The sequence below is a fragment of the Lemur catta genome, chromosome 3 (assembly GCF_020740605.2).
Source record: "Lemur catta isolate mLemCat1 chromosome 3, mLemCat1.pri, whole genome shotgun sequence".
Lineage (NCBI taxonomy): Eukaryota > Metazoa > Chordata > Mammalia > Primates > Lemuridae > Lemur > Lemur catta.
In genome coordinates, this window is record NC_059130.1 from 113,040,033 (window position 1) to 113,112,121 (window position 72,089).

At 44.4% G+C, this 72,089-nt stretch overlaps 2 protein-coding genes and 1 pseudogene across 2 annotated transcripts; 2 read left to right on the plus strand and 1 right to left on the minus strand.

Moving 5' to 3' along the window:
• Nucleotides 1-18,062: 18,062 nt before the first annotated feature.
• Nucleotides 18,063-21,105, plus strand: PLA2G2E (phospholipase A2 group IIE). The gene is made up of 4 exons (XM_045546470.1): nucleotides 18,063-18,102; nucleotides 18,771-18,909; nucleotides 19,096-19,202; nucleotides 20,963-21,105. The coding sequence occupies exons 1-4, from the start codon at nucleotides 18,063-18,065 to the stop codon at nucleotides 21,103-21,105; spliced, it is 429 nt and encodes a 142-aa protein (XP_045402426.1).
• A 5,135-nt stretch (nucleotides 21,106-26,240) lies between these two features.
• On the minus strand, nucleotides 26,241-54,671 carry OTUD3 (OTU deubiquitinase 3). The gene is made up of 8 exons (XM_045548536.1): nucleotides 54,350-54,671; nucleotides 46,573-46,721; nucleotides 42,170-42,282; nucleotides 38,811-38,933; nucleotides 34,236-34,367; nucleotides 33,655-33,751; nucleotides 32,298-32,482; nucleotides 26,241-31,328 (listed from the first exon to the last, which is right to left on the minus strand). Exons 1-8 carry the CDS (start codon nucleotides 54,568-54,570, stop codon nucleotides 31,152-31,154), a joined length of 1,197 nt encoding a protein of 398 aa, XP_045404492.1. The 5' UTR covers nucleotides 54,571-54,671; the 3' UTR covers nucleotides 26,241-31,151.
• On the plus strand, nucleotides 42,334-42,940 carry LOC123634156 (annotated as a pseudogene).
• Nucleotides 54,672-72,089: the final 17,418 nt, after the last annotated feature.

The window sequence follows — 72,089 nt, forward strand, 5'->3', positions numbered from 1 at the left end:
AAATACATAAATAATTTTTTAAAAAGAACCAGCATCAAAGCATAGTAGATTAAAGGACATATGGGTATATCAATCACCTTACAAACTAAAATCCAAGGGATTATGATCCAAAATTTATTCTCCCCAGTTTCTTATGGTTTCAGTCTCAGCTAGAGGATTCTGGATGCCTGATCTTCAAGATCTCATTTTCTCTTGTTTGTTTCTGTCCCCCAATATCTCAACCTTTCTCCTAAGGCAGTGGCTCTCCAACTTGAGTGAGCATCAAAATTACCTAGAGTGCTTGTATAAAATAATTCCAGGGCCTTGTCTCTAGAGCGTCTGATTCAACAGGCTGGGATGGGGCCTGAGAATTTGCATTTCTAACAAGTTCCCAGGTGACGCCGATACTACTGGTAGGGGACTACATTTTGAGAACCACTATATTAAGGAAATGTCTTTTCCTATCTTCCTTTATTTTGTTTCTCTTTGTCCACTGCTCCTGTTTAGAATATTAAAAAACAAAAACAGCCCGTGCACAGCGGCTCATGTCTATAATCCCAGCACTTTGGGAGGCCAAGGCAGGAGGATCACTTGAGGCCAGGAGCTTGAGACCAGCCTGGGCAACACAGCAAGACCCTGTCTCTATAAAAATAAATAAAAACATAGCCAGGCATGTTGGCACATACCAGTAGTCCCAGCTACTTGGCTGGCTGAGGCAGGAGGATCACTTGGGCCCAGGAGTTTGAGTTTGCAGTGAGCTATGATTGTGCCACTGCACTCCAGCCTGGGATACAGAGCAAGACTTTGTCTCAAAACAAACAAACAAAAAACAGAGTCACACTTCTCAAATTCTGGTTCCATTTTAAATTTCCTATGCACTCTTGATCCCTAGAGACAGAGTACTGTACTACAAAATGCGGCACACTTTAATTGCCTTCTTAACCCTCAAGTCAACAACAATTTAATTGCATCATTTCTCTATTTCAATATGGGTAGATGGCATGTTATATTTCCAACAAGAGTGCCCATTCCCTTTTTATTTTGTCTCTGTCATAAAATCTACCATCCTTGCATGGGTGAATCCAATAGTTAGCCATGGCCTAAGTTCTGTAATTAAGAAATCCAGAGTCAATTTGAGACTTCAGGTGGAATTGACCACATGCAGACATGCCATCTAAATTCAAGGCTGATCCCGCCATAACAGAGTTTTTCAGCCTCACCACTATTGACATTTTGGGCTGGATAATTCTTTGTTGTGGGGGCTGGCCTGAGCATTGTGGGATGTTTAGCAACATTCCTGGCCTGCACTCCCTGGATGCCAGCAGTATCCTCTCAGTTGTGACAAATATATTGCCAGTGTCCCCTGGGAGTCAAAATCACCCCAGTTGAGGACACCACCCTATAATTTAGTCTCTTGAATCTGGAGCCACTCAAAACAATGTAAATAGAATAGAAAATTTGGACAGTTCCTCTCTGTCAACTATATAGCCCTTTAATGCCAAAAGTTAAACCCCAGTGTTCTGAAAATCAAAATTCAACGTGCCTGAAAATCACCCAGGGAATCTTGCTAAAGTGCAGATCCTGATTCGGAAGGTCTGCAGTGGGACCTACCTTGTACTCAAAGTATGGTTCACATCTTGGTCCCCAACCCAGACCAAAGGAATCAGAATCTGCATTTTAACAAAACCTCGTTAAAGTTGGAGGAGCACAGCCCTGCCTAAGTACACCGGAATTTAGCTCAAGCTAAAGTCCTGACCTGGAGACCTGGCTGAAGAAATGTAGGAATGCAGCAAACCATCATCATGCCCCCAGTGTCTATAGGACTTGCATGCAGGAAGCCTCTCTTTCCCCCCATAATAAATCCTTGTCTCAGCTGTGCATGCTGCCTGAAACTCCCATGGCCCTCTGGCCTCTGCTAAAGACCTCAGCTATTCCCTGAACATGTGCAAAGGCCAGCTCCTTGTCGTTCAAGGTCAAGTTACAATAGCCTGCACACTAAGACCTGCATAGCCCATGCCTTTGCTGCGCCCTGGTCCTCGCATTTTGCTAAGTCCCTGCCATGAACCTGCCTGTGTCTGCTGAGATTGTCACTTGCAACCCCACCTGTATGGAAAGAGTAGCTCGCCTCCAATGCCACTTGTATTTTGCTTCGCTAGTTTTACTCCTCATTTATTTTTTTAAGTTCCTAGCTAACACATCAGATTTGGGATTTGGAGGCAGGGTCATTAGATAACACCTCTTTTCCCTGCCCCTATTTTTGACCAATTAAAAGACAAAAGAGTCCGTCAGGTAGAGATCAAATTATTTCTGACTTTTAAAAATATTGATTAAGGCTAAATTGGAGGATGTAGCTTATGACAATGGAAACAATGAACTTCCTAATTCCACAGCCCAGAATTAAATGACTAACCTGCCTAGTCATGGGCAGTGCTCAACAAAGGGGCAGAGCCTTTACAGCTAAGCTGGCCACCCAGCCAGGAGCAGACCAGAGCACGTGCCCTCGGCAGGCAGGTAACACTCAAAGAGGAAGGAGAGAGAAGGGCCCAACTGGACATGCCCAGTGTCTTTTCCCAAACTTGTCGATCAGGTAAGAATCTCCCAGGCAGGAATGAGGGCATGGGTGGAGGGAGACCAGGAGTGTTACACAATGGATGTTCTACTGACTGGGAGGAAATACCAGGATCAGAAAATAAATGTTCCCTCATAAAAATGCCCATCCTTTTCTCTTTTGTTGTTTGTTTTTTTTATGAGATGAGGTCTCACTATGTCACCCAGGCTGGACTTGAACTCCTGGGCTCAAGCAATCCTCTGGAAGTAGCTGGGATTATAGGTTGCACCACCATGCCTGGCTAGAATGCCCATCCTTTTCTGTAACATGAAGCAATCTACTTAGCAGAGTTTATTTACCCTCTAATGTTTGAAAAACATTGTCTCCTGTGAAGCCAGAAGGTCCAGGTGCCTTTTCATTAAAAATATTCAGCAATTTTTCTTTTGTCTTCTGTTAACATATTTAGGATAATATTCTGTCTGTCTTTGATGTGAGTTTCCTCTACTTCCTTGGCGGTCATCCATGTGTACTTCACTATCAGGTTAAATAGTAAATTTCTGAAAAATGAGCACAGCTAGTTCCTAGCCATGGGGCATTGCTTTCCACTGTATCTTTCTCCATTAGAGAGTATCTTTGTCTCACTTAGTGCTTTTTTCTGAGGATTTTTAACCAATAGTGTAAGCCCTCCATTTCTCATATTCGTAAAGTCTCAAAAGACCTTTATCCATCATATAATGTCTTTGTGTTTATAGGTTTTCATTTTATCTGTGCTCTTTTAAGCATCACATTGTTAGATTTTCCTTTTAGTGCAATCGTAACATATACCTCCCCTTATTTAAGGGAAGATGATTTATTTTTAAAGTCATAACATATGCACCTGGGCCATATTGCACTGCTCTGTAAATTTATCTTGTGTCTCATATGCCCATAACAACTTCTCATTGAGTTTAATTCTTAGTGTATTTTATTTTTGTTTTTCATTTAGGTGGCTTTTGGAATGAACTTTAGACTCTTTCTCTTGTTAACCCAGATCTAGAAGAACATCGTATCTCACTTGTCTAATTTTTTTTAAATTTCAAAACATTTTAGGCCGGGCGAGGCAGCTCACACCTGTAATCCTAGCACTCTGGGAGGCCGAGGCGGGTGGATCGCTCGAGGTCAGGAGTTCGAGACCAGCCTGAGCAAGAGTGAGATCCGTCTCTGCTAAAAAATAGAAAGAAATTATCTGGCCAACTAAAAATATATATAGAAATAATTAGCTGGGCATGGTGGCGCATGCCTGTAGTCTCAGCTACTCGGGAGGCTGAGGCAGGAGGATCACTTAAGCCCAGGAGTTTGAGGTTGCTGTGAGCTAGGCTGATGCCACGGCACTCACTCTAGTCCGGGCAACAGAGCGAGACTCTGTCTCAAAAAAAAAAACAAAAACATTTTAACACAAATACTAAAGAATTTTGTCTCCACCTCTCCTACACCTCTCATCAGTGTCTACTGTGTGTTAAAGTTATTTCTTTGCCTACTAATTTCCTCTCCAGGACGATAAACTCATAGGATAGGCCCCATATCTGATTCATTTTTGTACTTGGACAAAAACTTATATGTTAATATAGCAGATGTTCAATAAATATTTATTTAATGAATGATTACAACTGGTTTTACTATGTTGGTTGGTCCGTTTTATTAACACATATGAATTAAGCAATCCTTCAATTTCTTTCTAGGTTTGCCATTGAACCTAGTCCTGTGGATTAGCCAACTCTAATCAGACCCTTCCCACCTATTGGAACTCCTGCCCATCTTATGCCATGTCTGATTTGCCAATTGACTTTTTCCTTATATAGTTTGCTGCTAGCCTTTTGTTAAGGTTTGGAGTCACTTATCTCATTTGTTTTCATCTGTCCCTAGGTCACTTTGTTCCATTATCTCAACAGCTAAGGACTTGATTAACAAATTATTTCAGAGCTTGATCTGAAAGTGTTGTGTGTGTCAAAGCATAACAAGGCGACCCTGGGTAGGAAAAGACTTTGTTTTCACCTTGGTGAGGAAAACTGAGAAGGAGATGGGCCTGAGCTTGGCTGCTAATATCTCACAGGTGGTGTGACTTACCACTGAGTAGCATAGACTTGGGAAACCTGATGATGATGCTGATGATGATGATAAGGATGATGGTGAGGAGGAAGAGGAGTCATAAATATGAACTTATTTATGACACTCAAGTACAAGAAATGTCGCATCGCTTTAACTTTCCAGATCAAATCAGTTTGACTCACCTAACCCACATTGGTGGGCAATTTAAATCATGTTTTAGGGGATAATCACATCCTCCTCCCTTGAAGTTGTACAGGAGTCCTGAGGACTTGTCCAACCCTTTGGGAAAGAGTCTGCGTACACCATGGTTGCCTTTTTTGGTGGCCACTTAGTGTGTGTGAAATAGTGGGGCAAAACCCTCTCCAGGCCATGGTTGAGCTCAGGAATCTTTGCTCATGTTCCCAAAGCTCAGCACCCAGAGTTCAGCCTCACCTGCACACACGTCCTGGGCACACTCCCATCCAGGGGTCTCCTGAGTAGAAGTAAGACCAGATTCCTTCCACCTGGGGAAACTGCCTGGGGTTGTCTGAGTCCTCTTCAGTTTCTGGTCTAGAGTTATATACCCAGTGAAAATATGATGCAGCCAAGATATTTTTGGATGTGAAAGGACTTAGAAGTTTGCCTCTTTTTCATAGAAAACTACTTGAGGATGCAGTCCAACAACATAAGAAGGTAAACTAAGATGAAGACATAAAGTACAAAAACCACTGGATGCAACCCACATAGATAATAAAAAGAAAGTCCCAGAATGAATGGCAGCTGTGCCTGATGGAAATCTGATGTCAGTTTCAGCCTCTCCTCTGAATTTAGGGGGGAATATCTTGACAGAGCACAGCCTGCTGGACCCTAAAGAACTCCACTGAAGAAGAGGTCCTGTATGTTCATGCAATTGACCTCAAATAAAAAAGAACTCCAGTGAGTTGCCTGCCCATTTCATTTCTGGGGACTCTGCCATGGGTCAGCCCATGCTCTGGGATCTGATTAACTCCACCACAGTGACCACAGCCATTTTACCCCCTGGCCATTGCTGTCTCCTGGCTATGCCAATCCGGATGTCCCTCAACATTATTGAAAGAATCTCAGCTGTAGCCCTGCCCACTCTCATCCTTGGCTAAGAAAGAAAAGCCCAGAATAGGCTTTTTTAAAGTTATTATGCCCCCCTCACCAACCTGGTTCTTAAAGTGAGGGTGACAGGAGAGGAATCTGGGTGCTCTCAGAGGGCTAGTGAAGCGTGGGTGGGAGGGCAGAGTGCACAGGACAAACACAGCCAGGAGTTCATGTCTCCTAAACCTTATTTCATTCCTCCCTTCAGGTTAAGACAGTAGAGTCTAGCTTCCCATGTCATGTAATGTGACCCAGCATTTGCATTCACCAACCTAAGCAACATTAGACTCACAGGGGCTGCCTGAATTAGCATACGGATTGCAGAACCCTGGACCAGGGAACCCATAGTCATAAATTCAACCTGCCCCCAAATTGTATCCTTGGTTGAGGAGGCTCAATATCTACTCCGGCAATTTCCCCCCACATTTTTGATAACATAAATCAGCAAATTCCTTCAATTCTTTCTGGAATAACCCTTCTGTTTTTTATTCTAGACATCCTCAGCTTGAGCTTGCTGTTTATTCACACCTGCATTTGTTCATCAAGTACTTAAGTCCTTACTCTGTGCCAGGCACTGCTCTAGGCACTGGGGATAGGGCAGTGAACCAAAGTCCCTTCCCTCGGGGAACTCACATTCTATTAGAGGATAACAGACGAAATAAACAAAGAAATGTTATATAGAATATGTTGGGTGGTGCCAGGGATGATAAGTGTCTCCCTCTTTAATTAGCCTAATGCAGGCCAGGCGCACTCACACCTGTAATCCCAGCACTCTGGGAGGCTGAGGCAGGAGGATCGCTTGAGCCCAGGAGCTTGAGGTTGCAGTGAGCCATGATGACATCACTGCACTCTAGCCAGGGCAACAAAGCAAGACCGTGTGTCAAAAAAAAACAAAAAACAAAAAAAACACCTAATGCTGTCAAAACAATGAGCCCATTATGAGTCACCATGATTGTCGTATGTCAGCAACCACCCAGTCCACTGAGCTTTGCCCTTGGTAAGCAGATGACTGCTTGGCAACTGTGGGTACCATGGGCAGCTGGTGTGCCAAATCACAGTCCCATCTTGCCCAGTAACCTACCCCAGATTCCCTATTTCTCTCAAGGCCTATTGCCTGCAACTCTCATCCTGGTACCAAAGTCCTTATCAATTAAAGTTCTCTGGTTGCAAGCTACAGCAACTTATTCTGGCTAGCCCAAGCCAGAAAGAAAGGAAGCTGGATGACTCATGAAATAGAAGGAAGAGCCATCCACCAGGCCTTGGGAAGGACAGAACCCAGGCAGTCTCAGGGGCATGTCCTCATGGATAGTTTCTTGAGGACACGGAGGACAGAACGCCTCTGCTCCAGCTGCCTTAGGCTAGTGCATCACCCTGCTGAAGACACAGAGTCCCAGGGGAGAGTCTGATTGGCTGGTTTGGATCATGTGCCTACCTTTGAGGTGGGGCCTCATTGTGATTGGCAGTTCCAACAGGACCATATAGACTAAGAGAGGGATTTTCCCCAAAGGAAAAGTGGGATGTGATGAGGTCAAAGGAAAGGAGAAGGGATGCTGGGCAGAGAAAAGCAATGACTTCTGAGCTAATGGACCTCCGTAGCCACATTCCTACTGCATTTCTCTCCTTGACGATCAGCTGAACCTTGTTCAGCCTTTAAGGGCCAGCTCAGGTGACAGCTCCTGTCTGCAGCTCTCCTAGAGGACCCTCCAGGGGGAATTAATTGTCCCCTCCTCTGTGCTTTCTACCACACCTCTGCTGCAGATGCTCACACGCCTGCTTCTCTGTGCCCACTGGGGTCAGCACGTAGTCTTTTCAGCTTGTCAGCCAGCACAGCACTGGAACTGTAAATAATGAATAAATTTCTACCTGTTTTGAGCATCTCCAGGCATCACTGGGGCACTTGCTGCTGCACCGGCAGTCTCTCTCTGACTTCTGGCAGCTTCCTTATTGGTGTTGTAAGATTTTCTGGGAGCACCTGAGCTGGTTTGCTCTGTTTGTGAGAGGTGCTCATTGTTTTGCATCTTATCGTGCTGGTTTTTCTTCTTATGGCTGTCGTTTCTGTTTGTTTAAGGGATTTCAACTGTTTGTTTTGTGTCCTGGCTGGCAGGAAGACATGCCGAGCCACGCGATGCTGACCTCGGGGATATCACTTATGAATCTTTCAACAATTTATAACAGCAAAATTCATATGATTAATACTCTGGGGCTTGGAGCAAATATCTTCAGAATTGCCCAAACCCAGTTGAGGTTCTTCTGGATTTTTCTCTAGGAGTAGTTTCAGCTCCACAATTTTATTGAATTGGTTTGGATTTGGTTTTTCTCCCCAACTTCACAACAGTGGGTCCTTCTCTCCACCCCATCTCCAATTTAATAGGCATTTCTGGATTTACTATAGCTGGTTATAGAAATGCACTTGTTTCTGGAAACACAGTAGTGAAAGGGATACGCCCTGATCGTTTCTGCAGCATCCATTGCCCTCTTAACGCCTTCCCACAGAACTTCAGTTTTTGTGTAGAGAGCCGCCCCTTCCATGTTGTAAAGTGTCAACATGAAAGAACCCAAACTCTGCAAAATAGTTTAAAGAGGTTTATTCTGAGCCGAATATGTGTGACCAAGGCCTGGAGAGCCACACCCAAGAAGCCTTGAGCAAGTGGTCTCGCCGTGGTTGGGTTACAGTTTGGTTTTGTACATTTCAGGGAGACAAGAATTACACGTAAAGTCATAAATCCATACGTGGAAGACATACATTGGTTTGACCCAAAAAGGTAGGACATCTCGAAGTGGCTAATATAGGTTATAGGTGGGTTTAAAGATTCTTTGATTTTTAATTGGCTAAAGAAATGAAGCTTTGTCTAAAGGCTTGAAATGTTTTAAGTTACTGGATTATTACCGGAAAGAACCCAGCAGCCCAGTCAGGGACTACATTTCCCAGTGTCCTTTGCATGTGAGTGATCATGTGATTGGTTCTCACCAGTGGAATGTGAGCAGAAGAAGCATTCAAGAAATGGGCGTGTCTTCCTGTCTCCTCTCTTTCCTGTCTGCTGGCTGATGTCAAGGCTGACTTTGAAATCCAGGTGTTAAAGACAGAAAATCCTTCTTCAACCTGGATCCCTGAAGGGCTGCATGGGGCAGAGCCCCACCCCCACCATCACCACCACCCACTTCTACCCTTGCCAACCTGCATGCCACCGTTACATGAAAGAGAAATAAACTTGTGTTAAGCCACTGAGATTTGGGGAGTTGTTCATTATAGCCACTAGCGTTATCTTAGCTGATATGGCTTCTTTGATGAAGTGACATTAGTGATCAGATGGGATGGAGTTCACTGGATAAAGAGTGTGAGGTGCAGCATTCCAGGTGTCTGTCCCAGGCCAGGAAGAAGCATGGCACATAAACGAAGGCTGCCATATACAACTCCCATGCATCGTGGGCTGTGCTGGGCAAGTCACTGCCACTCCCCAGCCTCTATGCTGCAATGTGGCTCCCTTCTTCTCTACTTGTCTCTTGCCTACACAGTTATCCCTTGTAAGAAGAGCCTGATGGATTATGTAATGATTTCAGTTATACCTTACGTATGTACAGTGAACCAGGCACTGAGTGTGCAGTAATCTCACAGAGGCTAAGTTACTCAAGGTCACAGAACTGCTAAGTGGCAGAACTGGGACTTGAACTCAGGTCTCTTTGTCCAACGTTCATGCATGTTATCATGGTATGTTCTTGAACTCCTGGCCTCAAGTGAGCCTCCCACCTTGGCCTCCCAAAGTGCCTGGGATTACAGGCACGAGCCGCTGCACCCAGTTTATCACGATGTGTTAATATATGGTATAGTACCTCCTGCTATTGGCTTTTGTAAACTGGGGGGTTCATGAAGGTCTTGGGATATATCCACTGTGAGTACACCCCGACAGGTGTATTTGCCGTAACTGGAAGCAAAGCAAATCAACCTGTTTACTGGGCCTGCTATTTGCAAAGCCTGTGTCCACGTGCAGGGAAACAAAGAAACAGAAAGGCAGGAGACCCAGAGTCTACCTCAAACTCTGGCCACTCCCTCCCTGAGTGACTTCATTCAGCAAATCCCTGCTCCTCTCTAGGGCTCAGTTTCCCCTTATATACCGTGAAGGGTTGGATGATATGAGCTCTAAGGCCTCTTCAGGTCTGATGCACCAAAGGCTTCTGAGCAGAAGCCAGTTCCACGTTGACCACTCATGTTCCCTGCCCTGCTCCTTTGATGCCGCCCAACAACCCTCTGTCCTTCACTGCCTGCTGCTTGGTCTCCTCATTCATCGATTCCTACAGAACTGCAGGAAGATAGATGGTGATTTTTGCTCTGTGATGGTTCCCATTCAGTGTGACGGCCTCTCTAACGGCCATCCTCCCTGTCACCCATTATAGAGCAGCAGGAAATGGAACTGACCCCAGGTGCACAGGTGCAGCCCCAGGAAGTGGGTTCTGATTGGTGTAAGCCATCAGGGGTTACCACCCTCTGTGCCATCATGATTGGCCCTGGTAATCCAGGTCTAAGCCAATCAGAACTTGCCATTTTCCCAAGCACAAGGATTGAATCAGCACAGGATCTAAGATGAGCCAGCCAGGGCTCTCTCTTGAATGAGAACAAGGACACAGGTAGCACCAGGAAGCCACTGCCTGGTGTTCGCATCATGCTGTGAGCAAAACCAAACTCAGAACAAAAAGGGCAAGTCCACCACATGGAGGAGAGCAGAGCCAAGTGGAGGGTCACAGAGAAACTGAACCCGAGTCTTGATCAAACCTTGCCTGAAGGCAGACCTACCTATGGACTCTTCAGTCACTTGAGCCAGAATTCCCTGTAATGTTTAAGCCATTACACATTTTTTCTGTTCCTTACAACCAGTAGGATGTAAGTAAACTGTCTGTCTTCCTTGCCCAGTGCCTAGAACAGCACCCGGCACATAGTAAGTGCTAAACAATATTTACTAAATGAATGAATAAGCTGAAAGTGATCTGACCGGCGCTGTTAATGCCACAGGCTTTAGGAACTCAGCGTGTCTAAAAGCAGGGCCACCGCTATGAAACGTTGTTCCTGCCCTCAAGATGCTTCCAGGGTAATCATCAGTGTGTGTGTGTCAGTCAGGGGTTGGCAATCTGCGGCCCCCAGGCCAAATTTAGCCTGCTACCTGTTTTTATAAATAAAGTTTTATTGGAACACAGTCATGCCCTTTTGTTTGCATCTTGTCTATGGCTGCTCTTGAGCTCCAAGGGCAGAGTTGAGTGGTGCAACAGACCATAAGGCCCATGAAGGCCTAAAATATGTATCAGCTGACCAGTTACGGAAGTTCACCAACCCCTGGTATAAGTCATTTTGAAGCTGTCCCTGAGGATGGTGCTTTTCCCATTACTCTGTGATAAATTGTTTAGTGGCCACAAATTCCTCCCATCCCAGCGTGGAGGCTCCTTTGTAATGTGACTTTGTCACACTCCCCACCTTGGGCAATGGAATCCCTTGTATGTGGACTGGCTTTGTGACTTGCTTTAACCAATCGGATGTGGGAAAAGAGCTGCCCCAGGTGGCCGTCCAGGGCTTAGGCTTCGAGACATGAGGCCGCTTCCACTTTTGCCCTCTTGGAAGCCAGTCAAACCAAGTGGAGGATCGGTTGTCACATCTGTCATCCTAGTGGAGGAATGGCATTGAGGTACCCCAGCTGGCAGCCAGCACCAACCGCCAGACAAGGGAGAGAGGTCACCTTGGACCTTCCAGCTGATGACAGACAGTGAGCCCAGATGACGCCAGCAAAGGAACCACACAATCAACCCCAGAATTATGAGAAGTAGTAAATTGCTGTTGCTTTGAGACACTGTGTTCTGCGGTGGCTTGTCACCAGCGGTAGACACCTGGAACCCAGCCTCTTTTGCAGCTGGGACCCCCTTGCTGAGAATCCCACCAGGCCCAGGGCTGTGGCACGAGTGTGATTTAGAACCACATGGCTCCTGCAGATTCGCTCACACAATCTGTTCACATCCCAGGCAAGGAAACGGAGGCCCAGGGGGTGCACGGGCTGGTGGCAGAGCCAGAGCCTCGTCTCTCACCACCCCCTGTGGGGGTCTTTCCTCCACCCTATGTCTCAGGCTGCTTAGATGCTGAAGGAGTAGCACCCCTGCGCATCGTGGCATTGGCAGGTCAGATGATGGAGCCTAGGAAGAGAGGAAGCCTGCAGAGTTTAAGGAAATCCAGGCCAGGGACCAACGAAGCCCCAAGGTTCTGTGTGCCTGGGCATGGGGCGGAGCAGAAGGCTCTGGAAGACTGAGGCGAAATGGTCAGAGGAGGCAGCTTCAGCACACCGAGGACTTACACACCCTCTTCCAGGACCCTGGGCCTTGGGTCAGGGACGCATCTGAGAGAACAAAAGGGGCATCAGGCCAGTCCCTAAACCCACCGCTGAGAGGACCCTGGAACGACAGCAGCACACTCAGCCGGCTCTGACCCACTCCTGGGGGTCATGTGGCCTTAGCTGGTGACTTCCTTGACAGCCGCTGAGCTGATGTCTCACCATCTGTAAAACAGAGAAACAGTGTCCACCTCACAGGGGTGTGGCGAAGGTTCAACATAGAGCCCCTGGTGGGACGGAGGGGCTGCTGAACAGGTAGCAGCCAGCTCTGCACCAGCACTGCCCTGAGACAGGCGCTCTAGGCGACCCCAGGTATCACACACACACACACACACACACATACACAGACAGTCTTTATTGTGTGCCCTGACCAGCACCAGCCCTGGGACAGTGCGATCCCCAACCCTAAACATCAGATCCCGTAACTAACACCGTTCAGGCCCCAGTGAAACTCTTGCCCTGGGTCCCCAAAACAAAGGGCAACTGCATCTAAATACCACGAAGGCCAGTGGACTGTGCTCTTGCCACGTCAGCACTGGACTTCGAAGGGAGGCCGTGAGCGGCAATAGCACGTAGGGTTCACTCACTCATCAGGCGAACCCACGAGGTTCTTGCATAACAAAGTAGTATTTGCATGAGTTCCACACAGCCATTTTCTTGGGTCTCTTTTCAGTTCCCAGGTCTGGGGGTGAAGGTAGATCAGTGGGGTATTCACCAGTTTCCCCAGGTGGCGAAGGATCATTTGGCTATACCAAACAACACATATGACCCGTAAATGTACATATATGTAGGTCTGCACATACGTGCCGTGACAGCAACTCTACATTGGCAACTGCCTGACATTGAACACGAGAATTGTAAACAGCTTTATTTTTACCAAGATACTGGGCAAGATGTGATGCAACTTTTTAAAACTTTTTAAAAAAATGAACTTTTTCCAAATAATTTTATTTCAAATTTTTCATATTCACTTGCTACCACTTAGGTTTTGCCTTTTCATTTTAATAGAGACTGTAGAAAATGTAGAATATTTTTAAAGAAAAATATCTTTTTGAAAGCATAGTAAAATAATTTTAATTTTTTATCTTTAGTCTTACTTTGTTTTTTTATGAAATATGATTAGATTTCAGACACCTCAAATGCAATTACATTTTTTAAAAATTCTTTTGGGTCATTCCTATAAGAAGAACACAAGTTACATGAAAACTTGATTATAACATAATTGGGGATTTTGCCGAAGAAAGCAACAAACAAATTTTATGTGATAAATGTGTAAGAATGTATGACATACATATGTCTTTATTTTAGAACTCACTCAAATATCACCAGCCCCGCGACAGCACACCCAGACACACAAAATATTAATGATACTTAAACTCCATCGGCTCAGACGTATTTCTGAATTTCAGTCATATAAAACCCGTGGCTTTCCATATATTCCTTATTTTGTTGTTAGGAAAGTATCCAAGGGCTGTCTGGAAAGTATCCAGCCATTGTCAAAGTAAGGAGAACGGTTCCGTGGCTGGATAGTTTAGACAGAGGCTAGAACGTGCTTTGTTTTCTGGTTTGTTGGCTTGATTGATAACTTTTAAATCTTCAGGCACGTGGCATGAGGGCCCCACATGGACTGTTGCCTGAGACCCCGCAAATATTAGGAGTGAACTTGACCACCCCAATTAGAAGGGGCTCCTGAGGCCTCTAGGAAAGTGGGGGCATGGGGAGGGCCAGGCAGAAAGGGGCTTTGGGGGGAGATCCCAAATCTGTGTGAACTAGTATTCCTGCTACTAACAGCAACAACAATAGTGCAAACTCTCAAGCTGTGCGGGCTGCTCCCTGAGCACTGTGCGGGTGGTGTTTTGTCGGACACTGCATTGGCCCCACAGTGAAGCCCCAAATGAATTGTGGGAAGTTAGGTCATTTGCCCAAGAGCGCCCAGTGGGCCCGTGGCGAGGCCAGACTGTGGGACCCCGGAGCCCACGGCCTCGTCTCCATCACGACATCCCCCCCACGCACCTGCACTCACAGTGGCACCCGCCCCAGCAAAACTCAGAGGTCTCATGGCACACACGCACACCTGCCTGCACCTGCCACCAGCTTGCCCCCCACCCACCAGCCTCCCTCCACCCCCTCACCTCCTCTCTGGGGTCAGACAGCTGCACCCAAGAAGGCTCAGGGATGCCCTCACCATCCCTCCTGGGCTCCACTCCCCCCCCCGGGGTGTCCCAGCACAGCCTGCTCGTGTCATCTGATATGTGGGGGCACTTGGGCCTGTGCCATCCTGGCCCTGCAGAGCCCTGCCAGCTGGCCTCCCTCTCCCTCGCTGGTTCTCCTCCTGTTCCTTCTCCTCTCAGCAGCCAGGCCTGTCTTTTCCAAACGCAGACAGCAGGTCCTCTCCTTGGCGTTCCATTGCTCCCTCAATAAACACCAACCAGGCCCCGCTGTGCCATTCTACAAGAATGCTGGCAACCTTCCAAAAGATGACAACAGACCCACACCACAAATTCTTGTTCTTTACTCTCCATCATGGATGAGAGAGCCCAGCTGTGTGACGACAGCTGTCCCCACGGGAGGAACAAGCCTCCCTGGCTGCTGGGTGCCCACAGAGGCTCCCCGATGCCGGGAGTAACACTAGGATGAAGATACCGTGGTGTCTGTCAGAAAAGTGCCTCATTCTCGTGGAGGACTCCCGGGCCCTCACCACCACTCTGCAGACTCTAGGCCACCGCAGACTCTAGGCCACCTCCCACCAGGCTCAGGCAAAAGGCTTCCTATGGGCTTAATAGGCGGTCAAGGTGCCAGGGTCAGCCTCCCAACAAATCATGCCCTTTAAGGCCCACCCACCAGCAGCCCCAGGTACTTCAGCTTCCTTTCAGCCTTTCCTGGGTACCACCTCCCTCAGACCACAGGGCCTTTGCACAAGCCATCCCTCTATTTAAACTCTCTCCACTTCCCTTTCCTCCTAGTTAACTTCTTGAGATCTCTGCTCGATCATTTATTCCACAGAGAGGCCCTCACTAATCCCTTGCCCAGATCAAACACCCCCATAAAACACTCTTATAGCCCCATGGAAATTTCTATCAAGCTATTTATCCCTATTTGTAAGTATCCATGCAGTCTGTATGACAAACATCTGTCGCCTCACTGGAGTATAATCTCCCTGAGGGCAGGATCCACACCGGGTTTTGCTCTCTGATGTATCCCCAGCACACAACAGTTCCCCGATATAGTTTATTGACTCAGGAACAATTAATACTTCCGGTAATAAGGTTATCCTACTCTGCTCAGAGAGGCCTGCAGGATCCTTAAAGCTTTGGGGGAAAGCAGCACAAGCCTGTGACAGCACAGCATGACAGTGCAGGGACTCAGCAAGTGGTAGTAGTTTGTTCTGCCATTTTTATTGTTAGAGGGATGATGGTGACCATGGTGGTGATGGTGATGATAAAGATGATGATGACAATGATGGTGACTTCTTGCTAAAAGAGACGTTTATACCAAGAAAAAAGAAGACATTGCTGAGAGGCTGAGCTCTGTTCCTTCCACCCACCTCCACCCCAACCACCCTCCATCATGAACATTAAAATCTGTCAACTGGGGACAATAATCCCCTGGAAATGCTGGGAGCCCTGGCCCAACTGCACGCTATACCCCAGTGGGAGGAAGTGGCTTGAGCTCCTGGGGCAGCAGCTACCCCCTCTGCAGCCAGGGGAGGGAGGAGGGAAGAAGGGACCCAGTATTTACGGGTTCCTTTTATGGGCAAGGCCTTCTGCAAAGGGCTTCACACATCTCATTTCCTCTTCATCTGACCTACAACCCTGTAAGGTCAGTCTAATTATCTCCATTTTATGGATGACAAAGCTGGGCTCAGAGAGGTGACGGGACCAGCCAAGGTCACACAGCCCCTAAATGGAGGAGCTAACACCCCAGCCCTGGGCTCGCTGGTCCATTCTACAGCATTTGTGCTGATGGGGTCAAAACCATAAAACCAACCATCTTTCCCAAATGTCTGAAACTATCCCCCAAGTCCAAGTCCCACCAACACTCTGGCTTCGAACCTCAGCCGGGAGCGCCTCCGCCTGGAAGCCTACCTGGTTTTTCCTGCCTGGCTCTGGCCCTATAGTCCTCCACTTTCTGCCACAGGTACAGACCCACAGGGGCTTGCAGGGGCCCCATCCTGGCCAGGCCAGGATTCAAAATGGGTCACAAAAAGGATCATCTCAGAAACCTGCGCCTTCCCGGGAAACACCCCTTGTGCTGCGGCAGGAATGGCTGTGGGCCAAACCTCCCGGGGAATCAAAGCTAATTTTCGGTTGTTTGGGAGATAGCTCCTCAGTGACTCACTGCTTGGATTCTCATAATCCATGCCAGGAGCCAGGGGCTGCCAGGAGATGCCCTTGTTAAAATCAAAAGGAAACGGTGAGCAAAGGTCTCCCTTCTCAGGAGACGGTGACTCACAGCTGCTGGGTGACCCTGGGCAGGTGGACTCCCCTCTCTGGCCCCAAGTCTTCTCTAAAGTGGGCCGAGCAGAGCCCAGCATAAGAGTCCCAGGAGGAATTATTGGCAGGAAATGAATGGGAGGGGCAGGTGTTTACTGGGCTTTACTCTCGTGTTAAAAACCTTTCATCCCAAATCCCAGCCACAGGATCCCTCCCCTCCCTACTGCGAAACCTGCCCGGACTCTCGCCTCTGCCCGGGCGGGGTGAAGGCATCTGTGTCGGGATTCCTTCCTGTCTGGGTAGCAGACCCAGCCTTGGCCGGTCTGGTCTCCTCTGCAGGAAGGGAGGCTGATACCAGGCTCCAAACCGGCTCCTGAAGCCTGAAGCCTGGCGGTTAAGCTCAGGGCCGCAGCACGGCTTGTCCCGGGCCCTGGCCACTTTTGGCTCCCTGGGTCCTTTCCTTCATACTAAAAAATATATTAATAATTAAATTTTACGACTGTATTGGTTTGAAGGCAAATATAATCCAGGCTGGATTATACTCATTCTTCTTCTGATTTTATAAGAAATTAAAACATTCTGGGGGGGGGCCTCTAAAAGTATCACGGGTCTCAGCATTGCACCTCCTGTGCCCGAGAGATAAGGTGGCCCTGGTTGGGCCGTCTGGGCCCAAATTCTGGCTCACCTTTTACTTAAGCGTGGTGCCTCGGTTTCTCCCTCTGTGAAATGGGCGTAATCGTAGCACTCATGTCATGGGGCTGTTGGAGGGATTGCTGTGATCTCGCTTGCGAGGGGCTCGGCACGGCGCCTGGCACGTAGGAAGCACTAGGCACGGGCTAGCTGCCTGGTCGCACTGGAGTTTTCCATCCTCCTGGGAAGGAGGCAGGGGGGCGCCTTCTATCCCCACCATATGGACGGGACCACCGAGGTTCCAAGTAAGGGAAGGACCTGCCCGAGGCCACACCGTAAGGGGGACTCCAGGACTCCAAGGCCATGGACCCAGCAGCTCCCGGGCCCTGCGCCCTGATGGACGTGGCTGGTCAAGTTATCCCGGCCACAGATGGGAACTGGGAGGACAGCGGAGGGGGGTGGCCGGCCAGGGCAACAGCACGGTCAGTTCTGCCTAAGCGGAAACACAGAGACAGGACAGACGTGGCCCTTGGTACTTTCAGGCTGTGACAATCGAAGTTTCTCAGCCTCTCTGGGCCCCGGTTGCTGCACCAGTCAAGTACAGATGAGGAAAAGATACCAAGGACGAAAAGCAGCCACACGGCCCCTGGCTCGCAGCTCAGTCACGGGAAGCGAGCCACACGGCTGCCCCCGACCCCGGCACCACCCGGAAGCAGAGCCCACAGGCCCCAGCTGGCCCCTCCTCTGGGGACCGGGCCAAAGTGTCAGACCTGGCAGGATCGTTGCATCACTGGGCACTCAGGGGTTAATGACGGGGAGTGGACAGGACCTGGGTATTTAACTACTTGGGAGGTGCCCTGAGATCAGAGGTGCCCCTGCTGCTTTCCCCTGCTGGCTCCTCTGCCCCTCTCACCTCCCCCCAGGATGAAGCCTCCCCCTGTCCTCACCTTCCTTTGCCTCCTGGGTAAGTGACCTACGTGACCTTGGCCTTCCCCAGGATGCCCCTGGGCCTGGCCCTGCAGAGGGTGTGGTGGGTGCCAGACGCTGGAGGCCATCACCTTTCTGCCACCAGGGTGGTCCTCAGGCCAGTCCTGCCCCAGCCAGCAGTGGCAGGAGGGAGGGCAGAGGGGGAGGAGATGCAGCCCGTGCAGGGTGGGGGTGGGGGACGGGGCTGGCGGATCCCCTGGGCTCACCTGTGGCTCCCTCCCCACCCTCACTTCCAGTTTTGGTTCCAGCCTGCCTCGGTGGGCAGGAACTGGCCCCACTGCCAAATCAGGAGGGCCCAGGGGACGTTGGGGAAGTCAGCCAAGGTGGTTAGCAAACGTGTGGTGGCCTCCGATGAGAGTGGGGGGACACAGTGCTCCTGGGTGGAGCTGGTGAAGCCCCCAGAAGGGCCCAATGAGTGACACTCTGGGAGGTGGTGGTGGGGGTGGTTCTGATGCAACAGTGTCATCGGCAATGTTGTGACTTATCACCACTGCTGATGTGAGAGGGCTGCACTGTGGGGGGCGAGTCCACCTGCACAGTTGGAAAGACGCTGGAATCTGGGATAGGATTTAAGAGGATGTAGGAGCGCTGGCTGCAGAGGGTGGGGGCGCTGAGGGTCTGGCAGTCCCGGCCTTCCCTCCGCAGTGGCCCTGGCCGGCGGGAACCTGGTCCAGTTCGGGGTGATGATCGAGAGGATGACAGGGAAGTCGGCGCTGCAGTACAATGACTACGGCTGCTACTGCGGCATCGGCGGCTCCCACTGGCCGGTGGACCCCACGGACTGGTGAGGAGGTGGCGGCAGGGGACCCCTCTGGGCGGAGGAGCCAGGGGCAGCCCCTGGGAGGAGGGAGGGTCTGGAGCACCTAGAAAGGGGGGGCTGGCTTCCTTTGAGGTCGTCTGGGCCCCCAGCAGCCCTGGTCCTGCCCAGCCGGGCTCACAGGCCCCTCCAGGCCGACCGTGACCCTTGCAGGTGCTGCCACGCCCACGACTGCTGCTACGGGCGTCTGGAGAAGCTGGGCTGTGAGCCCAAGCTGGAGAAGTACCTCTTCTCTGCCAGCGGGCACAGCATCTTCTGCGGTAAGTGGACAGCCCGGGAGTGACCCAGACACCTGGGGGACAGCTTGAGACAGGAACCTCCTCCTGATGGTGACTTCGGGCCTCACGGGGGCCAGAGCCTGGGCTGAGGCGTGGGGTTTCCTGTCACCACGTAATAGTGGGGAGGCCCAGAAGCTCACCGGGACCCCAGGCTCATACCTCGGCCCCAGGCGCTTCCTCCCCACCCAGAGACGCTCCCAGCTCCAGCCTCGGGTGACAGGAACAGAGCCGGCAGGTCTGAGCCAGGCCGGAGGAGCTGAACTCACACACGCTCCCAGGGCCTGGGCAGGAGCTGAAGGTGAGGTCGCTCACAGCAGGCTGGGGCTTTGATTTGGGACAGCAGACCCTGTTCCCAAAGGCTGAGTCCCCCACTGGGGCTGTCAGGCTGGGTCCATGCGCTCAACTTCACCACGTCCAATGTCCATTCAGACGGATTAGCTGTCCTCCAGTCCCTGGCCCGGGACGCAGCCTAAGCCAAGTGAGCGTGGAGGGACCCAGATCTGAGAGCCAGGCCCTCCTGCCACAACGCCAGGCACAGCGGCACAGCCTGGAAGGAGGGCAGGGCCTGGCAGTCGTGGGGTGCAGCAGAAGGACCTGGAAGGTCAGTGCAGAAGACTCAGCTCAGACCTGCAAGGTGTGTCCTGGGGGCGGGGCAGGGGCAGGACCAGAGCCACCAAGCAGAGCTGGCTCGGAGCTTCTCCTGCAGCCACCACTCGGCAGTGCAGCCGCATCAGGCAGTGAGCTCCTGCATCCGGGGGTTCATGCGAGGCCAGGTGGCCACTTGTCAGGATAAGTGAGGGAGGACCCAGGTGGGTGGGGACACAAGGTCTGGACTCTACTCGAGGCTTTGCCTTTACCTGCCATGTGACTCTGGACACCTGACGTGACCTCGGGAAAGCCTCTGCTTCCTTGTCTGTAAAAGGGAGTAGATCACACCATTTCCCCGGCTCCTTCTGGCTCCTGGCAAGAACTGCCCCCCCGCCCTGCCCCCCGAAGGAGGCTGACTGACCGGAGTCAAGCCCCTTCCCACTCTCAGTTTTGCTAAAACAGTGGGCATGGGCAGAACCCTCATGCGGGCCGAGCTGTGGGAGGCAGTCTTGGGGACGGAGGGGAGCCAGAGCCACTCTGGGCAAACAGAGGCAGCTGCAGCCGAGGGAGGAGGAGAAGCCCTGGGCCCCGTGCCCTGCAGGGCTGACGCTGGCGGGTCAGGGTGGACGTCTGACTCCCAGACTGGGCGTGGGCAGGAAAAGGGGCTCTATGCACTGTGATGGGGACAGGCAGAGGACCCTGAGCAGGCCCCAGCTTTGGTCCCAGTGGCCTCCAGCCTGGGTGCAAGCCACCCTGGGGCACACACAGGCCATCCGGATGGGACTGCTGTCGTCTCGTAGCTTTCCTCTGCTTGATGGCCATAACCCACCATCAGCAATGCACCACACCTGGGAGGGAGTTGCCTAGAAACCCTCCAGGGCTGGGGGCAGGTGAGAGCCAGTGAACCAAGTGGCCTCCCTGGGGTGGCAGAGGGCTAAGGGCAGTCAGGGTGGGGTTGGGAGGGGAAGGAGCGACAGTGAGGGCAGACTTCCAGCATGCCCTGCCCTTGCCTCTCACCGTCCCTGAAACACCGTGAGCATGGCCGCCATCCCACAGGGCTGGGAACATGGACCCCAGAGCAGCCAGGAGCTGTCCTGTCTGTGTCTGAGAGTCCTGAACCCCCCACGGTCCCTGACTCACTTTGTCCCACCCAGCCGGCAAAACCGCCTGCCAGCAGCAGACCTGCGAGTGTGACAAGAGGGCTGCCCTGTGCTTTCGACAGAACCTGGGCACCTACGACCGCAAATACGCCCATTACCCCAACAAGCTGTGCACCGGGCCCACCCCACCCTGCTAGGGCCATGCTGGGCCTCCTCCCTGCCGCCCCCGGGGCCCCGCCTCAGGCTGCTGTGGTCCCAGGCAAGGCCCTCCCTCTGGAAAATTCCTTTCCTGCAAAGCCATCCCTCCCTGAGAGCTTGCAGACACGGCCTGGACCATCCCCAGCCTCCCAGGCTACACCTTCTCCTCGGAGGAGGAGCCCTGCCCCAGGGGCCTGGCACCCTGTGGCAGCCAGAAGACGCCGTAGCAAACTCCTGGGACCTCCATGCCCTCTTCTCAATAAGTGAATATGTTTTCCTATAGTTCTAATACGCTTTGATTCTCAGATTCTATCACTCTAGGATTTAGTTAGGCCTCAGTTTCATTTATTCTTTCATTCATTAACTTTTTCTGAGCACCTACCATGTGCCAGGGACATGCTAAGTGCTGGAACACGGTGGGAACAAAGCCGGCGTGGGCAGCTCCGTCTGCGATCCCAACGTGAAGTCCTTTTAATTTCCCACGACAGAAAGTTTTTGTGCTTCTCCTTTTCGAACATTCTGTAATACAATCTTATCCAAGATAACAATGGCAATCTCTGGAAGGAGTAATTTTAGCCATATGGCTTCATGTGAGAAGCATGAAAAATACCAACCTAAAAATATTGTCCCCACTGTGTCATCAGGCCTCAAATCCCCACCACGGGCAAAGACGGGCTAAGAGTGACAAGCAGTTTCACATCATCTCGTCCAAACCCCTTCACTGACAGACAGGCATCTGGGGGCCAGAAATGCCCGAGGGGACGCCTCACTCCCAGGCCCTTCGTTTCTTCACGTCCTGGTGTGGCCACGTTCACCAGACCCGATAGTTGTCACCTTGGGAAGACCAAGGTGCCCAGGGCAGGCCACTGTGAGGACACAGCTGGGGCAGCCTCCTGATCCAGGGAGAAAAGGGGGAAAGAGCTCCACATCGTGGGCCGACTCCCACCTCCTGACTCTGCAGCCATGGAACGTGTAGCACACCAGGGACTCCCAGCAGGAGGAAGGCAGCCCATCTGGAAGCAATATGGCTCCGCAGACTTCACTTCTAAATGCAGATGTGACGTCTCCGTTATCTGTTCATGCTGATGAAGTCTTACGTGTGACAGTGGACGAGCCACTCAGTGAGACGAAGCGCCTGCAAATGCGTTGCACAGGGCAAGCTCTCAGCGGACACTAGATAACCGTTCACTCCCTTCTTCCTCTTCATGGCCTGGGTGCGACATTCAGGACTTCGAGGGGACAGGAAAGAGCCCGAAGAAATCAAAGGGGTGCATAGTCATGACCTTTAAAAGGTGAAAAAACTCTGTGCTAGGAAAAGAAAGTTGGGGACAGGGGCAGATATGTGCACTCTGCTGCTGTAACCGACTCAAATCCTTGGCGAAGAAGCATCAGGAGACCACGTCTGAAAGCAGAAGCGGCTTGTGTGGGGGAAGCGGGTGGCCGCGGGTGCTGGGAAAAGTGGTCCTGAGGCGCCCTCTGGTGTCCATCCTGTTCAGGCTACGCGGCTGGTGCAATGGGTCCTCTCGCACTTTCAGTGGGTGGCTGAGAGATCTCCAAAGGCCTCATGACCATGGTGCCGCTGCAGCAACAGGAAACACAGGAAGGAGCTGTCTGGGCAGGATGGAGAGAAGTCACATCCTGGACATGATGGATTTAAGGTACCAACGGGACAAGTACCTGGTGACCTCACAGTTGCATAGCTTCCTGACAAAAGTGAAAATTGGGACTTGGGACCAAGACCCCAGTGCAGCCTGTTGCGACCCTTGTCCGCACCCACAAAACCGGGCTGTGAGTCCTTTGGCCACAGACCAGCTCTTATCCTTTGCTGTCCCAGGGCTCAGTAAATGTTCAATGCATGAATCAAGCGGTCTGTCTAGATTCTGTTTGCGCGCGTGTGTGTGTCTATAGTACAATCACTTAATTCCCAGCAGCAGACTTGTGAAAAGGACTGAAAAAGGAAAGGAGAACCCTGACCTGGAAGTCAGAGGTCCCTATACAGACACTTGCTCTGCCGCTCAGCAGCAGGGGGTCTGTTTCAGAGCCTTGCTGCTCAGGGTGGCCTACGGGCAGTGCGGCAGCAGCAGGGGTCTTGTTGCAAATGCAGAATCCTGGCCCTGCCCCAAGACCTGCTGAATCAGTACCTATAGGCTAACAAGACCCCCAGGTGATTCGTGTGCACATTAAAATCTACAAAGTGCTGATAAATGTCACAGCCTCAGTCTCTGCCTTTGTCAAATGGAACAGTGACACTTCCCTGGCAGGTTGGTTGTGGCAGGGATTGAATAAGTTAGCATGTGTGAACGTGCGCAAGTAATGCCTAGTCCAAAACAGGCATTTTTGTTCTGCGGATGAATGAATGATAGTCGTAATGATAGCTAACATTTATTAAGCACGTGGCATTTGCCAGGCCACTGTTGTGAGTGATTAGTATTAATTCATTGAATGCGTGGAGGTAAGGGGGCCACAAGGCTGGGAAGGGGACACTGTTACCTAGACGTTTCATAGCTTGCCTCTCCGGGTTTGATGGGTTCCACACTAGCAAGTTCTACAACAGAGCTAAGAGAGTATCAGGACCCCCATCCTTCATCACCTCCACTGTGTCCACGGATGCCAGCTTCCTTTCCCCACAGCTTGGTTTTCATGTCACTCCTCTGCCTCTGAACCATCAGTGGCTCCCGGTTGTCCACCAGCCCCAGGCATTCAAGGCTTGGTAGATCATCTGCTTTTCCAGCCTTTTATCCAGCCGTATCTATTCACCTACGCTCCTCGCCATCCCCGGGACGTGCCCACTGCTTTCCAACCCTCACATCTTCGTGACTGAAATCCACGGGCTTTAAGTGACTCTCAGATGCCACCTTTCCATGATGCTTTTCCAACTGGAGCAATTTCTCCCTTCTCTGAACTGCCAAGCAATGTGTTTATACCTTTCCCAGTGCTGCTTACCCCAGTTATTTGGGTTCTTGTACACTGGAGACAGACTGCCCTGGGTTCAAATCCTGCCTCTGCTACCAATCCGTGATCTTGGGCCGGTTATTTATTCCTTCAATCTATGTGTAAAATGGGAATAGAACCATTAGCCTCAAGGGATGGTGTGAAGGTTTAAATGGGACAATGTATTCAAAGAACCTGGGGCGATATAGACCCTCCATCCGCGCCAGTTCACCTGTATTTTTGTTCCTCTATTGCATTCGTCACACAGTAAGTGCTAAACATTAATAAGTATCTGTTCAGTTGAAGCCACGGGTACAAGACAACTGGGATTATTTTAGGGCAGTGGCATCACACGTATGTTAAGTTGCTGACTTACTTGGGCAGCCTGTTGGCTCACTACCTCTCAGCACTGCTCATTTATCTTAAATGGACACATTTGGAAATCCACGGGTTTTGCTTATGCTGGTCCTCCAGCCCAAAATGCCTTCGCTCCTTATCTCTGCACCCTACCTCCCCTCTCATGCCTAGTCCAAGTGTCACTTCCTCCACCAGGCCTTGCCTGATTTCCACGCTGAACTTGCGGAACTCTCCAGTATCTCCTTCAGGGCATGTGTTCTCCTGGGTCAGGTCACATTGGATCAGAGCTAAATGTCCACTTTCCTTCCGGGACTAGAAGTTTTTTGAGGGCAGCGTCCATGACTGTTTCAAAGCCCAGAAATGAGGACCCACACCCAGAACTTCAGTAAATGAGGGATGGATTCTTGGACATTTGGATGAGAATAAATTGAATAGAAGCAGAATTATCTTGAGACAGCCAAGTCCCTCTACCACAGGGAGGTTCAGGTAAGTTTCTCCGCGGTGGAAGATGTTTCCTTCCACCAAGTCAGAATCACGAGGTGGCAGGACTCTCGATCCTTTTCAACCAGAGTTCCACATCTCTGCATCACTCTGGTCTGAGAGTACCCGTTTTGTCCAGCAGTCCAGCCAAACCCATGTTGGAACAGGGCATTTTATGAACCGTACTGTACCTCGAGCCACACAGACTCTGCTTGTGTGCATTGGGAAAGGCCAGGTGTTTGCAGTATTGTCTGGATGATGAGCAACTCTGAACCCCTGGGGTTTCAACCAGGCTTCTCCAAGGCAGCCACCAGCAGTTAAGTCCTCAGAACACTTCCTTGCCCTTAAAGACTTATCTAATCTCCCGGACAGCACCTTACAAGTCAAGTAGTCCAACCGCTGCCCAGGCAGGACGCCCCTCTCACCCTAAGACAGTGGCCACCTAGCCCCCGCTGAATCCTGACAGAAATTAAGTTAGAGGCCATGAAAGTTTTTCAGTGGTCTGGAGGCAGCACCTAAATTGGGACATGACTTCGTCCATAGCAGGATCTTTCCAAAAGAACCTGACTTAGGTTCAAGGTCCAGAACCTGGGCCTCACGGGCTCAGGAACCGGATGGTGTTCGTCCACCCAGAGACGATGGGCCTCTCAGTTGCGGACTGAAGAAAAATCACACAAGGAAGATAGTTTGAGTGGCTGGGGGAGAATTTCCTTGCCAGCAGCTGGAATGTTTTCTTTTATCCAGGAAACCATCCTAGCCAAGGGTGCCAATTCGGAAGGCTGCTGATCGAGTACAGAATTAAGAACAAAGAGTGGGAGTCTCAAAGTCACCATCACGAGGACACGGTGCAGTCTGGAGAGTCAGCCCCATGACCTCTAGACTGACCAGAGTCCCCACGTGGACGCAGTGAGGGACTCCCTCCCTCGGGGTTCCCGTGGCTGCCCTTCCCTCTTCCCGTTCTGTGAGTCAGTGCCCCAGACACCCCTGCCACGTGTGTCTGGGGGCGTGAGCCTCCTCCTGGAATGGGGTCAGACCAACCCCCAGAGTTCCAGAGGAACCCCAGGGTAGCAGCTGACAGACAACTGCTCCGTATTTAGACAATTTCAAACTATCAGAGATGCTCTTAGATACCCAGCAGAAATCCTAAGTGTTCAGTCTTTCAGAATGGCTCTGTCAGCGTGTGTGGTGGCCGTACCCAGCACTAAAGCTAAAATCAGCTGTCCCAAGCAACTCTACAACTAGAACACTCTGACACGTGCGCACATCTTCCACACACAAGTCTCTAAAAAAGAAACTTCCCAGGACATTCTCTGTCTCTCCCACTCACTCAAACGGTGGTCAGATACTGATAAGAACAACCTGAAACTTTGTTTTTAAACTAGAATTTATTGGTATACAAAACTCCATTTCATAGATAAAGTGGCACATCTTTGCAGCTTCTATTGCACCAAGTATTGAAGATTAAAAACACAAAAAAAGAAACATTTGGTTTTGAAAACACTGCAAATAGCCAAGTACAGTACTTTGGTAAATAAAAAATAAAATGGTTCAGATGAACACAATCTGTGGAAGGAAACAACGGAGGGGAAAGGAACTATGGACGTCAGACAATCATCACATTTCTCACCATCAAGCTCCATAGATAAGGCAAGACTTGCTAAGTCTATGGATCATGACCCCATGGAGGTCTTAAATATCTCCAGACTGAAGCTAGAACGAGTATAGTGCAATTAGAAAAAAGAGAAGGCCCTTTCTCCACGGACACACTCGCCTCCTCCGTACAGGGGACTGACACTGGCCAACGCGTCCCCATCAGAAAGGGGAGCACGCAGGGGCGGAGTCTGGCTCCTGGCTCTTCTCTGCTTTCCTCTGAGCTTGGTGCTGACGAAGGGTGCTGGAAGGGCAGCTAGGGAGGCCAAGGGCCCTTCTTGCCAGGAAAAATGAACCACGAGAGTGGGAAACTGAGGAGCCTCTCACCAGCATTGCTCGAGGGACCTGCCAAACGATCCAACCCGCAGCTGAGGCCCGTGACTGAGCTCAAATGATTGTCATGGACAGCGGGCACAGAGACCTGCTGGACGGTGACATGCAAAAGACTAGAGCCAGACCATGGAGGATTAGTCCAGTGGTCACTACCTGCATGGGGACCGGCACAGGAGTGGAAGCAGCTTTGCTCTGTATCACAGGTACACCTGCCTAAAATAAATTCACTATGCAAAAGTTCATGCTTTCAGATTCTTTACAATGGTACCAGCCCCTTCTCAAGTAATTCTGCAAGGATACTAAACATTTGCGTCGAGCCACAAAGTAGTCCTAACGAGGACAATTAAAGAGAGAGACTCTAGAGAGCAACCACTTAGAAAAAATAGTTAAGAGCCTGAGGTATGAAAGGGAATTTTAGCTTGGGACAAAAAGGGCCAGGCCATCCACAAGGCACAGCTGTCTTGTGGCCCAGCTCAGCAGCACACAGTGAGCTACACACTGTACACACACTTGGTGACCTCTGCTCCGTATCTCCACTTCCCCAAATGATCGATTTTCCCCTTTATAATACACATTGATAGATTTGTTACAGTTTAAACATGCCATCTAGATATTCAATTCAACGACGTCAGTGGAAAAATACCATTTACGTTAGAGCCAGGGAAACACATCTTGTAAAAAGTGCCATTACTAAATCACCTCAAAACAACTGTCGAAGGCCCCAGAGTTTTAGAAATACCTGTTCTGAAAGCTGAGATGAATGAAACTGGGAATAATGAGAATGGCAAAACAGAACTACTGCATCAGACTCTGCGTCTACAGGTTCGATGTGGCGAGACAGAGCCTTGAGGTAAAAAGGCGAAGAGCTGTGCATCTACCCAAAGAGAGCGTCGGAGAGGGCCACGCCACGGATGGGACACACTGGAAGCAGGACACTCCCTTCTCTTCCCCCCGCAAAGACCCTTTTGATCAGCATGACTTTCAGTCAACATTGACAAGGAATCCAAGTTTCCTTAACTGACCAGGTATTTCAGAGGTAAACTGAGAGCATTCTATGTTGACCCAGTAAAACCCAGGCAGAATCTAGAGAGTTTCTCAGAATAAGAGAAATTGCACATTCACTACAGGGACTCACTACAGTAAGTTTTGATGCCAAAGTCCATGTGATGATCCACATAATCCGTGAGCAACTCCCTCCACGACTTCACATGGCCCTCCTCCCGCTGACCATCCTGTCGTTTCACACCGCGAAGTTCCCTGGGGAAGCAGGCAGGGCATTATGAGGCACCTACAGAAAGGCTCCCTCCAAGCCCAGCTCTAGCTGCCGCGAAAGGGAGATTCCACTTCACAAGCCCTCAGAACCACAATGGCATTGGAAGTGTTTTCAGAGCTTATAAAAGAAACTACCAACAACTTTAACTAACATTTAAAATTCACTCTGCCACAATTCCTCAACCGTACTTTGCTCCTGAAAATCTATGTTCATATTATTGAAAAACTAAATATACATATACATTCTACCTTTCTAATATCTCCTGGTGGCAACTATATTATTTAGAAGTTGTAGCTCTATGTTGTTTTAATACATCTACCTCTCTAATTCAAAGTTGTTGCCACTAAAATTTTATTTATTTTGACCTTTAAAAAAAATCTTTTTTAAAATCCATAAAACCTTTATATACAGTTTATAAGACCAGTAAGCAGCTATGCACCACTGCCCTACCCTTTTCTCCTGGCCACGCTACAAGCTACCATGACAACCCCACGTAACATAAATCTCTACCAGCCAAGATATAATACAGAGGTTTAGATTGATCCAGTTCCTTAGAGTTCACGTGAGTAACTGCACTAGGGTAACGGTCACTGACAATAGTCGCCCCAGGACTAAACATACTTGACCTTCATTTGAGCCACCAGTGAAATAATTTTCAAATGCCCACTAAGGCAACTAAGCATAGGGATTCCATCTGTCTTACTTACTGCAGTGAGACTGAGGCTGTGAAGACGAAATTCAAACCCTTAGGCTAGAAGATATCATTGAAGTTGGGTGCATGTACCCCATTCCTAATAATTAACACACTAAATCCAGACCAATTGTAGCTGGAAAGCTATGAAATGGTAATAAAAAAAATTACTAAAGCCATTTGATTAGTTTTTAAAACTACTGCTATTGCACCCCAGAAATGCTATTATCAGAATTAGGTAATTTATAAACAAATGTTCCCAATATTCTTTAGTAACTTTTTCTCAATTTCTAAAACCCAACAGGGCTCAAGGACACCTTCATTAACCAAGTAAATAAAGCAATTCTACTGTTTCCGACAACTGGTCTCCCTTAAGCTATTTCTGACTCCTAAATGTGAAGTTCTGTTACACAGTCTTGATCTTTCTGACAGGATCTGGTCTTCTGCACTCAAGCTGTACGAAACAGACAGGAAAGTGTTCATTCAGAAAAGCTGGGCCAGTCAGCAATCGCTCCAGAGTTGAAAACCAAGAGAATAACAAACCCTACAGCACTGGGTCCCACTTCCTTACAGTAAGCCCACAGAGGTCCTTCACTTGTTTGGACTGAGTACAGCACTAGAGCCTCGAACTCAGGACTCCGCAATGTGCAGAGCAAAAAAAATATGTGGTTTTTAAAACCTGTTAAATACTACAGAGTACTGTACCCACGAAGAAGCCCAAACCACAATGTCCTGGGAGCAGTTCCAAGAGACTACTGATGCTCCATCCACAGAAAGCCACCAAAATCAAACAAAAAATCAAAAGGTATCATCATTAAAACTGCAGAAAGGAAATGGCCTACTGGACAATTCAATGAATTGAGGGCCTGCCAACCAATATGTCTACACATGTCAAAACATTTTTAGTTTGCCTCCAAATTTTTATAATTTTGAAATTTGAGGAGTAGCGGAGACAACTAAAAATTTGCCTTTTGACTCAGCATATATTATCTGCCCAAATATTAGGTCCCCAAAAGGCAAAGACAGCCCAAGACTGGTCACCTCACACATTACAGTTTTACAGTTCAAGTTCACCTAATTCAGTTTTTGAAATGACATCTCTCCTCTGTCCAAATCTACTTCAGAACTGTAGTCATTCAAAGACCTTAACCAAAGTATGTTCTCCTCCTTGCTGGTCCAACCTAAATCACCGACAACTTCCAGTAGATGCTGGAGAGTTTTCCCAATATCAAAGTAACAAACAGGGCTTAAACAAAAAGAAATAAATGTGGCATTTTATGAGATTTCATTTCCACAATACTAAGCAAGTTTACCAACCTATAAGGTCAAGTTATCTTTTATTTCTCTTTCTAACTCTAGAGTAACAGAGAAGAAAATACACATTTATTTAAAATGTGAACATGAAAAACCTTAGATACTCTTCCAGATTTCTCCTTCTTTAGATTCCTCCAAGGCAAAACCCCAGGAATCCCCTAACATCTCCCTTTACAATTACAGACCCTGCTCTACATACTATCAGAATTCCAGAACTGCATCACAAGCAGTAACATGCTATTTTCCCATTGTCAGGGAACAAGTACCAAAAACCAGACACTATCGACTTCCCAGAAAGGCCCAGGCCTAATTAACAGTCAGGTGCATTTATCATATGGCTTGAGTGCAAATGAACTAACAGCACCTGCATCCCATCTGAAATAACGTCAGAATCAGGAAGGAAAGAAATGCAGTTTTTTAATTTCTACCCTGACTACAGGCCACAACCCTCATATCATATTACTTTGGGAAAACAATTCCTGAATTATTTTCTGAGTAATTCAGATTAGAAGAAAATTAAATCTAAACACGTTCCTGAGTTGGAGATCATTTATAAACTACCCTATTTGTTAATATCTGTTTGAAAATGAAATAGAAACTAAGGAAACTTGTCATTCTGAATTTCTAACAACCACTCTAAACTACTTCACGAAAAATTACAGCAAAATTCACCCCCAGTGTTAAAGGAAAGATCCCAGGATCACTGAACTCTGACTTTCAGGGCAAATAAAGCTACACTTAAAAGGTTTTTCCTGATCTATTCATCCGTCCCTAAAACTCAGTGTGTTATGTTTGTAGTACGGAACATGAAAGGCTTCACTGCACTTTCATAAAACAAAACACATCACTGACAAAACTGAGCAAAACATAGGCAGCTTGAAGGAAACTAACTGTATGTGAGCTTATGTGTGGGTTTTCTTGGTTGTGTTTCGTATTGTAAAAGGACGGCCTGGCTGGAAAGCCTGGGACGCAGCCTCCATTTTCCATCAGCTTTTAACTCCCAGGAGGCCAGAGAGTCAGATGTTGAGAGCGGCAAAGGTCTTCACCAAGGTGACCTGTGTGTTCGCATCTGCTTCACTTCTGTTGTTGTCCCTGTGGCCACTCCTGCTCTCCAGGGCTTTGTGACGGTGCCTCTCCTCCTGTCGTTTCTTCTTCTCCAGCCGCTGCTGCTCTCTCCTCTGTTTGTTTGTGACCTGAAAGAGAAGACCACAGGGGTGGGTCTCCAGGCACCGCCAGAAAGGAGACGCTGGCTGACAGATGCAAAGGGCACAGACTGCTTTTCCACGAGAACAGAGAAAACCAGCCTAAGACACCAGAAATGCTTTATTTTCCATTACTGCTCAAATTTACATTTAACTTTATATCCCCTTGCTGAACTAGCAAACAAAATCAATTCCATTCTTCTCATAAACCAATTCAAAATGACCAAAAGAAACAGTAACTCTAGTCCAGCAAGAGATAACCCTCAAACATGCCAGAGGACACCTTTCTCTATGTAATTTAATGCGCCATGTAATTCTAACAAAATCCTCAGAAGCTTACTGCATCTTTGCCTCTGTCAGTGGCTTTTTACATTATGTGGTATTTTGAGCTCAGAACTTGGTCAAAGTCTTTAAAATGAATTCCAAATTCAGTAAAATGAAGGATGTCACATACTACTTGTGAGAGTACAGGGAGGCTGATGTACAACCTCTCTGGGAAGCCCTTGATGATTTACCAGAAGCCTTAAAAAGATTCATCTATCCATGTCCTTTAACCTGTTCATTCCTCTTCTGGGAATCTAGCCAAGAAAATAATGCAAAAACCAAAGATTTATGCACAAAGTTGTTCATAGAAGATGACAGCATTTATAAAAAATTTGGATTAATATGGGAAGAATTCATGCATACAGTTATGTTAGGTGGGAAAAGGAGGCTATACATTTGCACACATAGGACAATCTCAGGGTATATTTCCTCCCAATTGTCAGTGCACACACCAAAAGGACAAATGAGGTCTTCATTCTGCATCTTGATATACCTTTATGCATTCCCCAGATTTTCCACAATAACTACTTTTATTAATCAAAAGAAAAAGACACACTAAAATGAATTTCAAGTGCCCACCATGGCCACAGAATTACCCCAGCCCACCATGTGCCCTCTGGACCCCACCCTTCATACCTTTGGGAGCTGGTTCTTATCTGCCTTGTGTTCTTCACTAGGGCTGGCCCGCGCCTTATTATTTTCGGTCCTGCCTTCAGTTAAGCCCTGATTTCCAAAGATTCTGGCACCGCTGCCACCCTCCTCCCATAATGGGCTACACTGCTTCAGCACTCGACCACTGGGCTCAAGATTCTCCTCTGCATCTTCCAAAGAAAGATATTTCATTAAAATTTAAAGTAAATAAGAGAGTTACACAATGTGACCACTGTGTTAAATGACCAAGATTACCTGGGTCCCTAGATCACTGTCACCTGGGAAGCAAGTTTCCTTGAGACAGATTCCTAATATCAAGTCAACATGGTGGGAAACACAGGGAAAAAAATGATTGGTAAAATTTGGAAGATAAATTTTAAAATAACCTGTTAACCAGCCTTATGATCAGCTTCCCACTAGCAGAGTGCTTTATTCTAATAAGTACTTTTTAACATGAATTTTTCAGAGGAAATCTATTTGCACACAAACCCAGAAAGGAAACAGGCTCTAAAGCTGTGCTGTCCAATACGGTAGCCACCAACGACTTGTGGCTACTTACATTTAAATTAATTAAAATTAAATAACATTTAAAATGTAGCTCCCCAGTCTTCCTATACACGTCAAGCACATACCACACTGAACAGCACAGATCACTGGAGGGTGCTGTTTAAAGTCACAAAGACCAAGTTATTTATAGCTTTTTAAGAAAGCACAGAAAATATACAGTGGATAATAAAATACCCAATCACATGGAGAACTATGACACTAGGAACAGCATCTGGCAAATAATACCTGGCAGTATTTATTGATATCATTTAAAATAAATGACTTGAGAAATTAATAAGATGTCATCTCCTTTTTTCTTCCTCTGAGTCACAAAATTAAACTCAATTCAAGTAAAAAAAATTCTGAATTATCACTAGTTAATAAAACTCTATATATTTCCATCAGAAAAATAAGGTATTTTTCTCTCCATTTTATTTCAGTTACCATTTTGGTATTCTAAGCGGATCTCCTTTCTAAAATAATAATTCTTTCCTGACACTCTCCACCTCCCCAAAACTGGGTTAGGTGGCCTCCTCGAGTGCCCCTAGCATGTGGCACCCCCACCCCATTGTGCCAGTGTACCTATCTCTACCATTCCCCCCACCCTCAGACTCTATTCCTGATACAGAGTCAGGACCTAGTAAAAAAATGCCTACATATAGAAGGCGCTCAATAAACAACTGCTGAATGAATAATGACAGTACAATTACTACCTGGGACTTGATTAAAAATAAATATTAGGAAAATCACCAACACAATCATTTCAAAGGCTTATAAATATCAGTTGTGAACTTACTATTTCTTTTTCCCTGGTTCATCTGAAGCATGGCAATTATTGCAGATTCAATATTATAATTTTCAGCTTCCAGGTTCTGGACTATTAAATTAAAATCCTATCCAAGAAACAAAGAAAAACTTCAAGACTCTGGGTATACTTCTCTACCTAGCTCTACTTCAACAATCTGATAAACACGAAGATCAATGAGAACTGACACAAAGTTTCAGGACCTTTTCCATCTAGAAAATGTCAATTTTCAATAAGGTTGATCACCTGAAACAACCATTTAAAGTGTTTTTATAAATGAATTCCCTTTATAAAACTGCACTTGTGCTACTGCAAACACTAGTCAGAAAAAATTAAGTCCACATATCTCCTTAGGATTTAGAGCAGTATTAGGTAAAGTCTAGCAAACAAAAGGGAAATGAATAAACAGCTCTCATTAAGTCATATCACATAACCTAATCAAACTATAATCTCATGGGCCCATTCTGGGCCACCAGGTGCTGGCACGCTCTAGTGATGCTACACAACTAGCAGGTAAACTAGGCACAGCAAAGCTTGCTTCTAAATCATTACTGCATGACAGAAATACTAACTGAACATCCAGTTGCATTACAAACTTTCTGGACAGCATCTTCTACTTCATCTCTCAGGTCATCTTCAAAATCGATTCCCTTTGTTTTAATCTTTTCTCTTTTATTTGATTCATCTTGATGAAGTATCTGAAACTAAAGGAAACATAAAGATTAGTAATCAAAGAACTCTAGAAAACCATGTTCAGAATCTTTAACATAAGACGACACTCTAATCTCAAAATATTCAAATATATGGGGGAAAAGAGTCTAGAAACAATCTGAAGAGACTAGCAACGACTAGGCTAAACTTTATCCATGCATTGACATTTAAGTTACAATAGAAGAATTAAAAAGAAAGGCCCCAAAACCAGGATGAACTGCTCAGTAAGAAGGGCATTAGAGCTCCTACGGTTTCTAAATACCAAAATTTTGACAACTGCTGATTCTGACGCACACATTTGATTCTGCTGACCTCCAGAGCTGTGGGCTTAACAACAGAAGATGATCCTCTATACTTGCACCTGATGAGGTTTTGCAGAACAATGATTGTCTTGAAGAAATATACATACAACTGTCATCTGGTTCCCAGGCTTTATTTGAGAATCAGTGAGCTCTGAGGTAGGAAGCTCCTGTCCCAGCTAGACAGCCACAGGTGAGCATGACTCATCTAACCTCAGGGGCATACCACCACACTGAGGGGGAGCCTGTCAACCCAAACTCTAAAGCCACAAAGAGCAGTTTACTTGGAGTCCATGAGGCCTTTACAGTATGAGCTTAAATCAGGAAAGCTAAAATCACCCCTCTATGGCTACTCAATCACCTTCTCATTAATGCAGGGAGATAGGTAAATGGGCATTTCTATTTTGCACATAGAAGTATAGTGAAGTCCAGCAATGTGCAGTATAGTCCTTAGAATGTTTATACAAAGCAATCTATTATAAAATTATACCCTCACCATTTGTGGCAAAAGTATCAAGTCTTTCACCCAGTAGTTTAAAATTCAGCCAAAGGAAATAATGTCAAATATACAAAAGATTTATGTAAAAGTGCTTACAACAGTATTACTTATGGTGATGAATAACTGGAAATAACCTAAAGGCTGTATAGTAGGGGTATGGTTAAATAACCACTGTAAATCCACAGAATGATGTCTTCATTCCCATTAAACTAAGGAACACAATAAGAATTTTCAGTACCACCATTATTATTTAACACTGGTAACAGCCAATGCAATTAGCCAAAATAAAGAAATGAGAAGTATAAAATTAACAAGAGAAAAAAGTAATCACGTAGTCACTATTAGTAGATGACACAATTCTATACCTGAAAAAAAACATGAGAACTGACCAAAAAAACAAAAAGAATTCCAGCAAGTTATATATTTGATAAGACTCTAGTATCCACAATATGTAAAGGACTCTTACAATTCAAAAACAAAAAGCTGAAACCCAATTTAGAAATAGGCAAAAGACTTGAAGACATTTCTCCAAAAATATGCAAATGGCCAAAATGCATATGAAACGATGTTCAATGTCATTAGTCATTAAGAAGACACAAATCAAAACCATAAGGCACTAACTAGGATGACCATAAAAATAAATAAATAACAAGTGTTGGAGAGATGTGGAGAAAGTGGAGCTTTCATGTATTGCTAGTAGCAATGTAAAACAGTATAGCCACTGTGGATAACAATTTGGCAGTTTCTCAAAAAGTTAAATTTAGAATTACCATATGACTCAGCAATTCTACTCCTAGGTATATCCCAAAAGATTGAAAACAGGTACTCAAACAAATACTGTGCACAAACAGCAGCACTATTCTCAATAGCCAAAAGGTGGGAACAACCCAAACGCCCATCAACAGATGAATGGATAAACAAATGTGATATATCCACATAATGGAATGGTATTCAGCCATAAAAAAGAAGGAAGTGCTGATACATGCCATAACATGGATGGCTCTTGAAAACAATATGTCAGACAGAAAGAAGTCAGACAGAAAAGGTCATACACTGTGCGATTTCATTAACATAAAATATCCAGAATAGGTAAATGCATAGAGATAGAAGGCAGAATGGTAGTTACTGGGGGAGAAAGGGAAAGAGGAGTGACTGCTCAATGGGCACAGGGTTTTTCTTTGGAGATGACGAAAATATTTTGGAACTAGACGGAAAAGTGATTGCATAACACCGTCAGTGTACTGAGTGCCACTGAATTGTAAACTTTAAAGTGGTTCATTTTATGTTACGTGAATTTTACCTTGATTAAAAAAAAAAGAGTGCTGTAGGATATCTGGGTATGTAATTAACATTTTGTTAACAGCTCTCATATACAAACGACAGATAATCAGCTGAAAAGATAACGAAAAAAGATCCTTTCCTCATAATAGAAACAAAAACCACAAAATACGTAAGAATAAACTCAACAAAAAATGAGGAAGATATATATGAAGAAAATGCTCTAGATTAAAAAAATGTCAATTAAACAAGTAAAAAAGCTTACCAGGTTCTTGGCTAAAAAGACTCAACATCAAAAAGATGTCAATTTTTCTTTAAACTATTAACTTAATGAGATCCCAATTTTTAAAAACTGAACAGGACTTCTTTTTAACTGCACATACTGATTCTAACATCCATATTTCTCTTATAAAAGCAAGAATATACAGGAAATTCTAAAAAAGAAAATTAATTAAGCGAAAAATTCTACCGGATTTTAAAACATACTCTTACTACTTAAAACAATGAGGCAGCAACACGTGAACAGAGAGATCAGTAGAACAGAGCCAAATGTCAAGAAATAGACTCAAATACATACAGGAATTTGGTATATGGTAAAAGAAAGTGGCATTTTAAATTAGGGGATAGAAGATATATAGTGAATAAATGGTCTGGGTACAACTAGGTAGCCCCAAGGAAAATAAAAAGTTGGATCCATACCCTCACACCCTTATATGAATATGAATTCCAAACGGAGCCAAGATTTACCTTTTTTAAAAAATGAAACTATGAAAGTACTAAACTATGGAAGAATTCTTTTTAGTCTCAGAATGGAAAAGACTTTCCTAGTTATGACCTGAAACCCAAAGGCATATAAGAAAATATTAACAAATTTAACCACACAAAATCTAAAATTCTTTCATAGCAAAGACCACAGGAGAAAGAAAAGGCAAATGACAGAGTGTAAACAAATATTTACAACTCATATCACACACACAGCCTAATTTCCCTAATGCATAAAAAGTTTCTAAAAATCATTAAGATAACATAATAGGAAAAAAATGAAGATGAATACAGTTCACAAAATGGGAAATACAAAGAGGTCTTAAACACAGGAAAAGACACATAAACTACCTAATAAGAGAAGTCCAAATTAAAACTAGATTAAGAAAACAATTTTTTCCCTAACAACGAAAAACATTTTAAAAATATGATAACACACTGTGTTGGCAAAGGTACAGAAAAGAGCCACACATTACAAGTGGGAGTATAAACTGGTAAAACTCTGATAGAAAGTAACTTGGCAATACCTACCAAAATTCTGCGATGCAACAAGGATCTTCTAGGAACTATCCTGCAGATACTCACCCATGTGTGAAATGAGGTATACATAAGGCACTGCACATTGTTTGGAACAGCATAAGTTTGAAAGCCATCTAAAAGTCTATCAATAGGGACTGGCCAACAATGTTATATAATGCATCCGTACAACAGAATACTATACAGTCTTTTAAAAAGATACAGGAAGTTCCTTATGTACTCTATGAATTAAACTCCAAAACACATTAACTTCAAAAAGCACAGAGCAGGATGTAGCCATAGGAGGTGTAGATGTTACAACTGGTGTTGGGGAGAGTGTAAAAATGGCAAAAGTAGAATACGTGCACACACACGCATATTTGTTTGGTATGTACAGTTATCTCTAGATTTCATGATATACTGATACCACTGGTTGCATCCAGGAAGAACACTGTAGCTAAAGCACAAGGGTAGTAGAGTGACTTTCGCTATATATTCTATGTTTTGAATTCTGATCCATGGACAAATAGGACCTACTCAAGAAATAAAATTGTTTTTAAAATGATGGCTTCAGAAAGTGTGTAAAAATGTGAGAAAAGGCTTATGCAATAATGTTACCTGAAAAAAAGCAGGAAACAAAGCTATATAAACAATACAATCTGAACCATTTTTTCATGCATTAAATGACTGAAAGGAAATCTACCAAAACAGTAGCAAAATTTGCATCCAGGTAGCCAATTCTGTGTACTTTTAATTTTCTCCTTTACTTTTTCTATAGTTTTCAGCTTTCAGAGAAGCATGGATTAATCTTAAAAGATCAAAGTAATTTTAAAATTTTATACGTTTTATATGCATATAATCATAGCTATCAGCTATTAGGAAAAGAAAAAGAATGACAGGCAATTTTATCTGTCACTCTCACCTGAACTAAAAAATATTTTAAAAATCAAGCCCACAGATTCTTAAAGTCAACTTTCCATTAAAAAAAAAAAAATCACTGTTTCTTAGCTTCACGGCAAACAGCTCTCGAACTGCTTCTTGTAGGGCTGAGAACACACACACAAAAACGAAGTCTCACTCACATCCGTCTGGAGATGTGCAGGTGCTTCCGAGTTGTCATTGATCCTCCGAACGCTGTCATAGTGCTCTCCATACCTATACGCGATGTGTAACTCTCTCACGTTGCTTTTATCTGTACCCCGAATCTGTAGACAAAAGGAGGGGAAGATGCCAGTGAGGACTGGGACAACGGCAGCTTCTGGAGAGAAATGTCTCCCTGCACTGTCCAGGAAGCCCAGTCGACAGGCTCTACACAGACACTAACTGGGAATACGACTGGGATGAGTCATAAGCATTTCTGAATTATCTCCTTCCTACTCTTGTATGTTTCGGTGTGCTTACTTAATATGTAACTACACTGACATAAATCCATATGAAAACAAATTCCAAACCCAGGAGCAGATTAACAATGAAGTTCAATAAGCTTATGTTTCAGGAGCTTTAGTACCTCTTGGCCCCTCAAATGCACAGGTCCAGAGGAGACCCAGATTTGCTGAGCTTGAAGCCCAAACAATTTGGGAGCCCTCTTTGAGAAAAATAATAGAAAATTGCAAATATAAAATTGCTAGAACCTCTCCCAAGACCTCGAAAGGGAGCCATACAAATGAAGGACCTGACACCTACACTACAGTAGCCTCACAGTAAATCCACCCATCTTAAAACAAAAACAGCATTTTCCATCAACCACATATGTGAGAAACGTTATCAACAACAAACCCAATCTCTCACATCAACTTCAAAACAAAATTACATAGAGCAAAGCAGTATTGCCACATTGCACAACCCTGGAGGCACCACTCACAAGGTATTCTACGGGAACAGCACACCTGGAGCACAGCACAATGGGGCTCCCTAGAGTTATGCCCTAAGGTCTGGGCACACCCTCAAAAAACCACCACCTCCACAGAAACTCTAATTCTGACTGTCCCTTAGAAAGCCCAGTAACTGCTCCTTTGTTAAAACTCCAAAACATCAGCACCTCCTTGTTTTTACTGAAAGTCACAGGTAGTAACATACTACCATTAATTTAAACAGCATCCCTGGCTTAAAAACACAGCAAAAACCATGGAACAAACAGGAATCACACAGGTCCAGATATCAGAAATGGGCAAGTTTCTCCAGTAGAACACCTAGGTCTTAAAGTGCAGAGTCTGGTTTAGACACATATAAAACAGAGATAGCATGATTTGTCTCCCAGGAAGAGTACCAGGAAAGGAAATAGTTTATTAGAATATATAACATATAGTGTAGAATATATACACTATGAATAGAAAAAAATAACTGGAAGAATAGTCACTGTTAACTGTGAGTTTCATGGGCAGATTACCAAGGACTTTCCCTTTTAAAAGTTACACACATCTATATTGTTCACAGGAGCACATATGCTATTTGTAACCAGAAAAAAATTAGGTTTCAGTATCTCTATGTTGTTGGTATGAGCCTACTCATGCAAGAGCTCTTACACATGACAGTAGCAACCTATGCAGTTTCAGTTCTTAAATTTTATGAGAAGCTTCACTGGGGTAGGGAGACAGGGGGGAGAGCCAAAGGAAATAAAATATATTTTAAAAATACATATTTTTAATGTTTAGCAATTTATGAAAGACAACACTACAGAAATAAATAGGAAAAAAATTCTAATTATGCAGAATTATCTTCCACAACTACCTAGGTAATTAAGAAACTTTAAAAAAGTCGTCAATGGAGGAAAAGGTAAGCTCTGGTTACTGAGTTGGCACTGAGTATTCTTCCTTCAAGATTAGGGTCATTATCCTCTATCATCAAATGATTTGGATAACTTCTACACAGTATAAGTTTAATGACTAAAAAATTTAAATAAAGGGATAACCATATTCTTGGCTCGAAGCTCTCCCTTAGAAAGAGAGAGCCCTACTAAAAATATGATAGCTTTACCTGGTGTCGGTACATCTGGCAACACTGCCCTCAAGAACACACAGAGATCCTGTTTCACTCCTGCTCATTATATTCCTGTAAAGTAAAATTCATTGCCAACCCATGGAGTATCTAATTAATTTTGTTGTAGCGTAAATTTTTTTAAAAAGACATTGTGCAAGACACAAAAGGATGCACCCTTCCATTTATATAACATTCTGGAAAGGCAAAATTATAAAAGACAAATCAGAGAGTGGTTACAAGAGGCTGGGAACTGGAGCAGGGTACTAGTGACTACAACAGGCCAGGAGGTAACTTTCGCAAGAGAGGACTAGTCTGTGGCAGTGGTGATTACGTGACTGTGTTTGTCAAAATACACAGATACACACCTTTGAAATACACACCTTTGAAAAGGGTGACTTTTGGTATATGTAAATTACATCTCTATAAATTTGATTTTTTTTAATAAGCAAAGGCTATGACTAAGCAACTTACAAAGGAGTATATATAAGTGGCATATGAAAAAAAGCACATTGTTACCTTTACAATAATAATAATACACAGGGACACGTTAAGTGTGTGTATATATGTAGATTTGTACCTTTCAAGTTATGTATGTTTTTATAGCTAAGTATGTGTGTGAATGACAGGGATATACAGTGTAACAATAACAGCAATAATCTTTGGGTAGCCTGACTGTGGGTGATTTTATTTATTTTATTTGCTTTTATGGCCTTTTTGAATTTTCAAGTTTTTCTACAATTGACACGTTTTAACTTTTTAATTAGAAAAAAGTCAGACTGGTGTGCCAATCTGTATCCAAAAAAAAAAAAAAAAAGTTAATGGAGTGCGGCAAGGAGGGATTAACAGAAAGGTTAAAAGAGTTGAATGGACATCTACTTCACCCCAGGAAAAAAAAGTAAAAATCTAAATGGCTTAACAACGTATTCTGCCACTTCACAGCACAAACTTAACATCTGTTGTAAAATCTTATTTGCTGTACAAAAACCATGGGACCATCATGTATAAGCTGGGAAGAACACAGAAAAAGTCTGATATCCTAGACCATGAAATAAATTTTGTTGTTCAGAATATACATTTTAGCAATGATATAAATTTGCTCTGTTTCCCTCCACCTAAGCAGCACAAAAACAGACAAGGGAAGGGGAATACTCCAAAACTAGAATTTACATACACAATCCCTTAAATTCTCACTTATGTATTTTATGGAATTATCTAAAGTATTTCTACATCTGTTGAATATATTTATAGCATTTTACAAGATTTCTAAATTATACTCCAGACTCCATTTGTACATAGCACAGGGATTAATTCCAAGCTACCACAAGATTCCTGTCTTTGGTTAGGTTCATAGCGCAAGATATTCTGTACAGTTCGATGTCACCAGTCAAGTCCCACCATCTTAGAATATCCCCAAAGCTAATTTATAAATAAGAGCTTAAGATAAATTCTTGAATAGGTGACCTACCTGCCACAAAGGGGCATTAAGCTGATGAATCACCACATTCAATTGATGATTTCTTGCAAAGGCTACAATTGCATCATTGCCAGCAAAAGTACCAGGCTTTGCCAAACTGGCCACTGCATGGAAATAGGAAAGAAAAATTAAATCTTTGTAATGGAAAAATCCAAATGCAAATCTGCTTTGGTATTTAGTTCCAAATAATGAAAAATAAGAGTGTATATCTGAAAAGTCCATTAGCTTTGTCACAGTCTAGGAGTTTAGCTGGTTGAACAATTCACAGACTGCTACTCAGGACACTAATCATTCATAAAGCAAGGATCCATTTATTTTTACTCTTTCAATAAATATTTACTACAATCCCTCACACTCTTCCTTTCCAACTTGGCCCCAGAAGAATGCCTGGCTCCCACAAAAAGGGGTGACAAGAAAGGCCATTCTGCTGTCAACAAGGTGGTGACACAAGAATACACCTCAACATTCACAAGCATGTCCATGGAGTGGGCTTCAAGAAGCATTCCCGTCAGACACTCAAAGAGATTCAGAAATTTGCTATGAAGGAGATGCGGACTCCTGATGTGGGCATTGATACCTGGCTCAACAAAGCTGTCTGGGCCAAAGGAATAAGGAATGTCCCATACCATATCCATGTGCAGTTGTCCAGAAAATGTAATGAGGATGAAGATTCACTAAACAACCTCTATACTTTTGGTTACCTATACACCTGTTACCACCTCCAAAAATATACAGTCAATGTGGATGAGAACTAACCACTGATCATCAAATAACATCAAATGAAGTCATAAAACCTCAAAAACAAAATTAAAAAATAAGTAAATATTTAATGATTACTTCCTATATCCTTATCTCTATAAAAGATGCTGAAATGTAATAATAAACACAGTAATCATAATAGCTTGCATTAATGAATGCTTATTATGTGTCAAACACTGGTCCAATCACTTCTCACAGATTTTCACTATTAATCTGTAAATAAAAGAAGTATTATGCGTGCCACTTTACAGATGAAGAAACTGAGGTGTAGAATAGTTAATAACTGTGTCCAAGGCCATAGAGCCAGTACACAGTGCCGCTTTCACCCAGGCAGCCCAACTCCTAGGCCCTGGCTCTTGGCCACTCATCAGTCTGGGGCAAACAAGAAGACAGACACTAATGACGCACAAAAAGCACTTCCAAGAGGGCATGTGCAGTAAAGAATTTGGCCTTGCCCAAATACCTTTATCCCAGGCTCCTAGCAGTTAACTTTGAAACCTTTGGAATTTCCAAAGGTGAGAGGAGTCTCTTTGTTGTTCCTGATGAATCACATCTGATATCAGCCACCCGATATTGTGGTGGCCAGGCAGGGGGGGCGGAGTTCAACCACTTAGACAAGCAGTAAGTCAATAAGCAAAGAAAAAGAAAACCAAAAAATTACAAAAAATCCTCTGGACACCAAAGTTGGGGTGAGCTTCCCTGGTTGACAATACTCTGTATGTACCGTCACACACAGATGCTGGGAGGATAACATACCCTGAGGACAAATGAAGCTTTGTGTTTGTAACCTTTCCCAACTGCCCTATGGAATCTCTTCTTTTGGCTACTAACGAATTGTATTCTTTTGCTGTAATAAACCATAACTGTTAAGTATGACAGCTTTCAGTGAATTCTGTAAGGATGGTTTTGGGAAACCCCAAACTTGCAGATGGTGTCAGAAGTGACGGGAGTCTTGCAGGGACTGTGCCCTCCAAACCTTGTAGTTTGGCTAACTCCAGCTCAGGAACAAAGGCCAGCATGGTAGTGGGGAAGGGGAGGTAAGGTGTACCAGATAAGCTTCTCAGCTGAAACAACTGAGCTGATACCCAAAGGACAAGGAGGAGTCAGACATGGGAGAAATGAATGATGTTCCAAGCAGAAGTGAGAGAGAGATTGTGGACTCTAGTACGGTGGGAACTGAGAATGCTGAGAAAGGGGGTACGGGATGAGAAAATGTGGGGGAAAAATGGTGAGATGAGGGTAGAGAAATAAGAAAATCACAGATTATGAAGGGCTAAAAAGTTTGGACTCTACCCTGAGATCAATGGGGAGCCAATGACATGTTTTAGATAGAGGAAAAATGTATTTAAATCACCACTCCGGCTGCAACGTGGAAAACAGACTGAAGCGGTCAAGAGATAAGATAGCAGTCCAAACAGTATTGAGGAAGTATAGGCAAATGGCCACAGAGGCCTGATTTTATGAAGACAGTGGCACACAAAAACTATCAAGGTACAAGTGACAAGAATGGGTAATGAATGGGGATGAGGAGCCAGGGAGAGGAAGCGTTAGAAATACTCAGGTTTTTGATCTGGATATTTTTATACCTGGGAGAAAAGATGTTGCTCATTTTCTGAAACCACAGTCTAAAGGAAAAGAATAATCCTAAAGATAAAGCCAGATGCAAAAAGGGTACCAGGTCCTCAACAGTTTAATGAATCACTCATTTATTCATTCAACAAACAGTTTATGAATGGCTACCAGATACCAGGCATTGCCACATTAGGAAACAAAGACACAGTCCCTGCCCTCAAGATCGCACAGTATAACAAGGTAGACAGACATTAAAAACAGGTAACTATAACTTAAGCCTTAAATGATTATCACTTAAGAGTGATAAATGTGGTAAGTCAACCCTTCAAGCAACACACAAGGAGAATGTATAGACTTCCAGGTTTCTTTTCATTTCTGCTCTGGCAGTCGAAACCACTTCTCATTTCTTTGATGCTCAAATTCTTACACAGCACCAACCATCAGGCATGCATAATGACATTTCAAGAAGACCCCTTTCCACGGCCCATCTAAAGTGACCATCACATTGGCAATCGAAGGTTTGGGTTCCCTGTCCTGCCACATCCCCAAATCCACCACATGACTTTCACTGATGATGTTCAAAGTGGAATTTCACATCACAAACTAGACAAAAAGTGATCCCAGGAAGAGGCACCATCAGAACTCAGGAATTGGCATAAACCACACATTGCAAGTTATGCTGCTCTGTGTGTGTGGTGCCTAATGATGGGTTCTCTCCTAGTGAGGAATGGGAAGGCTTTAGGGTCTCCAATAGCTTCCCTCCCTAACACCCTCCTCCTGCTGCCCTCCGTCTTGCTAACAGTACAGCCGCTGAGGCGTTACCCTAGCAGAAACTGCAGAATCACCCTTGTCTCCTCTCTCCACCCTCCTCACCTCCAACTAGTTCTGTCAATTATACTGCCAAACCGTGGGATGGTTTGGGCCCTACCCATTATCCTCAATAGTTGCCTTGATGGAGACCCTCCTCTACTCTTATCTGGCCAATGTGGGGAGCCCTCTAACTAGTCTCCATTCTCAGTCACTCTCAACATGGTCTCCAGAGTTAGCTCTCTAAAACACAGAAATGGTTCTCTCTTTCCTGATAAGAGACAAAAAAGATTGTGAGCCCTGTGATGAAAATGCTACTTGTAAAATGTAAATATATCAGCACTTAGCATAGTAGATCCTCAGTAAATATTTGTTGAAATTAAGGTTTAAAAGCTCACATGCCCCAGCTACCTGGGAGGCTGAAGCAGGAGGATCACTTGAACCCAGGAGTTTGAGGTTGCAGTGAGCTATAATAATGCCACTACATTCTAGCCTGAGCAACAGAGCAAGACCCTATCTTCCCCCTCCAAAAAGAAAAAGCTCATTTGTATTTTCTTTATTAGATTTGTAACTATCAAATTAGAATCAATTAAAATCCCTAATTGACTTGCCTCAAAAAAACATGTTGTGTTTGGGGTTATGAAAAATTAACATGATTTTATTAAGTTTCTCCCACTATAATAACAGTAATACATCATCTAAAAATCAGAAAAATCTACAGAAGATAATTTAAAATACCATAGTCCCACCATCCCCAGATGGCTAATGCTAAGAGCTTATTTTAGTTATCTAATTTAATCTTCACAAAAAACCCTATGAGATAGATGCTATTATTATCTCCCTTTTATAGAATAAGTTTAAAGAGAGTGAGTGATTTCTGAAAAATAAGTGAAGCTAAGAATTAACAAACATAAAATGTATCTTTCCAGACTGTCTACTGTCTGTGTACACCTTTTAAAAAATACAATCAATCTATATACCTATACACACTATTTTACAGCCTGCTTTTCTCACCCCACTGAATAAGAAGCCCTGAACAGCTTTCCAGGACAATTTACACCATCATTTTTATTAAGGGCATATACAGCTAATCCTAGCTGCCTAATATACCACTGATGACAGAGTAGGCAAATAAATATTTGTGGAATAAATGAAAGCCGTAATTTACACAACCAAATCCCTGGCCTGGAAGGTGGAGGATGCCGATTACCCAATGTACTACTCCTGAAGGATCCAGTGTCCCACGGTGAACCTACCATGCTTCTCAAAAGGAATGTCATCTTCTACAAAGGGTTCAAAATCTTCCCGCTGCTTTATCATGTAGTCCACCGTCTCCTGTCGGTGCTTGAGATGATTTCGTGAGTGTCCCTCCAATTGATCACCGAGAGCTCTGAACAAGCAATTGCTATCAAAACAAAAATGTTGGTCAAGACCTTTCAAAAATGAACTTAGTTCAACTAAAACAATGATGCTTGATGCCAGGCAATTCATGGAAATCTTTCATGCACAGAAGAGGTAAAGTCTCAACTCTTAACAGTCCAAGATTCTTCCCAGATCCTGGGAGGAGAGCACTAGGGCAGATATTCAACCACGTTACCTTCTTGAGAGGCAACGAGCAAGGATTCTATTCCCCACTTACAGGCTGGCTAACTCAGGACAGTCTTTCAATTTCCCTGGGCCTTAGCTGCTTCAACAATTGGAGCTGGGGATACACTAACCACCTGACGACAAGGTCCAGCCCTTACAGGCCATTCCACACTAATGCCTATGATTCCCAGATCCCCTTCTAAAATGATGTTATATCTACCGCCTCTTTCCTGAAACAAGTTTCACTACAGCTACCCAGCTAAGTTAATCATTCATTTAACAAAAAGTACCTAAAAGATAGCAATTTGTCAACTTCCCAGTATAAACAACTGAACTCAACATCCTGTTTGAATGCTAAGAATATAGTGAGGAAAGCTATGAGACAACAAACTGTTGTACTCTGGAAAGACACATCCCTCTTGCCTCCTCACCTGTCCCCCAGGGAGTAACAGCGCCACTGTTTTTCCTGCCAGATAAAGACTTTAAACACCATGTTTTGTTTTTCTAAAATTAAAATGCTGGTAATAAACTACAAGAGTTATCTTCACTTTCAAACCCCTCAAAGGCTTCTAAAATTCCAAACTATATCACAAACACAGAAGCGCAGATACACAGAGACTGAACCAAGATAAACACAATCTGGTATCCTTAAAACTAAGGAAATAAACCATTCTGAAGCCAAACAGTTGCATAGTTTCACACCAAACTGTTTATTCTTCCAAATGAAAAACGATGATACTCTAATTCCAAAATAAAAACTCATTACTTTCAGAAAGATTTCAGATCTAAGTATGTAAGAAAAAAAAGGTTTTTGTTTTTCAACTCAAAAAAGTTTTCAACAGAAAGCTATAGAGAGGCAGGAATCTCTTCTAATGTATAAAGACTTATACTTTTATTTTGTGGGGGAAAGGAGAATTTAAACAAGAAAGATTCTATAAATAAGAAACCAAGAAGCTTTGCATCAACCCCAAGACAAGATTCTAGAAGGGAATGGGATATAGACTTCTATAGGCTAGACTGAGGTGTCTTTTGCTAAAATCTGACAATGAAAGTCTTTTTTTCAACCATAGGGGAAAAAGTAAGCTAATGGATAAAACATTTTCAATTTTAAGCTTTTCTCTCAAACTTCTCTTAAACCTTTAGCATCTGCCACCACTAGTCTATCCTTGAATCTAGTTTAAACGGTGGTACAATCTACCACAAAATTATGTTATTTAGTTATTTTACATTTAATGGACCAAAATTCATGGTATTCTACAGAGTAACATGCTTGCTGAGAACTTTTACTAACATGGGCAAATATTCTCCACATAAAGCTAAAAGAGTAGGTATAAAACTGTAAACACTGCATAAACTCAACCATGTTCATCTATACACAGACATAGAAACACATACACACATGCAAAAAAAAAAAAAAAAAAACACTGAACCAATCACTTAAATAGCTCTTACAATGTGCCAGGGACTGTTCTGAACACTTCAGATGGATTAAATGTGTTTAGTTCTCACAACTCTCGAAACAGGTACTATTACCTGCCCAAGGTCATAAAACTAGTAGGTAGTGGGCCCAGGATTCAAGCCAGGCAACCGGGCTCTAGGCTGCACTCTCACTCAAATGTCAACACCAAAGTGTTAGGTGTAATTACCTCTAGGTAGTAGAAGTAACTGTTAAATTTATTTCTATATATTAATACTTTTCTATATTTACCAAACTTTCTTTGAGCTCACTAAAAACAAGTCAAGATAGACTGAAATCACTTCCCTTTCTGACAAGGTTATATGATAGTGACACAAGAAACATGAGCAAACACTACAGTGACCTGGGGAAGTTCCCTTAGGAAGCCCAGCAAGAGCACTCAAGATACTCAAGAGAACAAAGCACCATTGCCCAAAGGACCTCTAGGAGATCCAGGCTGTTTCCCGAGTCCACACCCTCACCCATTACAGTACAGCAGCACTTCTCAACCTCCACACTATTGGCATTTGGGGATCATTCTTTGTTGTGTTCTGTGCACTATGGGATGTTTAGGAGCATCCTTAGCCTCTGCCTACTAGATGCCAGCAGCACACTACCACCTCTCTCCCCACCAGTTATGACAACCAAAAATGTCTCCAGACATTGCAAAATCATCCCTGCTTGAGAACCACTGTAATATAGGAATACATGTAAGATCTTGCATTTGAGTTCACAAAAACAACCAATTACATAAGCAGCATGTAAATGTTTTGGGTGCTCAATAATTTAGTACTAGACAACAGTGCAATATAGGTACCAAAAAACTAATGGATTCTCTGGCTGCAGTAATAGTAAATGTGCAGAAAAAAGAAGGGAAGGTTTTGTTCTATTCTTTGAGGTCAGACTACAGCTAGGGTACTACGTACTATTCTGATTACTGCATTTTAAAAGAGACATATTCAGATGAGATAATGCAGCTTTAAATTACATGATATGAAGAACATGAAAAACTAGTGATGTTTAGCCTGAAGAAGCTAAACAGCTTCTTTTTAAACATGTCCCTCAGGAGGACATGACAGCTGCCTCCAACTAGCATGTGAAATGAAAATTATACTTGTACAATAAAACTAAAACATGGAAACTACAGAAACATAGATTCCGGCAAATAAAAGGAAATTTTATCTTAGTCCCACAGGGATAGACTTATAGACTCAGGATTTCACAAATTTCTACCACTAGCAATCCTCAGCAATTGCCTAGATTTGTGCTGTTCAATATAGTAGCAGCTAGTAGCTACATGTGACTATTAAGGAGTTGAAACATGGTTAATCCAAGGTGAGGGGTGCTGTTAAATATAAAATACTAGATTCTGAATAGTATAAAAAATGTAAAAGATTAATAATGCTTCTATTGAATTATATGTTGAAATATTATAGATATAGAGGCATAAATAAAATATATTAAAATTAGTTTTACCTGTTTCTTTTTACTTTTTGATGTGGCTACTGGAAAAATTTTTAATTACATATATGGCTTACATTCTATTTCCAGGGACAGCACTGGCCAAGATCACTGAAAGTGTCTTCCCTGACTAGGAACATCAGCATCACCTGGGAACTTACCAGAAATGAAAATTCTGGGGCCCTGCCCCAAGCTTACTAAATCAGACATTCTGGGGCTGGGTCCCAGCAATCTAGTCCTTCCAGGTGTTTTAACTAGCACTCCAGGTAATTATGTTGCATGCTAAAGTCTGAGAAACACTAGTCTAGAATCTAGACTCTAAATCAGTTCTCATCTTTGGCTGCATATAACAATCAACTGTGGAACTTTAAAAAAAAAAACAACAAATTACCAGGCCCCACTGCCCAAGATTCTGGTGTCGCTGATCTAGGGGAAGACTAGACCCTGTATTTTTTCAAAAGTTCCTCGCCAGATGATTCTAGTGTGGCACCAGGGTTGAAAACCGCCGAGGTAGGCACAAAAGACAGAACTGCTGCACAGGCCATGCAGGCACGAACAGATAATCAGATAAGACGACCTGTGAGTGTCTTTCCACCGCTAAGATCCTACGATATTAAAAACAAAATAAAAATTAAAAAAATAGAAATAGTAATCCCTAGGGCAACTACTAAGAAATAACTAAAAATATATGTAGTGCAAGAAATGCAAGGATTAAAATAACACACTTGAAAACACCATTTAACACAAAAGAGCGTAGTATTTTTTTAAAAGCCCATTTAGGCCAGGCACCGTGGCTCACCCCTGTAATTCCAGAGTTTGGGAGGCTGAGGAGAGAGGATCAGTTGAGGCCAGGAGATCAAGACTAACCTAGGCAACATATCGAGAACTCATCTCTACAAAAATAAAAATTATTAGCCAGGCATGGTGGCGCACACCTGAAGTCCTAGCAACTTGGGAGGCTGAGGCGGGAAGATCACTTGATCCCAGGAGTTTGAGGTTACACTGAGCTATGATCGTGCCACTGCACTCCAACCTAGGTGACAGACAAGACCTTGTCTCTAAAAATAATTAATTAAAAAATTAAACTACTTGTTTGTGATAGAGACAATAGCTAAAATTAGTGATTCTTCAGTGTTTTAATTTTAGAACACTCCTGAGTAATGTAATTTAGGGCTACATTTAGTAAGATACAACTAGACATAGTTCAGAGAGATGCTGATGTTGTCCTGCCTAATCCACTTACAGATTCTTTTCACACTATAGCCAATCATGTTTCTAAGGATAACATCAAGGTTAAACTATTCCTTTCTCGTTTTGAAAATGAATCCAATTGATGTGGGTCCACCCTCCAGACAGCACACCAAACATGAAGGTGATCCATGATGCATTACAAAACCCTCTAAGTAGCTCCCTGACAAATCTATGCTCAGCTGACTTAATTCACATGCTATATTACAAGATATCCAAGCCCCCACAGGTTCCAAAACGCTACAAGTACCATACTGCCCACAGTGAACATGCCTATAGCTAGATACTGTATCAGGCTGTTCGTTACTGTAACCAGACAAGAATGAAAAGAGAAAAGGGTGGAGGCTGTCAACTATTTTTTAAAATAGCACTGTAACTTCATTATATATCATCCTGAGAGTCCTTAATAAATATGAATAAAAGAATCTGACCGGGCATGGTGGCTCACGTCTTTAATTCTAGCACTTTGGGAAGTTGAGGTGGGATCACTTGAGGCTAGGTATTCAAGACCAGCCTGAGAAACATAGGGAGACACATAGATGAAAGAATGAAAGGAAAGGAAAAGGGGGGAAGGAGAGAAGGGAGAAGGGGAAGGGAAGATTAGCCAGGCATGATGGGATACACATGTAGTCCCAGCTTCACAGGAAGCTGAGGCAGGAGGATTGCTTGAGCCCAGGAGTTTGAAGTTGCCGTGAGCTATGATGATTCCACTGCACTCTAGCCCAGGCAACAGAGCAAAACCCTGTCTCACTCACACACTCACACACTCACACACACACACACACACACACACACAAATCTGTTGATACCAATCCATCACAAACACAGGAAACACCATCCACGAACGATAAAGCCTGTCATCACCATATTCAAAAGGGCCACAATACTAAAGAGGGCTGAACCCCAGTCCATCTCATAGTACCCAGTGAAAAATTTCGAACATAAGGGGGTTAGCTTCATGAAGCACACATAAGAAATATCATTTTATCTAACACTGTCCAAATAGGGACCTCAGGAGACAGAACTGAGCATCCCACCGGAGTCGCTCTCTGCAGCCTCACTGCCCCTTACTTCTACCCTTGGACCCTATACTCCTTTCATCCTCAACAACTTGTAGACCTCCCAAAAATAATGTGTTCCTGTGCCTTTGTGTATACTACTCCTCAGACTGGAATGTTCTTGTGGCATACTCCTAGCAGTCCTTCATGACCCAGAGTATGACCTCCTCTGAGAGGCATCTAGCACAGTGTATTTGATGAGCATTTGCTGAAAGAATGAGAAGGCCTTCCAGACCACTCAGGGAGTGGTAGCCACTTCCTTCTCAACAGTACTACTGTAATCAGTCACTGTTATTAAGAATAGATCAAACTATTTCAATTATTTATATCATCTGTTCTCAAAGTGTAGCCCAGGGAACCGGGGAGGTGGGAAGGTCTCTTGAGATCCTTTCAGGGTATCCGCGAGTTCAAAACTAAGATGGTATTTCCTTTTTCATTCTCATTCTCATGAGTGTACAGTGGAGTTTTCCAGAGGCTACCTGATGAGGCTATCACTCTGATAGCTAATGTAATATGTTTGTGTATTCTTATGCTTTAAAAATGTCTGTTTTACTTTCTAATAAATGCTATTAACCCATATAAACAAAAGCTCTTTGGGTTCCTCAATAATTTTTAAGAATGCAAAGGGGTCCTAAGACCAAAAACTTTGAGACCCACTGTCACATTTCTCCCTTACAAGGCTATGAACTCCTTAAGTATCTTAATTATCAATATATTCCCAGCAGCACTTTACTCAAGCAATGTGTGCTGAATTAACTAGAGAAGTATGCTCTTGGTGGGGAAGGAGTAGAGGTAGTATCCCCCAAGTTTCCCATAACCTTATGAAAGCCCCCTCAAGATGTGACAACTCCCTGTGTTCTGATTCCTGCTCATAAGCAACCATCTTTTAAGTATTTCAGTTTCCTGGGCACCCTGACAAGGAAACCATGCCCAGTGTACCAGACAAGCAATCCAATCATTTGCAAGGAAGAACCCCATGCCCCACCCCAATTCCACTACATTCAATAGGTATTTTGGCTTATATAGCAGTGCTTTGTGCTTGGGCTAGCTGCTCTCCCTCTATATTTTCACCTGTCATTCAGCAAAAACGTACTAAGTGCCTTCTATGTACCGGGCACTACGTTAAGCTCTAATTACATCTTAAGGAAAAATACCAATGCAGGAGTGTGGTGAACTCTTTGTGAAAAGCAAGAAATCCACTTTGCCTGAAGCACTGAGAGAATACAGGAAAGGTGGGAAGAGTAAATTAGGGCCAGTTCACAAACAGGCTTGCTCAAGAAGCTGCAATGTAATGTGAAATCAAGAAAACACCTTCTTCCATAGTTAATATCTAAGGTCATTCTGTATGGTCTTTAGCTTCATCTTATTCTTTCCTCTGCCCAACCTGAGCACTCAGATACAGGGAGGGAAAAACAAGAGCCAGGCTATTATTAACATTGTTTCTTCCAGGGTGACAGAGTTGGCAACCAGACCACCTCTTACCTGCCCCTTCAATGGGGATACTAACTGTTCTCATCCCCTTTCCCCTGCCCTTTCCCCAACCATACTCCTGGATCCATATCCCCTTTCCTGAAACTGCTTTTCCTTCCCCCATTCTCTCCCTCCAGCCCTCACCTATATCGTGTTCTCTCAAAAAGCTGGACCTGGATTCCAGTCTAAGCCCCATGGAAGCTCGGGTAAGCACGTTTGCTTACAGAGGAGAAACTGAGGCCCATAGAAACAAGAATTAGAGAAGGTGCCTTCAGCTCATTAAAAAGACCTAATTTCCCAAGAGTAAAAGGGAGCAACACACCCAACAGCAAGGACTCAAAGGTGGCAAAGCATTCTACCAAGTGAGGCTTACGCCTCCCTATATCTGTCATCATGACTCGCTTCGAATGACTGCCTTCATCTCATTCCTTCAGGCCTCAGCTTAAATGTCACCTTTCATAGAGACCTTCCTGGCCACCAACCGGTTCCCACATTCTCTCTCAGGCCCCACTTTCTATTTCCCTGGCGGCGTCCGCCACGATCAGGGCCCTCTGGGGTCACTGCGAGAGTCTCGGGGTGAGGGGCCTCGTCCGCCTCGCTCGCCGCTGGAGGCCCTGCGCTCGGAGCAGCCGCTAGCTGGCAGGAGGCGCTCGGGCCGCTCCGATGAATGGATGGACGGGAGCGGGTGACAGTCGCCAGGCCAAGCCCGGCGGGTCCCCCGGCGCCGCCTCCCGCGCTCCCGGCCCGCCTCACCCGTCCCCCGGCACCTCCCGCAGCTTCAGCCCCAGGGCCTGCAGCTGGTTCGCGAAGCTGACGAACTCCTCCTCGCAGCCGCCGCCGCCGCCGGACTCCGGCCGGTTCCGCCGCTCCTTGGCCAGGGCCCGACGCGCCGCCCGCTCGTCCCGCTTGCGCTCGACCTCGGCTTTGCGGCTGCCGCTGCCCGGCCGGCTCTTGGCCGCCTGCTTTCGGGACATGATCCTGGCCCGCGGTCCGCAGCGGCAGGACGGAAAAGCCGCAGGACGGCCGGGCGGCCGCCTCGGGTGCCGAGAAGACGAGGCGGCGCGGGCGACGGAGCCCGGCGACGGCGACGGGGCTACCGCGCCTGCGCCGACGTCGGCTACTCCGGTCACGTGACGGCGGGACGGGCTTCCCCGCCCCCTCCGCGGGGCTCGGTGAGCAGGAGCCATTGAGAGCTCGCCTGGGAGAGCTAGAGGGGCACCCCCTTGGTTTGTTCTACTCCGCCCTCTAGTGGTAGGTTGTACTCAGCGTGGGGCGCTGGTAGGAGCAGACAGAACAAAGCAATGGGAAAAGTCAAGGGTAGACACAGAGGATGGTGGAAAAGTGGGAGACGAGCAGCGGCAAAAGTTAGAAAAGGAAGTGAACAAAAAAGATTTAAACTCTTGCTGTGGGCCGACGGTTGGGATAGGCACTTTCACATGGCTCATTCTTAATGATCCCCAAGTTACAGGAAACTGAATCTGAGAGGTTAAGTAATTTCAAGATCACACAGCTAAGAGGCAGGGCTTCGCCCTGGGCCCCAAAGCCCATACACTTGCTTATTTAGTCCTGCCCTTCGCCTCTCCGCCCGCCCTCAGAACTACGGGAAGAGGTAGCCCTTCTGTCCAAGCCCACTGGCTCCGCTAGAAATCTAGATTCCATTCTAGGGTGACCATCCCAGGTTTGCCTGGACTAAGAGTTTTCTTGGGATGCAGGAATTTTCGTTTTAAAACTGAGACAGTCCTGGGGAAACCAGGACTAGTTGGTCACCCTAATCCACACCTGCCTGGTCTGGAACCTAACTCCATCATTCTCATCCTCACTACTTCTCATAAACCTCTCTCTCCCCACAGTAATACCACGATCTTCTCCTCCTAACCAATCTCTTTCACCATCCTGGGAATGTTCCTAATGTTTCTGCCCTTAATAATCTTATTTTTCTCACTCCACCTACAAGTCCCCGTTTGGCGATAGCCTCCACTTGCCCAGTTTCAAAGAGCATCTCTATTTTTCATCAATATGTAAATAACCCTCATTCCCTGTGCAAAGTGCCAGGACCCAGAGAAATGATGAATGCCCTCAAGGAGCCCAGAGTCCGGTGGGGGATACAGGCAAGGACACAGCAATCACAATACTGCATGACAAATGCTATCAAGAAGGAGGTACAGGGTGTCATGGGGGAAAAAGTGAAAACTGGAGTGAAAAATGCAAAATACCTTCCCAAAAGAGCTGAGTACTAAACTGATGCTTAAAGGATGAGTAGAATCTGGCCAGACTAGAAAAAGTTCAGAGCAGAGGAGATTGTGTCTCCAACACCAGAGCAGGTTTTTGAGGAACAGAAGGAAGTTGATTCTGACTGAGCCATGAGGCAGGATTGGAAGGAAGGCCACATCTGGCAGGATCTTGTAGGTCACATGAACAGGTTTAGCCCAAGTCCTTAGAGCCATGGGAGCCATTGAAGGGTTTTAATCAGGAGACCAACATACCATGCTTATGTGTAGAAATATGATTGTGGCTATATTAGGGAGAATGGGTTGAAAGGGGAATGCCAGATGGAGGCTCTTGTAGCTGTCCAAAGACAGGTGATGGTGATGGCTTGGGCTGAGGTGGAGGAAAAAGGAGGTAGATTGGAAAGAGAGATATCACATGCCCGTAAAAGTTCATGAAAGAAACTGCCCTGAAGCGTGGAATGTTTCACATGCTTTGCAGTTTCTCCTTTACAAATTATTCCCTCGTTCTCAGGAAGAGAGAGTGTGAATTGTGACTGGCCTCACCCTTTTTTGCCCAGACATTCCAAGGTCTGCACTGACCCCTCTGCTTGTGTTTCGTAAAGGGAGGTAGTGTTGGGAGTGGAAAACTGCCTGGATGGGAATTTTCCAGAGACCTAGGTTCTGGTCCAGGTCTGCCAGTGACTGACTCTATGATCTTGGGTTAGTTGCTTGACCTCTCTAGCTTCCTTTTCCTCATCTGTAAAATGGGAATAATGACAGTGAACACCAAATACCATCGTAATGATAATATTAACTGACTTTCATGGTGTTTACTATATGCCAGGCATCATTCTAATTTCTTTACAAATACTCTCTTATTTAAGTATCATCACAACCCAGTGAAATATGTACTATTTTTATCCCGACTTCATGGAGTAAACTTAGACACAGAGAGGTTAAGTAACTTGCCCAAAGTCACATAGCTAGTAAATAGCAGAGCCAGGATTTGTAGTCAAGACATCTGGCTCCAGAGTGTGTGCTCTTAACGGCTATATTATACTAGACATGAAATTTTTCATAAACCACAAAGCACTCTACATAATACATGAATTTATTCCATTATTAATTCTCTTACACTTCCTGTACTTGTCGCTGATATGGTCTTTCTACCATCTCTGTTGTCTCACATCACTATTGTCTGATTGTCTATTTAACTTTTTTGGCATTAAAGTGGATCACAAGTATTTAAAGCCCAACAGGCCTGGATTTCCACCCCAGTTTCACCTTAGGCAAGTTAACTTCTGAACCTCAGTTTTCAATTCTGTAAAACAACAGTAACATAAGAATGGGAGGGAGAATTGTAAAGATTGAATAAAAATGTAAAGTTCCAGGCACATAGTAAGTACCCACTTAATGAAGTTGTTTGAATCATTCCTCTGTGGAAATGTCACAGGCTCAGGAGCACACACTGACATTGCAAACTTCAGAAACCAGGGAAGCAGAGTTTGTCACCACAAAACCTGTGGAAATGCAGACCGTTGACATATTAACAGAAATGCAAACACTTGCCCCTCTTGTAAAAACCTTTTCTTGCATAAGCCCTTAGCCTTTCAGCCCAAGCATAGAGTTTTGAATGAACTAGTTTCTCTTCTCTCAGCAGAGGTCAGCGTTAGACAGTGTCTCTCTTTAAGTGCAAATCAATACTGCTTATAAACTATATCTAAAGGCCAAAGGGAAGGAGAACTTGTAAATAAAATGAATGCTCTGCCAACTTCACTAGTTTAATAAAAAGAATCATCAAACCTCATTGGGTGGTGGCATTTAGTACAAATTAGTAAAAAGTGCGACTAACAGAATTTTAGTAAAGAAATGCAGCTTTACGACTTTCAAGAACATACCATCAAGGGCGTGGAGAAATGAGAACTCTCGCACACCGCTGTTGGGAGCTAGATTAGTCCAGCTACTTTGGAGGGCAGTTTGGATGGTATCTGGTAACATGTTAAATGCCCAGTGCCTACATCTCACCATCCATCCTAAAAACAGAAATTCTACATCTCATTATCTATCCTAAAGCAAATAACATGCGCATACACTAAGAGGTATGTCCAAAGGTGTTTAAGGAAAAATGGTATGTAAAAGCAAGTAACTAGAAACAACCTAAATATCCGTCAATAGGAAAATGGCTTCTTAAATTATGGAACAGCCATTTATTCAATACTATGCGACAGCTTAAAAGAAGGAGGTGCCAGGAAAATGAGATAGCTCTACATGAACTCACATGGATAGCCTCCCATTCAACCAATCGTGCTTGAATGAAAAAGCATGGGGCACAATGGTCCATTCTGTGTGGCCTTTATGTAAAACACAACAACAACAATAAAATAAAATAAAATGGAAGAACTGTCCTTTTTCTACAGGTATATATGCGTACTTAAATGCATAGAAAATGGTCTGGAAAAATACATACCAAAGTGATAACAGCAAGGAGAGAGTGAAAGTGACTTTATCCTTATCTCATACCTATTTTCTAAACGAGGGTAAAGCATTCATGTATGTACGTGTACAATTAAAATTAATACAATTTTTACTAGACTAACGCAATCTATTCCTTCCTTCAAATTGAAGCCCTGTAGAGTTCTTTTGGGGATTTGCCTTTTCAGCTAACATGAATTTGTAACAAGCATACTGTTTTCCTCTGTAAGTGGGTATTTCCAAAGTCTTTAAAGAGTCTTGGGACCCTTTTTTGGCCCCTTCCTTTTGCTCTCCCTTTGCTGTGACAGTGGGTCCGGTCGTCATCTGTGGCATGTGTGTCACACTCTGTAAACCTATATCTTGCTCTTGCCCTGTAATCCTGTCTTTCTCTCCTCAATAAACCTCATTTTCATGCTTGCCTTACTTTGGTGTTTCTGGTCATTCTTCGGCCATGAATGCACCAGACTGAAACCTGACATGACTCTTTAACATAACGCTTTCATCTAAGCTCCATTTAACAACAGTGAGACTTAATCTGGAGTCCCCATATTTATGTAAATATTAAATAAACTGCTGTTTGTCATACATCTAGACACATGACATACTCAGAGAATAAATTTTGCTCAGACATTATTTTCAAAGACAATCAAAAAGTCTTTGAAAATTATTTGCAAAGTCAATCAAAAAATGACAAGCCCCTGATTTTTGCAAGATTCTATCAAGTGTAAAAGGTATATGAAGACAGGTTTCCAACTCAAAAGGAAATACTGTACTTAAATGAAATATAAATACATACATCACTTTGACCTCTTTTCACTTTTTATATTTTCTTATTTTTGTACACAATTTATGTTACATTTTTACTTAATCTTTTGAATTTTGGGAAATTAGGTACAAAAAGGTATACTTCAGTTGCAAGTATGATAGAAGTCTTTTATTTATTTCATGACAATTTATACCCTATATGATAAAAAATCTAATAAATTAAGTAAAAAAAAAAGAGTTCTTGGCATCTTGCTCTCTTGCTTCTCTCCCCATATCACCCTCTGATCAATCTCCATTTTATTATTAATTTGCTGTTCTTGTGGGGACAGGACGTCCTAAACAAAATTAAATATCAAGTCATTCATATTCAAACTGTCTCAGATTTATTACTAAAATTTTAATTAATGATATTTCACTCTATTTGATGGGCACACGGAACATATGTAGGTATCAAATAATCAGGACAAATAGCATCCCCTCACCCCACCACCCAGACCCACTCCACGAGTGGACTTGGCACAGGAGGGGTGCTCTGTGCGGGTGGTTGGATGGCAGAGCCTCCGAGAAGGATGAATTCAGGGTGGGGAGTCTCTGGTACCATGTCATCATTTGTTCCTCATGTTGTGAAAATGCAACACAGTTGGACTGTCTTCCATGACAGTCTCCTAGTAGGCCACAGGGAAGAATGTTGTTCAACAAAAGGCTTTTTTCTCTCTCTTGGTCGTCACGTGTTTCTGCTTCTGTGTTGGTGGTGGTTGTCTGGGGCCTGTGTGTTCACGTGTGCGTGTACACATACACGTGGAGTTTTGTGACTGCACTGTCCCTTTCTGTTTGTGGTTCCTGCTCTCGGCGGTGGTTGGTCATCCCTGTGTGCCTCTGTCTGTCCCACTTTCCCTCTCTGAGCTTGTCCTCTTTCTTTGGAGTTCCAGCACCCCTTTTGTCTCATGTGCTTAGTGTAGGGTAGACCAAAAAAAAAAACAAAATACAGTTTTGCAGTGGTCAGATGGAACTGAGTCCAATTCCCATTTCTGCTGCTTATAAGCTGTGTGGCCAGTAGTATTTTCTATAATCTTTCCAAGCTCCAGTTTCTTCATCTGGAAAATGCAAACAATTGTGGCATCTTCTCCAGGTTGTTCTGACCCTAACAAAATACTTGGCAGCGTAAGTGCTAATTTCCTTCCACTTCTTTCTGTTAATTTCTCTTTTTGTCCTTCCTCACCACTGCCCAGTCTCTCTACTTTCCCTTAAATGGCTATAAAACCAAAATATATATTACATATATTAAATCATTTATATATGCAAAATGAAGAGTTTAATATCTTCCGTTGTAACATTTTCTGGCAACTACACGATTGCTACAAACCTACAGATATAGAACATTTTACGTTGCTCTCAAGGGGAATAAAAGACACCCGTCTTTGTTTGCACGTGACCCTCACTTGATTGTTCTACTCCATCAGTGGCCCCTATTGGGGAAAAATGGTTGTGGGGTGGGGGTGGGGAGCTTCTATCCCTCAAGTTCCTTCAATGAACTTGCTAACCCTTGAGCTACAGATTTATCTTTACAGCTCCAGAGCAATTTCCCTGTTTGGTGTCTCTGTGCCAAAGATCCTAACTGTACACAGTGTTTGTGCTAATCGTCATCCTTCATAAAATAATAACCTGGGACTACAGCATGGACGCCAATGCCAGGACCCCACCCTGAGGCACGAATGGACTAACCAGGTAGGGGAAGGGAAGTGGACGCCTGTTCCGTAGGACACACAAGGGGGCATACATGTCACAAAGAAAGACATACTTTGTGATTTGGAGATGAACCGCTGTCAACCTGACTTTCCAGCAAGTCCAAAGGAATCCAAGGCTTATGGAGCAGAATAGGACATTGGATATGAATTTAGTCCAACTCTGCCATTTTATAGATGGGGAGACTGAGGCCCCAAGAAGGGAAGTTGGGTCTGTGGGTCACATTAGCTGGTTAGTAGCAGAGCGGGAACTTGAATACACACCCCATCGTCCCCAGGGTGGGCTCAAGAACTTTCTCTCTTTTCTCTCAAATAATAAACATAGAGATTTTTCTGATATGAAAAATATAACATGAGAGAAAATTTAAAAAGACATTAAAGAAAACAAAATCGCCCATACGCCCAGTCTCAGCGATAATGATTGTTGCCATTTTGGTATTAGGTTGAGCTATATGAAATTGCTGATATTTGACCATTTTTAACCTACAAAAATGATAATTTCAGCTGGTTTAACCTAATATTTCCTCCCACTTTTCTCCACAACCAACATAAAACCATTTTTAAATACAAAACTGATATGGTACTATATATGCATATGTGTGTGTGTATCTTTAAAGCATGCCTTTTTAAATGAAATATTAGCAATTTCAAATATGTATAGAGAACAATGCCATGTACACTAGTATGCCTACCACCCCTCCCTTGAAAGTATCCCAAGAATGGAAAAATAAGCATCACACATACTCACCATCAAATTGGTTTTAACTGATCAACAATTAAGTGCACATATAGTAGTAACATTCATTGGGTGTTGGACAGATGGGAGTGGGGAGAAGGGGATGGGTGAATACACATGTAATGGGTTCAATGCGCACTGTCTGGGGGATGGATATGCTTGAAGCTCTGATTCGGATGGGGCAAGGGCAATGTATGTAACCTAAACATTTGTACCCCCATAATATGCTGAAATAAAAAAGAAAAAGAAAGTAGAGTTACTGATGCATACCTTGCCAGTCAATGGCTATAAACAGCCTGGTATAAAATGTGTACCCTATAAATGGGAGCAATTTTTATTGGCAGACTGGGTTTAACTATTGAATGTGGACATGGTTGTTGACAGAGAATGACCTCCTCATAGTTACGAAAACCTTGCGTCTCATTGTGATTGCCGCCACACACCACTGGTCCTGTCCAGTAGCTGGGAGCCATTACTCTCACGTGCCCATCCAGTGAAGGAGGCACATCTGCTGACAGCCCAGGCAGCTGTCTTAGGGTCTGTGTCCATTTTTCTTCCTGAAGAAGATGGAAGGAATAAAAGGGTGTGTAGCAGCAAAGTTCAAGAGAGACCCTTTCCTAGAGAGAGGATCTCTCAAATAAAGTAGTAGGTTTCCAAGCCCACTCAAGAGTCCCGTGTAGAAATTTTCCAGATGCAAAAGTATAAACTCACCTGGAAGAAGGGGAAACAGGTGCTTCCTCCACCTGCTACTTCCCAGGCAACATCTCGTTGTTCTCAGGTAGAAGAAAGAATTGGGGTCAAAATGAGCCCCCCTTGGAGTAGAACTATTCAAAGAAATGAGCATTTAATTTTTGTATTTACAGCAAATCGTAATATTACACACACACACATACACACCTATACTTTTTTTTTTGAGACAGAGTCTCACTGTGTTGCCCAGGCTAGAATGAGTGCCATGCCATCAGCCTAGCTCACAGCAACCTCAAACTCCTGGGCTCAAGCGATCCTTCTGCTTCAGCCTCCCGAGTAGCTGGGACTACAGGCATGCGCCACATGCCCAGCTAATTTTTTCTATATATATTTTTAGCTGTCCATATAATTTCTTTCTATTTTTAGTAGAGACAGGGTCTCGCTCTTGTTCAGGCTGATCTCGAACTCCTGAGCTCCAACGATCCGCCCGCCTCGGGCTCCCAGAGTACTAGGATTGCAGGCGTGAGCCACCGCACCCGGCCTACAGTTTTAATTAGCCTTTATTTTAATTTGCACAGCCAGAGCTGCTGAGGTTTCTCCATTTTGCTGGTGAAAAATAAGTCATGTTTTAAAAGGTGCACACCGTTTCACTCAATACCTGGCCTCAAAAATAACCATTCAGGCATTTATTATCATAGGAAAAAACGGTAAGCACCTAAATATTCACCATTAGGGGATTTTTCTAATAAATGAGGATGCTGCCATGCCATAGAATAATCAGTAACTGTTTAATAGTCCCATAGAAGGGGATAGACCAAAGGAATGGAGTGATATCTACAATGTGTTGTTGGGTGGAAAAAAAGAAGGTTGTAAAGAGATACAGTTTCCATTTTTGTAAAAAGACATATACACAGAGAGAGAGAGAGAGAGAGAATGAAAGAATAGACATCAAAACGGTAAGCCAATTACCCCTTGGAAATGGATGTGATTTTTACTGTGTTTTGTTTGCATGTTTTTACTTTTCTAAATTTCAGACCTTGAAAATTTGTAACAATTGCTAACAAGAAAAGCATCTCAGAGAAGATGTGAACAACTTTTGGAGCTCCTGAACTTTTGCTCTAAGCCTGTTCCCTAAGCTTCCTTCAGCTCCAGAACTCACAGTGCCAGGGCCGAAGCAGCCCGAAGGTCAAGTATTAATATATCATCCTCCAGCAACCACCCCTGACTTTGATTCGTGCCAGGTATGTCACTTGTGACATTATGTAAGCATATTGATTGGTACCAGGAATTGGCATAGCTGTCATTTCCATTGGCTTGGGCTGCTCCCCTAAAAACTGGAAAATAAAAACTCAGATTTTTAAGAAAAATATTGAATACTTCTCCTTAGAGATACTCCACTCATGCTTGCAGCTGTGACATTGGCATTGCTGTGGCATCAGGAATTTGAGATGGGCTGGCCATCACGTGGGTAGCTGGGTCACTTTAATTATAGGCTAAAGAAAGCTACCAGCACTTTGTTATGAACCTAGAACCTACCTTTGCCTCCCTCTAAGTGAGACAGAAAGGAGAAACCCACCTCTTGCCATTGTGAATCTATTCTGTGCCCTTTAGATTGTCTGTAATGTTCAGGAGCTTTGCAGTCACAAAATGGTAGCCAGGCTGGTCTTGCTGCACAATGGCGGTTTACAAAGCTGGTGAGAGCAATGCATTAAGTAAACATGTAAAACTGTCAAAAGAAGTAATAGAACACCCCTTTCCCGAACTCACAATTAAATATTCCCCCCCAGCTCCAATATCATCACCCAGAGGAAGCCCTCCAGGGTTTCAAAAGCTACTCTTAGGCCAAGTCCAGAGCCTGTGCCCCTGACCACAAAGTTTTAAATAAAAAAGTTCCTTGTTGCCAAGGATTGGAGAATCATTTATCCTGCCACATAGATTCAGGCACAAATATCAACCCTAAGACTGTTGGTACTGCAAGAGTGACCTCCATACTATTTCCACCCTCTCCCTGCATGAATCTCTGGATGTAACAAAGTCTTCACTTTTAGGTATTGGGAAGGGTTGGATTGAAAACAAATCTTCAGTTCGGTAAACTGCAACCACCCTAACTGCCTCCATCAGATGTTTTTCTCTAAGGGAGACTGAAGAGTTTATAAGCTAATCAGTGTTCCCGTCAGTCTCATAACTTGGGATACAAGGGTGGGGCAGTGAGAGAGGAAATGCTTTATTATCCCCCTTTTGCAAAGGCAGGCTCCGAGCCAAAGCAGGTGAGTCATCCACAGAGATCAGAATCCAACATCTACCCCGTACCACCCCTGAATTCCCTCCTGTAGCGGGAGCTTTATCCCACAGAGAAAGCCACTTCTCTTGGGGCTCCAGAGAGCCGGCTGTGGGAGACCAGGTGCATGCCAGGTCATGAGCCTCCCTAAGGATTGCGTGATCCCATATTCTGAATTTTCAATGATCCAAGCTACTATTGATTGAGCATTTACCACTGCGCTAAAGCACTTTCATGTGTTATTTCATTTAATCCTCCCAGAGCCCTCTGAAGACTTTATCACTATCCCCACTTTCAGATCAGGAAACGGAAGCCTGCGGAGGTTAAGACACTTGCCATGGCCACCTAGTTAGGAAGGAAGCATCTTCTGCCGTCTCTCCTTCCCACCTGCAGATGTGCTTCTATTAAGAGAAAGGGTTGGGGGCAGAAGGCCTCACTGGGGCCTGTGCTCACTCAAAGTCACGGCCAAGGGAGCTGAACTGCAGAGCAAAGGACATCAGGAACAGGACAGGGTTTCCCTGGATACAGCAGGGTAGGTGCAGACTGACGTGCTTGCTGACATGACAACCAGGACACTCCTGGAAACACCTGCTCCACCATGCAGATGACCATGAAGGGGACAGGTGCCTCTGGGTCACGATCTTTCTGCTGTTACTCTCTTACCTTTTCTGCAGAGTCATATTAATTCGAAGGCCAAGTCCCATCGGGGGGATCTCCAAGGACTCCATCCCCATCTCACCTCAAGATGAAGCTTAGAGAACATTTTGGCACTGAGGCCCACCCTTTGGAAAGACCCCTGCCAGGACAAGGAAAGCGCTGCCTCAGTTGCGTGATTGGAGTGGCTTTGAGAGGGTATCCCTGCCCCCAAATAGACCTTCTGTCTATAGACATGGCTGAAATTCCACTATTGGAAATCTTTTTCAGGGAAAAAGAAATGAAACCTCGTTGCAAATGTAAACACCCCCAGGAAGGGTTACTCAATGTTTGTCAATTTAAATTTTTTCTCATATAAAGATTTTTTTTTCCTGGACTTTTGGAACATCCTACCATTTTCTTCTGAGAGTCTGACTCATAAAAGGCCCTACATGACTATAGTATCTGTTTACTATCTGATGAATACTCAAAAATGACTAAACAAGTAGCAGCCCCAAATTAGAAAGAATGTGCAGAGAGAGGCAAGCTTAGTCCAACCTCTTTGTTTTTTTTTTTTTTTTTTTGAGACAGAGTCTCACTTTGTTGCCCAGGCTAGAGTGAGTGCCGTGGCGTCAGCCTAGCTCACAGCAACCTCAAACTCCTGGGCTTAAGCGATCCTACTGCCTCAGCCTCCCGAGTACCTGGGACTACAGGCATGCGCCACCATGCCCGGCTAATTTTTTTTCTATATATATTTTTAATTGTCCAAATAATTTTTATTTCTATTTTTAGTAGAGACGAGGTCTCGCTCAGGCTGGTCTCGAACTCTTGACCTTGAGCGATCCACCCGCCTCAGCCTCCCAGAGGGCTAGGATTACAGGCGTGAGCCACCGCGCCCGGCCCTCTTTGTTTTTTAATCAGAGTTGAGCATACATATAACATCTTTGCATTGACTTTCTTCGGGTGAAGTATATAAAGTTTTATGATGTTCCACAAAGAGCACTATGACTAAAGGTGCTTTTGCACCTGAACAATTTTTAAAAACACAGGATTCAGGTGATCAGCCCTCCTAACAGAACAGTCACATATACTTTAGAGTACACTACTTTGTGAGGCTGTCTTGCTTCACACATGCTTCTGGCGTGTCTGGGCACCAGCAAGAAAGGATATACATCAAAGGGCTCAGTGCAGAGCCTGGAGCATGTCCCAGATAAACTGCAGCTGGTATTATTGGTATTGAGGGACTTGAACTTGGGGACTCAGCAACCAGTCCAGAGTATTTTACATCATCCAATTCTGTCTCTTGAAGAGCAAGAGCAACTGGGGGTGGGTTCCCTGTGGCCAGAGGGCACAGAGCACACAGCAAACAAGCATCCAGAAATTTCTCCCACTCCACAAGCTCACCATGAATGTGCACAGCCAAGAGGCAAGGAGAAAAGTGGAAGTGGGATGGCAGTGGAAGAAACAGAGAGCAATTGAAAGGGAGAAATGGAAGCTAGAGTGGGAGAGGAGAGAGGCCACAGGGTGGTTCTCCATCTGTAGGGCTGTGCTAGCTGGTTTTTAATGACTCTTTCCAGTACTCTATGAGAGGAAAGGGGGAAAGGGGGAAAGAAAGAGTGCATGTGACGGTAGGAATGATCTGAAAGCCTACAGGAAGATGCCAAGCCCATGGGGCATGCATTGTATCTAGTAAGATCTGCAGACTGGGTATGATGCGTGATGTCAGCAGCATGGTTCAGCAGCACGAGCAGTAGCAAAGACCCCACCCTGTCATCTCAGCCTGGGCTTCCCACTACGGCCCCGTCTGTTCAGGGTCTATGCCAAGCAAGCAACATAGTGCCCAGGGACGGTAGGGGCCCCACAGATGTGCATTGGTTCAAACATAATTATGCTTTCACTTTAGACAATGTGGGGAAAAACCAAAAACTATACAGAAAAAGTAACCATTATTCATGATCCCACCCCAAGAAATAGTAATAGAAAATGATAACTAACATTCACTAAGTAAATCACACACTAAGCACTCCACATGATCTCTCTCATTTAGTATTTACTTAACCACTAAACCAATAAATAAATCAATCTAAAATCAATATTTTAGATGTCCTTCTAGGTTTTTTTCTATACATGGTACATATATGTTTTTAATAGTTGCTCTATGCTCCTTACATACTTTTTCTTTTTATTTCTTCTTACTATTTTTTCTTACTATCCTCACAGCAAACTTGTGAGGTATCTATTTTTTCTCCCATTTTACAGATGAAAACACTGAGGCTCAGGAGATAAATTGCTTCAGGTCAGACAGCTAATAAATGGGATTTGAACCAAAGTTGTACTGGCAGGAGCAAGACGGCCCAATAGAAACCTCCAGTGATCATCCTGCCACACAAACTCCTAATTCAACAACTATCCACGCAAGGAACCACCTTCAGCAAAACCAAATATCAGGTGAGAGATCATACTACCTGGTTTTAACACTGTATCAAGGAAAGAGGCACTGAAGAGGGTGGAAAAGACAGTCTCGTGTTGGCCTGCGCCACCCCTCTCCCTCCCCCAGCGCCCGAGTGAAGGGAGAATCCATGAACCTGGAGGAGGGAGAGCGAAGTGATTGCGGGGCTTTGCATTGAAATCCAGGGCCACCCTGGCACAGGGGAACATAGCACAGGGCAGAATTCTGCTGTGCCCACGGAGGGAGCGCTGGGACCAGCTCAGCTAGAGGGAAACCCTCTGCCCGGAAGCCCGACTGCCGGCCAGCCCCACCGTCCGCTAACGTAGAGCAGCCTGGGGTCTGGACTAAATTCATAAGGCACTTGGGGCATAAGGGCCGCAGTCCTTGGGCAATTCCTGTGGCTGTGCAGGCTCAGAGCCCGTAAGGACTTGGGGTGTACGTGGCCAAGCCAGTGCCTGTGTCACCTTTCCACCAATTATAGGCAGTGTGAAACAGGGAGAGTCTTCTTCCACATGAAGATAGGACAGGGAAGAGCTCAGAGGACTTTGGTTTTCAACTTGAACACCAGCTTAGTCACAGTAAAATAAAGTATTAATACCAAACAGACTCCTGAGGCCGCTGAGTCCAGGCCTTAGCCCCTGGATGGCACTTCTGGACCCGCCCAGGACCGGAAGGAAACATGCTGCCCTGAAGGGAAGGATCCAGTCCTGGCAGGATTCACCAGCGGCTGACTAGCCCTTGGGCTTTGAATAAACATCAAAGGTAGCCAGGCAACAGCCACCACTGGCTTTGGGTGAGACTGGGCTGGTTTCAGTTGTGACCCGGTACTGAGGGCTCACATCACTCTTCCCCCAACTCCAGCAGCCAACCACAGAGAGTGAGGGGCAAGAGTGAGAGATTTGCCTGGTAATCCAAGGAATTCTCTTGTATCTTACCCAAGCTCACCAAGGTGGGACCACCAAGAGTCTGCAAGAATCACAGCATTACTGGGCTTGGAGCACCCTCAGTGCTGACATGGCTGAGTGACCAAAGACTTAGACCACAACACTCAATTCCCTTTGAGTCCTGGAAAGCCTTCTCAAGAAGGACAGGTTCAAACAAGCCCAGACTGTGAAGACTAAAATAAATACCTAACTCTTCAATGCCCAGACATCAACCAACATCCACAAGCATCAAGAACATCCAGGAAGACATGACCTCACGAAACAAACTACATAAGGTACCAGTGACCCATTCTGAAGTGATGGAGGTAGATGATCTTCCAGACAAAGAATTCAAAATAGCCATCCTAAAGAAGCTCAGTGAACTTCAAGACAACACAGAGAAGGAATTCAGAAGCCTATCAGAGAAATTTAACAAAGGGATTAAAATAACAAAAAACAAAGTTGTACTGGCACTAATGCCTGTGATTTCACCCATTACCTGCTCTGTCCCTGCTTCCCAGGTGTTCTTCGTTGTATAGTAGGAATAAGGAGTGATGGGCCAAATGTTCCCCAGGGGTCCTAAAGACAGGCCTTTAACATAAGGCCGGTGTGGTGATTACTGTAAATGGCCAAAGAGACCCTTGATTCATACCACCCTTCTGCTGAGGATATTCGGTTCTGCCTGTTATATCTCCTGCCTGTTGCTATCCAGCAACCCAATCGGAAAGCTGTGGGTAGTGCCAGGGCTGCCAGGGCTGCCAGGGCTGCCATTCTGGGAAGCAGGGACCAAGCTACCAAGAACTAGAATCTGATGAGCATCACTTTTATGACCACCTGGCCAATTTAGCCAGGTCAAGGAGAGAGCTTGCCAATGTCTCAGTCTCAGGTTGCCAGATAAAATCCAGGAGGCCCAGTTAAATTTGAATTTTGTTATTTATTTAACCACTGTCAAAATTATAGATATATGCCTAATTGTGATGACATGCTTATACTAAAAGAGTACCTATTCTTTATCTAAAATTCTAATTTAACTGGGCATATTTGGGCCATACTAAAAAATTATTTACCATTTATCTGAAATTCAGATTTAACTGGTTGTCCTGTATTTTTATTTGCTAAATATGGCAACTTGAGTAACTCCCCACCTTTTGTTTTATTTTCTTTTATTATTTTTTTCCCTTCATTCCCCATTTCCACTTCAGTTCTTCTTCCCCACCGTAAGCACCCAAATTGATTGTTTTAATATAGTCCATCTAATTTACCTTCCATTTGTTTATTTATATATATGTAAACTTGGAAATTTTATAGTATGGATTTGTGTGGATTTTTTTTAACTCCCACAAATGGAATTGTACTATAAATTTCATTCTGTTTCTACTTTTATCCTCAATACTTTCCTCTTGAGATCTACCCATGTTGCAATATGTAAATCCGGATCATTAGTTCTGGATTTTATATAACAATTCATTGAGCACATAGACCAAGTTTTACCTAACAGCCCTCTAGTGGTAGACACCTAGGTCCACACCTTGGTTCCACAAACAGTTCTGGGTTAAATTGTGTGCACATTTGACGGTTGTCAAGTCAATCTCATTGTTGTATTTTATATTTCTCTGATTACTAGTGAGGTTGAATATTTTTTCATATACTTATTAGCTATTTGGGTTTCCCCTTCTGTCAACTGCCTGTTCATACCTTTTGTCCATTTTTCTACTGGGCTTCCACTCTTTTCCTGCAGATATATGGAGTTTCTTGTATAGTTTAGAACAGTGTTATCCAATGGAAATTTAATGAGAGCCACATATGTAATTAAAATTTTCTAATAGCCACACTTAAAAAGTAAAAAGACACAGGTAAATTAATTTTAACAATATATTTTACTTAACCCAATATATCTAAAATATTATTTCAACATACAGTCAATATAAAAATTATGGAGATACATTACATTCCTTTGTGCAAGCTAAAACTTTGAAATCCGGTATGTATTTTATACATACATACAGCACGTCTCAGTTTGGACTAGGTCACATATAAAGCACTCAGTTGCCACATGTGGCTAGTGCCAACTGTATTGAACAGTGCAGGCCTAGAATCTAGACCCTAGATATTAATTCCCTCTTGGTTTTAGGTTGAAAATCTCTTCTCTGGTATACCCATCTGTTAATTTTGTTTATGGTATTGTTTATTTGAAAAACATATTAATATTAATTTTTATGTGGCTAAGTATACTATTTTTTGCCTAAAATTTATGTTTCAAGCCCTTGTTTTTGAAATTCATATCCATGCTCATATGCCCAAGATGTGATCTTATATTTTTCTTCTATTAGCTTTATAATATTTATTTTTCTTAGGTAAGTCTTTAAGCTATTTAAGGATTTTTTTCATATTGTAGAAAGTAGGGATCCAACATTATTTTTCTCTTATAGAGTAAGTTGTTTTCCCCAACACCATCTATTAAATAATCTGTCCTTTCTCCACCCATTTGTAAAGCCACTTCTATCATATATCAACAGCCCATAAATAAATAAGTCTGTTTCTGAGTTCTATATTCTGGTATTTAATCATCACAGTAACTCTTGTTTTTATAGATATGATAATTAAATTGTAGAGAATTCAGATAACTTTGGCAAAGGTCCCCAAATAGTAAGTGTTGGAGTCATGATTTGAACCCAGATATCTCTGATGCTGTACCAGTTAGCATTGTATTTGGCTTCATGTATCAGAAACAAGACTGTAGCACCTGGAACAAAGGCATTTATTTTTCTCACATAACAAGAATTCTGGAGACAGACCATCCAGTGCGGGTGTGGTGGCTCCATGATGCCACCAGGGATCTGTGTGCCTTCTATCTTTCTGCTAAGCCATATTAACATGTGTCTTGTATCCTCATGGAGGCAAGGTGGCTGCCACCTCCTGGAATCTGTCTTCATCCCAAGAAAGAAGGGGAAAGGAAAAGAGCAAAGACCAAGGAGTATACCAGCTGAGCCTGTGCCTTTTAATCAGGGAAACACTTGTTTTTCTACCAGTTGCGTCCAATAGACTTACACAAACATCTCTTTGGCTAGAACTAGGTCACTTGGCCATGCCTCACTGCAAGAGAACTTGGGAGATGGACAGCTGTTGTTTTTTAAGCTGGAAATATTGCCAACCAAAGCTAATTTGAGTTCTGTTAAAAATTAACCAGTGGATAATGGGTGTTGGGCAGGCAGCAAAGTAGGTTTACTGAAAAGCTCATCAAACTTAAGATTCAGGGTGTTTTGTTTGCCAGGCCCCTCCTGATAGCCAATATCTAATTTTATATTCTTAATTTCATATTCTTTTTCTTAAACCCCTGCCCTAAACTGCATAAACTTCAGGTTGTATCTATCCAAGTTAAGCATCTAGTACTGCCTGCCGCAAATGTGAAAATCCACATTTGCTTACTGCTTTGAATTTTTCTTGTTGTAGTGGGAGATAAAGTGAAGTGTATCGTTAGGGTGCCCAAGTCAAGTACACACTTCTAACTAATTCCCCCAGGACCCACATTTATGCTTTCTTGCCTAGAACAAGGGCCTGACCAAGAGTGTTATTCTAAGAAAATTATAATAATAATAAC

Bases quoted from the DNA above. Each gene is read 5' to 3' on its own strand.
- PLA2G2E (XM_045546470.1), top strand. From the start codon at position 18,063: ATGAAGCCTCCCCCTGTCCTCACCTTCCTTTGCCTCCTGG. The intron at 18,910-19,095 runs GTGAGGAGGTGG...TGACCCTTGCAG, and splicing joins CCGGTGGACCCCACGGACTG to GTGCTGCCACGCCCACGACT. The intron at 19,203-20,962 runs GTAAGTGGACAG...TGTCCCACCCAG, and splicing joins CGGGCACAGCATCTTCTGCG to CCGGCAAAACCGCCTGCCAG.
- OTUD3 (XM_045548536.1), bottom strand. From the start codon at position 54,570: ATGTCCCGAAAGCAGGCGGCCAAGAGCCGGCCGGGCAGCGGCAGCCGC. The intron at 46,722-54,349 runs GTGAGGCGGGCC...TTGTTTTGATAG, and splicing joins CGGGAGGTGCCGGGGGACGG to CAATTGCTTGTTCAGAGCTC. The intron at 42,283-46,572 runs GTAGGTTCACCG...ATTTCCATGCAG, and splicing joins CATTCCTTTTGAGAAGCATG to TGGCCAGTTTGGCAAAGCCT.